The 71736-nt window shown below is 47.4% G+C and overlaps 1 protein-coding gene across 6 annotated transcripts; it reads right to left on the bottom strand.

Annotated features, from left to right (window-relative positions):
- Positions 1-2228: 2228 nt before the first annotated feature.
- Positions 2229-44091, bottom strand: LOC102374169 (natural killer cells antigen CD94-like). 6 transcript variants are annotated; one of them, XM_025212121.1, is made up of 9 exons: positions 44016-44091; positions 18553-18636; positions 13703-13837; positions 10570-10668; positions 6121-6228; positions 5155-5294; positions 4593-4735; positions 2822-2983; positions 2229-2351 (listed from the first exon to the last, which is right to left on the bottom strand). In XM_025212121.1, exons 2-8 carry the CDS (start codon positions 18623-18625, stop codon positions 2842-2844), a joined length of 840 nt encoding a protein of 279 aa, XP_025067906.1. In that variant the 5' UTR covers positions 18626-18636; positions 44016-44091; the 3' UTR covers positions 2229-2351; positions 2822-2841. The 6 variants fall into 6 exon arrangements, with proteins under 6 accessions (XP_025067906.1, XP_025067908.1, XP_025067907.1 ...); XM_025212123.1 differs by lacking the exon at positions 44016-44091 and adding an exon at positions 38709-38762 and having other exon boundaries at positions 18553-18633; XM_025212122.1 differs by lacking the exon at positions 44016-44091 and adding an exon at positions 38709-38755.
- Positions 44092-71736: the final 27645 nt, after the last annotated feature.

The following is a 71736-nucleotide window of genomic DNA, read 5'->3' on the forward strand; positions in this document are numbered from 1 at the left end:
GTGCAGGACTTGCCCTTACTGACACTCGTGAGATTTCTTTTGGTCTTTGGTCCAGTCCTCCAATTTGTCTAGGTCTCTCTGAATCCTAACTCTACCCTCCAGTATAGCTACTGCTCTCCCCAACTTGGTGTCATCTGCAAACTTGCTCAGGATGCACTCTTCCAGGTCACTGATGAAGGTACTGAACAAACCCCATGGGGCACTCCACTTGAGACTGGCTGCCAACTACACATTGACCCATTGATTACTACCCTCTAAGCCCAATGATCCAAGCATAACAAGCTGGAGGCACATTCACTGACTCCTTTGCATTCAACTATGGTGTCAGTCCCAGGGATGCAGCCTCTCCGGGGTGCTGTGCTCCATTCAATGGGATCTCTCCCTGGGCCCTGCTCTATGTTGGTACAGCCCCTCCTAAGGTCCTTTGGCTTCTCCGAGCCACAGCTTGCTACTCAAGCTCTCAGTAGGATCCCCCGGCCCTGGACAAAGGAGACATTGGTAGTACCTGGGCCCCTGCTTCCCCATGCCAATGGGGCCTAGAGCATACCTGGATGCTCAATGGGTGAAAAATACCTTATGGGGGAGGAGGGGAACATATGACTCATACTCTGGAGGGCTGGGCTGGGCTGGGGTGTGCTGAAAGTACAGACACTTATCCAGTATTCTCATACCCCATCCCCAGCCACAGAGCTGTCTGGGAAACAGACCACCTTGTCGGGTCCCTGGATACTTTGGGACGTCTAAAATTGTCACCATGCTCTGAACCTCAAGCATGGACCACACTGCCAGTACCTGTTTCTCCTGGTCCCAACTGCTCCTGTTCCTTCATGGACATTTCTTGCCTTGACCATGACCTCATTTCTCTCCCCAGCTTCCTATCCTGAACTAGGACTGATGCCTGGCCTTGAACTTGGCTTTTATTCCTCTAAATCCCTGACCAAGCACCATCCTCTCAAACTGACTGCCTGTGCCCCAGACACCCCTTACAGCAGGAAGGTTGCTCTGAGATGTGATGCTCCTGAACACAGCGTGCACAGAGAAGGGACCTGTACTGGGTGAGTGACTGCAAAGGGGTGGGCCTGGGGAGCTGCTGCCCAGACCAGGGGGGTGGTGACACTGGTGCAGACTCTGGACACTACCATGTACAACACAGATGCTCCTAGGAGTCAAGCTCTCTTTATGAAATGACCGGACCAGCACGTCCGACCCCTTGGGCAGGATCTTTTATTGACTGGAACAGACTTTTTGTTTCATGGCCTTTCAGTGACATATGTGGTCCTACTTCCCTTGGGCTGACGTGAAAACCCATGCCCTGAATCCCCACAAGGTTGCCTGGATAACAGGGAACCACTGGCAAAAGGACTCAGAATCCTGCAGTGCCAGGTAGGATTGACAGGGCACCCAGCTGCTGGCTCCTTTCAAACGTCCCCGGGGCTTGAGAGGCCTGAATTCATGTCTGGAGCCTAAATGTAACCATCCCTATTCATGTCACTGGGCCCAGGTCTTTGACTTGATGTTTTTAGAGTCTCTCCTCCATCTCAGCACAGTGTCACCAACAGTGTCCCAGGAACTTCCCTTGGATGCTGCGGGAGGGACAGTGTCTGACTGGCATCCAACACATCAGAGCAGGCAGTGTCATAGCAATGAAGTTTGGCACCTGAGACAAAGGCCACGGCGGCAGCCCACCCTCGCCCCGGGCACAGATCCAAGCGGCACACACCCCATCCAGGCTTGCCCTGGAGCGCATGCAGGAGTGGGAGCTGCCCTTCCCCCATCCCCACGCCCCCCGAAACAAGCTGCTCATAGCTCTATCCCGTGCCCCACTCCAGCTGAGCTGTGCCTGTTCGCACCCTTTTGCTTCGGCGCCCAAGGTGGTCACCGCACTGAGAGCAGGGATAGACTCTGTTACCTGTAGCCCCACGTGCAGGGCTCATCAGGAACTCCCTCTGCCACAATGCACAGTACATGGGATCAAAGGTGCCCCCCGCCCAGAAGATCTGGTCACTGTTGTTATTTCAGTGACGTGCCATTCCCTAGGCCCAATGGGGGCACAAGGATCACACAGGCTACAGGCAATCACTGTCAGCAAGTGCCCCAATCCCCTTTCCAATGGCACTCCTGGACAGAGAACACCCAACAGGTCCCTTTGGAGCATGGACCACTTCTTCTCCCATCAGACCGGCCAAGACACGCACACCCCATTAGCCATGTAGAGAAATGAGGCGATGGGGGAGATGTTTATTTTCAGAAGCAAATTCCTGTAGCAGATAGATGATATGGAGTATCCCGAGGGCACCTCTGGAAAGCCCAGGCCTCACAGCTTCTGCAGTTCAGCAAGACTAGATTGTTCCCTGTATAAAATGGGAGACATCTGTGTTGGGCAGAGCAGACACTGGGGATTACAGATTTCTTCCTTGGGCCTGTGATACAGCCATACATACAGACCACTGGCTGCTGCTCATGTGGTTGCCAGCAAACCACAAACCCATCACACAGCCTTGAAAATAAGATGTGACAGAAGCACAAGTACCCTGTCTCTGCAGGCTCCAACAGTTGCAGGTGGGCTGTTGGGAACAGAGATTGTGTCAAATTACACATGCATGAAATGAAAGAGTTGAGGTTTGCCTGTGTCTGTGCAACATCCCAGAGGTCCCAGGCTGTTAGTCTCAAGGCCCATGAGGGATTTCAGCTCTCTACTGTTGCCCCTGCAAACGGCAGCACAAGAACCCAGGTTGTTTTCTGGTGGGGCCATTTCATTTCCACAGCCACACACTCCCCATTCTGCTACAGCCATCTCCCCCATCAGCTCCCATTGCCTCACCTGTCTCTGGGTCAATGCACTTAGTTTGTTCCTGCTGCTTTCATCTTCACACAAATGCAAAATCGAGTTTGTTCACATGTGTCTGGCTTAAACGTCGCACTTTGGACATACACGCAAGTGCCACCTGCATCATTTCCATGACTGGGGACCAAGGGATTAATCCTGGAATGAAAAATCACAGTTTACAGTTCAGGTCCATCCCCCTGAGCTCAGCACACCATGACACAGGACCAGTAGTCCTCTCCCCTGGTTGTACTGACACTGGACTGAGCTTCAACAAGCAGGTGTGGTCACTAGACCAAGTCTGGACCAAACTTCACTGAAGGAAACTGTTGATGCTCCAGAAACTCCTCCTGGAATCAAACACACAGAATGGAGGTATTTGTCCTCCTTTTCCTACAACTAAATCCTCTTCCCAGAGGTGTCTCCAGGCCCCAGGCTCCCACATACCATCCACAGACTGCACAAGTGCAGACACTATCCGTGAGATAAATTCCTGTATCATGTGACTCTCCCGTGTATACTGCACTCATAATGCACCAGACGCCTCTCCTCTCACTGACCCCAGGGACCCCATGGATCTAACGCTGCCAACCTTTGAGCGATCTCAAATGGCTGCTATTGTTTGTGGTGAGTCAATCTACAAGAAACATGGGAATGGCCCTTAATATGAACTGTGCTGTTGGACTCGTAAGCCTAGTCAGTCACTAGGCTTCACACGGATACTGCTGAAGATGTTGTATAACCCACACTACTGAGATGTGTTACTCAGGGTGGGTGAACAGGGCACCAGCCCTGGAAGACACCTCAGGGGGGGAGTCAGAATCACCCTCTTCCCCACTGGAGCCCATGCCCTGGCCACAAGAGCAGCCCCATGGTGTTGCTCTTGCAGCAACAGCGGTTAGTGATGGACACCTCGGTTTTGCTGAAAGAGCAACAATTGAGGCAGGCAGACCATACTACAGTGCCAGCAGCAGCCACAACCACTGCAGCTGGGGACTGTTTTTGAGTTAATATTGTGGGTAAGGCTCCTGTACACCTCCATCACCACTCTCCCACAGAGTTTGCCCAGGGCATAAACTCTGCTCCTTATGAGCCTAACACATGTAGCCAGGGTACAGCTAATGATGTTTCATGATATTCCCTCTGGCATCTCTGGAGATGTTTCCTCTGGCATGTCCAACATAAGGAATGGTGGATGGCAGGGAGGATATTGGATAGAAGATAAACCCCTCCAGAGATATCTGGTTCAGTGCCCTCCCTGTCTAGCATCCACGTCTGCCACTCTCAGAGACAAGGATACTGAGCTAGATGCACCATTGCTCTGACCCAGTGTGGCACTTCCTATGCTGTTCTGGTGGGATGGGGCCCTCATGCTGTATAAGGTGAGCTCTCGAGAAGGTCCCTCACAAGCTAATGGACACGTGCCTTATCCACACATGCTGTCTTCAGCCAACCAGCTGGTCAGTATGCCTGGATGCAGGCCACAAGACAGAGAGTGACGCTGCCTTTCTTCACCACCATCCTTGAGCCCTCAGGCCAAATTTGTTTCACAAGAGATCCAGCACACAACTACAGCCTTTCAAACACCTGGGGCCAGTTCAGACGTGTGCTTCCTGCTGGGGCCTGGCACTCACTGAGTCTATTACAAAGTTCATAACTGTGTTTAACGGACCTGTCTGAGACCCTCAGTCCCATGATGAAACTCACTCAGTGGCTTTTGCTGCATTTTGGTGCAGAGTTGTGGACACCCTAGTTAGCACAGACTTACAGGCCAGGGGAGACACCTGTGCCATCCGCCCAGACCCATGTCTTTGTTTCAGAGTTGTACGACAATCCAGTCCAGAATGGGTAGTAGTACGTAGCACTTCCACGTTCTTCAGAATACTCAAATGACTCCTTCTTGGTGAAATCCTGATTAAATGGGAGAGAAAGCGAGATCTCTCAGGTGCATGACCACACCTGCCGGGTGCCAGGAGTTCCCTATGCAGCATCACCATAGACATCTGTGTAGAGATTATCTCTGCAGACAGCCCTGGTACCATGTACCTGCCTAAGGTCCTGTGCCAGTACAGCCATGTGTGATCTCAAACACCCTGCAGGTAACACTGTAGTAACTGTCACACATGCACAGCTAAAGAGAAACACAAAATGCAGATATACAATTAAGCTTATACCTGTGCAAAACACCCACTCATGCCCCCCAGTACTCAGAAGCCCACTCCTGGCATTACCTGGTCTGCACTTGGCTGCAGAAACCCAGCCCCAGGACCTGATTCCCAGCTGACCCTATTCACTTGCTGGGTATTATGTCAAAAGTAACATGGGCTCACCAGCTCATCTTGGCTGTCAATCTTGAGTAGGCTGGCAGAGTGAGAACTGCAGAAGGAATTACACTGTGCCCAAGGTCTGTTTTCAGAGGAAAAGAGGTAGGATCTTTTCTCTGTGTGACTCCACCGCACCAGACACTTCTCTGGAAAAACATACACCGCATCAGGCCACCTCTCTCCCTGGGGACATTGCCATCAAGAATGAGGGAATTTCACACCCACCATGTTCCTCCAGTGACACGGCTTATGTTTCATGGGCCCTACGGTGAGGGGAGGTCCTGCCCCATATATCAAAATGGGGATGGTCCTTTCACTTCCAGAAGCGGCAGCTGCTGCCATGCGAGAACAGCAGGAGCTGGCTTCTCTGGCTCTCTGTGGGACAAGACAAACCAGCCAAAAAGCCACCACCACCCTGGCTGAGGCCAGACCAATCCCTTGAGCCCAGATGGAGCTAGGGAGGGAAAGCTCATCTCTAGTAGGGAAGGTGGGTAAGAAATAAGAGCACCAAACCCTGATTGAGATGCACCAGTCCCAAAGAGGGACACAGGTCATGATCACTAGGGAAAATGTTTTTCCTCTCCTCAAAGGTTCTTGCAAGTCAAAACATTTTCCTGTCCTAAATTCAGACAAAAGGCAAAATCCTAAAAACCTTGTTAAAATCAAAAACCCAGTTTATTCTGTGTTTTCATCAATTGAACATTTCATTTGTGTAATCTGAAACCTTTCCATTTGATTTGGACTATTTTTCTCCTTTTTGGCTAGTCATCTTTAATTTTGAAATGAAGGATAAAACCAGGAGACTGCAATCTTTCATTTATGCCTTTTCTGAGCATTTTTTGGACCTTTTGGCAGCAACTCCATGGGGATCCCATACCCCAGGCCCACACGTTTTTAGGAAGGGAAATGGCACTTTGCAGGGCCAGGGCAGCCCCACATGAACTTTTGGGCCTCTCCCTTCCCAGAGTTTACCTTTGTCAGGAGGTTGATCCAGTGGCAATCCTGGAACGCTTCTGTTTGGGTCTGGGCAGGACTTCAGACACTGGGTGGGGTCTTTCTTCTCTTGGCTCAGCTCCATGACTGGAACATCAGAACAGCTCAATAGTGTCTGTTGTAATACAGGCTTAGCAGAATTTGGTAGCCATAATGTTTTCTGTATCATGGTGACACACAAGCCCTAGCTCCACTAGTATGATTTGATGGAGCCATTTTCCACCAAGAATGTAATGATTTTTACAGATTGAGCCCTTCTAAATGATTTGCCACCAGCTCACCTTTCCCCCTACCTTCCCAGCTTTCCATATGAAGGTCTAACATGTAGCCCAGACTTCCTGACTCCTTAGATGTTTTCTCCTTTAAGGTACTAGAGCTACAGCTGCACGGGCTTCCAGGATTGCCTTGGGGGCTGCCACAAAGCTGTAGTTGCTCTGGCTTCTAGGTAACAAGCCATGGAGGAATTTCATTTCTCCAGAAAAGTATCTAGGTTTTGACTTTTTGTCCTGATTAGGAATTAAAACATTTTCCAAACTCAATTATTTTTTTCTTTGCAGAAGTGAAATGAGGTCCCTGCCCAGCTCTAGTAGCACAAATCCAAAGTAGTCGGGCCTACAGAAGACCACACTCATTGCACAACATCTGCTAAGAAGCTGAAGTAACTGTGGAGGGAGTACTGGAAACCACAATGTAACTGTTATGTGAAAGCTTCCAGATCACAGTGTCACTACTTCTGTCCAGCATGACCCAGAGCAGGCTGCAACAGCAACAAAGCTTGTTCCCAGGTAGTGTAATGGCAAGAGTGACCACTAGACCCAGCCAGGGATTTTGTGCCAAAATTATTTCTTAACAGCAAATGCAGTTTCTGCAAAGCTAGCATCTTCTGTGAGGAAATTTCAGTTTCAAGTTTTTGCACAGGAAGATCATAACACTTTGGTTTGTTTAACTGAACTGGATTGGTATCTGTCAAGTCAGTTTGGCCTTAAACTCACAGGAATAATTGGTGAAGTTTGTGCCCCTGGCCAGCTACAGGGAAGAGGAGATAGTCACTTCTGAAGAGGAGATGTTGGCAAGGCCAGCAGCTCCAGGGTTAACACAGCGAGTTCTGGACGTATGAACCCTCTCGTGCCCTCCCCCTACTGCAGCTGCCACCACAAAATCCCTTCCCAAGTTCTGATGGGAAATGCTGAATTGCACAGCAAGAAAAATGGTTGCAGGTACACCCAGCCTTAAGGAAAATTGCACTCTGAAAGAAGTTGTATTTTGGCATCCTCCCTCCCCCCTCCCTCCCTCTCTCAAGCTTGTCCAAGTCCTTGTCAAAGTGTGGTCCCCAGAACTGGATGCAGTACTCCAAATGCGGTCTCACCAATGGTGAGTAGAGTGGAAGAATCACCTCCTTGGTTTTGCTGGAGATGCATCGATGCCTGCCAGTGTATTATGTACCCTACTGGCTACAGCATCACTGCCAGCTCACATTCATACTGTGGTCTATATTATCCCCAGGTCCCTTTCATTCGTGGTGCTAGTCAGTTTGGTGCTGTCAAGCCTGTTGGTGTGTTGGGGGTTGCTCGTCCCCAGATGGAGCACTTTACATTTCTCAATGTTGAACTTCATCAGGTTCTGATCTGCCCAACTTGCCAGCCTGTCTAGGTCTTCCTGTATCTGTAGCCTATCTCCAAGCATGACCATGCTCCCCCATAACTTGGTGTTGTTTGTGAACTTGACCAATGAGCTCTTCACCCCCACATCCAAATTGGTAACAAAGATGTTGAAAAGTACTGGACCAAGCACTGACCCCTGCGGGACACTGCCACCCACTTCTCACTAGGATGACAAAGATCCATTCACTATGCCGCCCTGGGTCCTATACTGAAGCCAGTTTCTCACCCACCTGGCTGTCTTGGAGTTTAGCCCACACTTCTCAATTTTCTCTCGAGGACATTGTGGGATACTAGATCAAAGGCCTTTTGGAAGTCAAGGTATACAATGTTAACCTACTTTCTCATGTCCAGGTGGGAAGTTACCTGGTGTAACAGGGGGCCTTCTCTGGGCCAATTTCCCTGTGGCCCACTCACTTGTTCCTGGGCCAACTGCCCGCCTTCTCGCCTGCCATGCCTTGATGTTAATTAATTAATAGTTGTTAATTAAGCGGGAGGCTGGCCATTTCTTGCCCTGATGCTGGGGGGCACTATCTGTAGCTCCGTACCTCCCCTACACGGCAGCCCATGCCTCGCAGATGGCATCCACTGATGTTACTCTCACTGGCCCCACACTGGTCCCCAGAATCGTCCAGTTCAGACCCCAATTGGATCCCTCCACTCAGGCAGCCTACTCCACCCTCATTCAGGGCTGCTTAGGTCCCTGAACCAGTTCCCCTCTCAGGAGTGTCTCCCTCCAGGACCTTTGGCCATACAAGCCCTAGCCTCACCTCCAAGGCTGGTTGGAAACCCCAGGCCCTCCTAGCTCTGGGCATCCCTCGCTGTGGGCCCCTGGCCCCAGCCCAGGCCAGTCAAGGGTACTCTACAATCAGGCCTCTAAGCCTCTAGCCCCACTCTATCTCCTGGGGTCTACCTTCTGGCCCCTACTCAGGGTTTACCCACCCGGTCGTGGGGGCTGGGGTTAAGGCACCCTGACCCGCCTTTCACTGGGGTGGTAACTGGCCTGGCATTTCCTGGGGGCTCCCACACCACTGAGAGCCCCACCAGGCCACCCACTCCCAGCAGGGTGCAGTTTCAGGTCATGCCCAGGACCAGGAGCCTCCTAACCATCCCCTACAGCTCCTCCCTTACCTCCAGGTTGCTATGGAGCTTCACAGCCAAGCAATGTTGCTGCCTCTCCAGCCAGCAGCAAAATGCCCTGTTTGTTTGGGCAGCCCTGAATCAAAAATGGCTGCCTCAATCAGGCACTTGCTGGCTGCTTGGCTGAGGCCCTTAAAGTGGCAGGCACACACAGTGCCCTGCCACATCTGGTTATAGAAGGAGATGAGGTTGGTAAGATGAGACCTGCCCGCAATGAAGCCATGCTGGTAATCATTCAGAATTGTACCTTCTGCAAGCTTATCATAGACAGACTCCTTGATAAACTGTTCTAGGATTTTCCTTAGGATGGAAGTTAGGCTGATTGGCCCATAGTTACCCGAGTCCTCTCTCCTGCCCTTCTTGTGAATGGGCACAACATTGGCCCTCTTCCAGTCCTCAGGGACTTCTCCAGAGGGCCACAAGTTGTGGAAGAGTTTCACCAGGGACTCCACAATGACTTCGGCCAGCTCATTCAGCACTCCTGAATGAAGATGGCAAATGAACAACTCCACTCAGGCACTGTGTGTCCCTCCCCAACCTCCGACCTGCCTTATGCAGGTTAATGTCAAACTGATTCAAAATTAAATATTTTTGATAAGTTAAAAAGAAAGAAAAAGGCACAGTGAAGTGAAGTCACTTGGCTAAGGGTAGAAAACAAGGTCAGACTCATCACCGTGGGGCATGTTCTCCCAAATGTCAGTGATGTCTGTGAACAGAGATGTCTCACAGGACATGACCCCAGTTAACAGGCCCCAAACTGAACTTACCCAATTTAGATATAAATTGTTCCAGCAGGCCATGTAGGGGATATCTGTATACTCTCCATGTTAGCATGGCACTGCTTATGTAGAGACCAGAACCTTGGCTCTTTTTTACTTTACCGGTGTCACAGGCAAAGCTCCAGGGGTTGCCATCACGCCACCTTTTGGCCACCCCTATCCTGTTGTGTGCCTGCTCCAGCCTTCCAGGGACTCATCCAATTTCCTCTTGCCCATTCCACCTTGTTGTTAAAGTAAGAAGAGGCTGCCCTCTGATATTGGTGAACCTAGTTGCTCTCTTTCTTTCTCCGTCTCAGTATTCATTCTTCAGCCCTACATGCCTTAAGGGCTAAATTTGTGACTTCCAGCCACCCCCCATAGTCATGCCCATGCCTTATAGGTGCCCACAGTTCCCTCTTCTCCCTTTCTCTTATTCCCCAAGCCTGGGTCCTCTATTACAGATGGTCATTTTGCTTCAGCTCAGTTTGAATTCCATTTTTGCACTGAAAATCCAATATTTTCCTTTACAATTCTCATTTCCCCAGATCAAAGGGAGGACTTGGAGGTCTAGGGATCTGGGTTACATAGTACCCAAAATCTTGATTGTTTCTGGTTCCCAGTCTGTCATGGAGTCACAATTTGTCTTGAACAAGAAGGCGCTTACTAAAGAAAGCCACTACAAAGACATGTAAATAGACAAACATGAGTTATGTGGAGGCTTGTTTTTCTCATTTATCAGGTCCCACACCCTGCTTTGAACTGCATACAGTCCACAGAGAAACCTAATATATTAATGATATCCTGAAAGTAATACAGCTTTTCAGTCTCCACCTTGAACCACCAGAAAACACTCTTGTCTCTCCTAAACTTACCTATGATACCCAAAACTCCAGTTGCTACCAATAAAATGAGGCAGAGGATCCCAAAAATAACTGCAGTGAGTTGCCATTGAAGAGATGAAACTGAAGGATCTGACAAAGAAATGCAAATAATGTCCCATGAATATATTGCCAACCTGCAAAACTACAGAAAACATTATGTCACAAATCAAATAAGCTCATGTGAAAAAAGCTCATGTGGGCAACTTTAAAAATGTCTCCTTGAAATAGCTGTATGGGATGGAGGAGGGGAAGGCATAAATAAGTGGAGTAGCAGGAGAAGTTAGGAATCAGTGAAGACTGGTAACATAACCAAGGTGGGGCAAGTGGGGCAGCAGCCCCTGGCCCAAGTTGGAGGGAAGGTGAAAAAAATAGCCTCATGATTGGGTCAGTGGCAGCTGAAAGTTGCCACAGCTGCCCAGGTTGCCAGCTGACTTGTTATGCTCTGGTGAAGATAATGGCCAGTGGCAGCACTGGACATATCATAGTTAAGGGTGGCATTCTATTGTTTTCTGGTCACCAAAGTGGCTGTAGCTTAGTTATCTATGGAGCATTTCTGGTATTTACACCTCCAAAGGAATTCTATTCCTGGATGCATAGCCCTGTACATGGGGAGGGAGAGAAAGAGACCTCCATATTTTTCCCCCCTGTAGCTAAGGCCAAGTGTAGACGAAAAGAGGGGAATGTGTGCATGACACCTTAAAGCAGGCTAAATGCTTTTGCACTTCTTTAATGGTGTTGGTGTTTGCATGCCTCAGCGGCATATTGCACATTAATTCCAGCCACTGTAGGAAATTTGGTGGTGTAATGCACCTTAAATGACTTGGCGCAGCAAACTAAAACTCCGAGGAGTTTTAATTTACTGCCCCTACAGCCGCAGAGCGAAGCACCAGGCTGCGTGCAGCTTTGTGGCTCTGCAGGAAGCCCGCAGGCAGCCTGGCCGCAGCCCAGGAAAGCAGGCTCCACCCAAGATCTCCCCTCTGCTCCCTCTGGAGCCTGCCTGGCTGCCTGAGCTATACAGAGACCTGGTGCTTCCCTCCGCTGTGGTGCCCCCCCAGGACCACCTGAGCTGGGTGCCTGCAGGCGGGTGCTGCCTGGGGGTGCTGCTGCTGCTGCAGAGGGAAGCACCAGTCAGGGACCACTGTGCTCCACTCTGCCAGCCGGGAGCTCGCCCTCCCCTCCCCACCACCAGAGAGGCAGGTAAGTGCACGGGTGTGTGTACAACATGGGGGTTTAAAGGACCCTAAATTGAAGCAGTGTTTTTAAAAACCCACCACTTCAATTTAGGGCCTTGTTTCATCTACACACGCCCTAAGTGACTAGTGCACTCACCTAGAACACCAAAGGCCCTGGATTCTAGGCATCTCTCACCCAAAAGGAGTTTGTCTCTGGATTTCTCTGACTTCACATCATTCTAACAACCACACCAGATCAGCCAACACCCAGTACTTTTGCAGATGCTTCTTTGGAAGCTGGTCCCTGGGCAGCCATGAGACTGAGGTCTCTGAAAGAGATGTAGAGCCAGAAGGAAAGGTGCAAGCTAGAGGCTACGTGGGTCAGTCAGGTGGCCTCAGGCCTAGAAGGAAGAAAGCCCTGGATTTTAGCCAGGGCCCTTCTTCCCAGTGGGACAGAAGTCCCCCACTCCTACACTGCCCTCCATTCATTTTTTCCAAAGACTACCTTAGTGGCTCAGCTACAAAAAGAGGAGTGGAGAAGGTTGTGAGTGATGGCTGACCTGTACTGTGGTGGTTAGAGTGCTGTGCCATGAAGAAAAAGAGGCACTAGTTCAAACCCCACAGCATCCCAAGGATGCTGTGCTAGGAAGGAAAATAGGATCACACTTCCTTGGGGTGAAACGGGGCCTCCCACATTGCGGGTGAGATCATAGTCACTGAGCTATGGAAAGTACACACACAGGACTGTTCCTGCTCCTGAGGCTAAGGTCCATAGTCACAGGTTCTGCGCAATTCCATTTTCAGGCATCTAAGTCTGATCCATGTCCACAAGGGACATGTATACTGGCTATGACACTACTCAGTTGGTGCAGCTACATAGTCATTCATGCACACAGGGGTACAAATGCAGCAAGAAACTTCCCCTGGATAGGTAAGCAATAAAAATACCTTTAGAAAACCAAAATATGGCCACTTAGATGACCAGTAAAGAATAGCATGTCACTCTAAATGTGCTGTCTTGATAAAAGTCTTGAAACTAACAAAATTGATGCACTTGTATATTGGTGGAAAATCTAACTAAATGGCCGTAGGGGAAAAAAACCCTACATATCCCTACCATTCAAGCACTAGATATCACACCCAGAACAATTCTTTCCATTGTTTCAACTATTCACTGTGTTCAAGGAGCTAACAGCACCAATAATTAAAAATGGATCACAGCATTAGTTGGCACAGATGGATTATTTCTCTTAGCTTCTTTGCCAAAGTTGGTGGAGTACAGACGGTATCATAGATACAGAAGAGTACAGAACAGCACTGTCCAAGCAGTGGGAGGTAACCAAGCAGCAGGTAAGTGGGAGAATGCCAAGTGGCCAAAATATCTTCACGTGACCCATTGTGGGCTGCAATGTGATTTTCCAGCCATTTTTGAGGCCGTGGACTAAGATGTGGACTCAAGTTGAAGCAACAGAGATTTAGGTTGGATATTAGAGGAAAACTGTCTCGCTTGGAGGGTGGGGAAGCACTGAAACAAGTTTTTAATTAATTATTTGGTTTTTTTAACTCCCAGCTGCTGCAATCAGATTATTATCTGAGAATCCCAAATGTTACTAAAAAATACAAGTAAGAATCTTTTGCTCATTCCTGGTGGAAAAAACCTGACCACCCTAAAGAAAAAAAGACTATGCTTAGAAGAGGTTTCATGGACAGAAAAGGAACAGCATGGCCAGGAGCAGAGCACTTGCATTGTAGAAGCACTAAAAAGCTGGTTACAAGCTGCAGGGCTGGTCTGTGCTAGTGAATGACTCAGATGAGAAGTCCCATGAGTTATGTATCATCTGGCAGGTAGATTTAGTACAAAATGAAGAACCCATGCACATGCTTTTTATTCTGATGGTGATAACAGAAAGATGAGATGTCTCAGGACTGCTCTGAAACCAGGACAAGGTTACCTTTATTTCTCCTCAATGGGCTTAGGTTGCCATCAGCCCCTCTGCCTTCTGCTCGCTGAGGCCTTGTGCTTCTCTTCTGCTCAGATATTTTCTGAAACATCAGCTCAGAGTACATTGTCATTTCCTTCTGTACCACTGGTGAGAGAAGGGGAACACACGGTTTAAACTCCGCTTTGTAGAGAGCAGTAATGCAGTGTGTCAGGAAACAAAACAATATTGCAACAGGGTTCTTCACTGGTCTGTAATCCCACATGGGAAGAAAAGAATTGAAAAGGATCACAGAAGACACCTGTTGCTGCTCAAGTCAATACAGCAGTCCAAGCCAAATGGTCCCCATAAATATTCCATCTCACTTCTGGGAGGGAGAAATGATAACCAAAAGAGGGCACATACAGAGAAGTTACCAGTGAATGGGATATTGGCAGTGAAATAACTGTGAATAACTAAGACCTGTGAATAATTAAGGTCATGTGTAAAGAATCATTGTGCGGACAAAATGAAAGTTCCTTTGAAGGGCTGAATATTGAGTTTGATGACATGGTCTGCAATGAGTTGATATGAGAGAAATTGTAGAAGGCAAATATTAAAATTGAAAGAATTGTGAAAAATGCAGTTTCACAAGGGCTGAAACTATTGAAAAGTTCAAGCCAAACAGTAAAAAGTTCTGACCAAAAATGGAGGAAATTTTATTTTAAAAAGAGATTAAATATTTTGTTTCAGTGTTCCTGAAGAGATAGGTTTTGACGTCTCATTTCAAACTGATGTCATTTTAGTCTTTAGAATTTGGTCTATATTTATTAAAGGAATGGGGGAAAAATGTTAAATTACCTAAAAACTCTATTTCTGTTAAGCAAAATGTTTCTGATGGACCCGAACCAATTTTATTTATTGTTGATGATGGTGATGTTTTCCTTTACTTACTGAATGGAAAAATCCTTAATTCACAGAGCTCTGTATCCAAGCATTTATAGGCAACAAACCCCCCACTATCATTCTATCCTGGAAAATTAATGAAGCCCTGAAGAACTGGATTCTGCAGGAACTGACACAAAAGGTGATTGTTAAAGCCAGACTAGGCATGTCCATAAGTGATGGAGACTTTTTTCTTCTCAGGAAACAACAGCAGGGACTGATAGGAGGAGGAGGGCACCATGAGTTCTTCAGACACAGGAGTTGAGGTAGATGTCATCTACCTAGACTTTAAGAAGGCCTTTGATACAGTATCTCATTCTGTTCTCAAAATGAAACTGACAGACTGTGATGTAGATGATTACACAGTCAGGTGGGTGGTAAATTGGCTTAGGGGTCGCACCCAGAGAGTGGTGGTGGATGGATCGATATTGAACTGGAAAGATGTGGGCAGTGGAATCCCACAAGGCTCGGTCCTTAGACTGGTGCTATTCAGTGTCTTCATCAGTGTCTTGGACAAGGGCATGGAGAGCACCCTATCCAAGTTCGCAGATGATACCAAATTATGGGACAAAGTTAACACACCAGAGGGTAGGGGATGGATCCAGGCAGATCTGGACAGGTTAGAAAAATGGGCAGAACGAAATAGGATGCAGTTCAACAAAGACAAGTGCAAAGTGCTGCACCTGGGGGAAAAAAAAAACACCAACACACTTACAGGCTGGGGGATGACCTTCTCATCAGCACAGCAGCAGGAAGGGATCTTGGACATGAGTCCAAGATGAACATGAGTCGTCAATGTGACAAAGTGATCAACAAGGCTAACTGCACTTTATCATACATTAGCAGATGCATGACGAACAGATCTAGGGAGGTGATGCTTCCCCTCTGTGCAGCACTGGTCAGGCCACAGTTGGAGTACTGCATCCAGTTCTGGGCGCTGCCCTTCAAGAGGGATGTGGAGAATCTTGAGAGGGTTCAGAGGAGAGCCACGCATTTGGTCAGAGACCTGCAGGCAAGGCCCTACAAGGAGAGACTGAGGGACCTAGATCTCTTCACCGTTCACAAGAGAAGACTGAGAGGTGATCTTGTGGCTGCCTATAAATTCATCAAGGGAGGGCAGCAGGGAATAGGAGATGCTCTTTTACTAGGGCACCACCTGGAGTAACTAGGAACAATGGCCACAAGTTGACAGAGAGCAGATTTAGGTTGGACATTAGAAAGAGCTTCTTCACAGTAAACATTGCCAGAATCTGGAATGAGTTTCCAAGGGAGGTGGTGCTCTCCCCTACCTTGGGGGTCTTCAAGAGGAGACTGGACACGCACCTAGCTAGGGCCGTTGACCCCAGTGCTCTTTCCTGCCCAGGGCAGGGCGTCAGACTCGATGAACTACTGAGGTCCCTTCCATCCCTAACATCCATGAATCTATGAACCTTGTCCCCTGTGTGATGCTTGTGGAGAATACAGCTGTCCCTGCACTTGTTCTACTCAGGATGCCATTTGCATTAACAAGAGATTGTTAGATGAGATGACCCTTGAGGTCCCTTCCCACCCAATGACTCAATTGTTCTCTTACACAGCTCCTGGCAATCTAAGATGGAAACTGACTATAAACTCTTAGGAAAAATTCTGTCATAGCCTTTGATGTGAACACCCCAAGAATACCAAAGTTGTCATTAAGCATACACAGGTTTCAGGTTAAGATATACTTATTTCTTTGGCCATAACAGATTCCAGTTAATACCTTTATCAGTAATGGAAAGCAACCTGGAACATGGTCTAGAAGGACTGCTTTGCTGTTGTCGCTGATACAGGAAAATTAAGCAGAACTGAAATCTTCAGAAACATGAATTTTGAATGATGGCTAGAGGCAAAAGAAACTCTCATCCCCCATTTATCATTGTAGGACTATATTTCATGAGATGGGGTAGCCAAAGTAATATTTAAAAGGAAAAGAACATCAGTGAGTTTGTATATCATGAGGACAAGAATGCTGGGTTGCATTTGAGATTACTTTTTGGGTATGAAATCAAGCAAAGAGAAGAAAACATAAATGGGTGAATGAGTCTGAAAAGTCACACAGGTAAAGAATCAGAACTTCCTAAACAAGTTAAAGAAGAACTTTGGGGACATGACTCTGCCGTTTTCTTTTTCTTGGTAAGCAGAATTTACTTAATGGTGGTAAAACCTATGAAAACTATTGTAAGTTTTTCTACCACAGCCCCTGAATAAAGAGTGCTATTGCCATATCTACTCGAATATAAGACAATTAGAATAATTGTCCCATTAATTAGAATGTATAAATTTTCCATATATAAATTTGATATCATTTAGATATAGAAACTAATAATTGGAGGTTTGTCTTGCATTTGTCCTCCTCCAACTGCTACACTAGGGAAAATAAATCTAAGGGGTCAGGTAGTCCCTTTGGCCTCTGCCCTCACCCCCAGTTTCTACCCCCTTCATCCCCTTTCCCACTCTTCCCTCGATTGTCAGACCCTGTTGTCCATGAACACATGGACTTGAGAAGGAAATTTGAAAAAAACTGACCTTGAAATAAAAACAGCTATAACAATTTACATATAGCACCCATAGACTTACTTTATTCAGAACTAATGCATTTACATTTTTTTTAACTGCTATAAGTTTAAACACACTTTTGTAGCACTTTGGAACGTACTTATATATAGAGCAAACACTTTTTTAGCTTATGACCAAATTAGTTCCAAATTCCAAATTGACTGATCAAGTTAGTCCAGCGCCAAAAAGCTCATTATTTATCACATAGTTCACTGAGTTGGGCCCCACCAGAGTCAACAGCATTAAAGTCATAGTGACCCCACAGCTCAGCACTGCTTATTATGTGTATGTATTCCATATACCTGACAAAAGATCCATGTGTTACTTAGCCCCCCACTCATGACTGAAGCCAAGTGTTCTTGTCATAAGTCCCATGATCCTCAAAAAATTGGTAAGTAGATGAGCCATAGGGCAACCTGGTCTGAGTTCACCTCATTGGGGGTGGGGCCACACTAATTATGTGTGACAGGCTGAGAGAAGGATTCTGGGGTAAAGTGTTCGGGGCCCCATCTGGTGATGTTTGCCAGACATTTAAGGCTGGTGAATCATTTGAAATGGGGAAGAAAAGTGCAACTCACTTGTGAGAGTGAAGAGGAAGGCAAAATGTATGCAATGTAGTGGTTCAGCATGACTTTAAAAAGAGTTCCTGTTGAAAGGGATTGCACTCAATGAATACTTCCATATGTTTTGCTCTGGTGGTCAGTATTGGCCTATGTTTGTGGTTGGTGATGAGGGCATGCAGACATAGGGGTGTGGGGTGTTGCCACAGTTCCCAAAGGATGGTTTTTGTAAAAGTACTATTTATGTATATATAAATAGAAATATATATTTTTGTAAAAAAAATTATTTTTTTGGCACTAGCCTTTCATTCTGTTAGGTTCCAATCTGCATTTTTGGCACCAGAGAAATGTGTGGGAACTTGCTCCAGTTTCCTCCCACTGGCCACTAGGCCTGCTGCTCATTCCTTCCTGAGGGAGCAACCGCCTTTTTTTTTTTAAATAAGGTTCCCATCAATTTTGTGGCAATGGAGAATTGCTTTTGTGCTTTTCCCCTAGTTCCTCAGCCTTTTGGCTACACATTTTTGGCACCGGGAGAAAGTGCTGGAACTTGCTGCAGCCTCTCCAAGTGCTAGCCAGGTATTGCAATACTTCTGGGCCAAGTGTTCCATGCCTCCTGGGGAACAATTGGCCATTTTTTTAAGAGCCACATACACACAAAATGTTCTTATCAACATGTTTGCCCAGTATAGGCCATGTGCTTATAGTCAAGCTTTGCGTTGGCTGCATTTAATCATTCATAGTTGGTTTTTTTATGTGCATGTAAGGTATTTTTCTACAGTGATGTTTGATTCCACACCGTACCTTTGTCTCCAGGTTTCTGCCTTTTAGAATGATCAAATGTCATGTCCGAGTAGGCAGTCAGATGGTCACCCATTTCTGGTGCTGCTAGAGAGACAGAAATTATAGACAGGGTTTGAGAAGGCTGAGTCAGTCATGTGGCATTTACTGAGGACATGATGGGTTTATTCAACATCCTGATACACCTAGATAACTGTAGTAGAGGCTTATACTGATGGATTTTCTGGTATGCTATATTCTATAATTACATTAGAAAAGTCCACATGCAAACGATTAAGTTTGCAAAACAATCAGAAATTAGCAGATACCAGAAATAGCAAGGCCTACCAGGAGCATAGCAAGATATTTCAGTGACTGAGGCGGAAGTGGCAGGGGGCAGAGAGGGGAAATGATGCTTACCACTGGAGAGCAGGCAGTGGGGAGGGGAAGCAGAATCTTGCCTGCTGCGCTCTCTATGCTTGGACAATGTCTGGCTACCTTTAAGAGTGTTGTGTATAAGTTGCTACATTTGCCTAGGGATTGCAAGAAGAAACAAAAGAACTCTAGACAGGGTACTGCTCTCTGAATAAACAAGTGTTATCATTATATAAGCTTAACTCCTTAATCTTTTGAGAACTATGCGTGGTACCAGGAGTGAGGTGCAAAGAAAGAAAGAAAAAATAGAGTATCTCAGAATTCCAGAGGAGTTAAAGCTGTACAGCAATGCAGCAGAAAACTGGAAGTAATTTAAGCAAAGCTTCACCATATACATGATGGCCAGTGGAGCTGCAGAGAGGGAAGATTCACTCAAGGGAACTTTTTTTTTGTTTGTTTTAAACATAGCAGGCCCAGAAGCTCTGTCTCTTTATAATAGTCTACAACTGTCAGAAGCAGAACAGAAAAGCTATGGCACAGTAATAAAAAAAAGTTTGAGGAATACTGTATACCCAAATAAAATGAAACCTTTGAATGGTATAATTTTCATGTGAGGTAGCAGAAAGAATGTGAAACAATAGAGGAGTTTGTCAAAGACCCCTGACTGCTGAGCCAGACATGCAACTTTGGAGACCTAAAAGAGTCCACGATCATACACCAAATAGTACTGGGTATATGGAATATAAACCTCAGAAAAAGACTGTTAGAGGATCCTGAGCTTAATTTGTAAAAGGCAGTTAGAATGTTCCAAGCAGCTGAGATGATAAATGCCAGTCTGCAGAAGCTGGAGGACAAAACAGAACAAACTGAACTAGACAAGATTAAGACTGCAAAAACCCAAGGCAACACACAAGCAATACAGATAGGAGGACCTCACTATGAAGCATGCAAGCAGAGGCCAAAGACAATTGCTTGAAGAAACAATGGTCAGCTGCAGCTGCCGTGGGGATTACCACAAACCCATCCAATTCCCTGCATTTGGTAAGTACTACAACAAATACAAAAGATTCAATCATTTTGCAAGGGTTTGCATAAAGGAGCAGGATGCAACACACAAGAAACAGCAGGTACATGCTCGTGCAACGAGGAAAAGGAAGAATTCCTCACTGGCACAATGCAAGAAATGCATTCTTCTGAGGACTGGAAAAATCACCCCGGACACCAGTGGACTAATGATAATTTTTTAATTAGATACAGGGGCACAGGTCAATGCAATACCAGAATACATTGTTTAAAAAATAAAAAATAAACCTGTGTAGTATGAGAATAAGAAATTGAGACTTAAAGTATATAATGGGAAGATGATTGCAACCAAGGGTGTTTGTGCACTGCATGTTAGACACAAAGGTAATATAGTAAAAGTTCAGTTTGTAACAATCCCAGGAAAGCTAGTGCCAATTATTGGGTTGCAGACATGTGAAACTCTAGGTTTAATTAAGTGAATGGATGCCACTGAGGAACTAGAAAGCAAGAACATAGAATAAGAGTGTTATGATGTGTTTCAAGGCATAGGGAAACTCAACTGAGTGCAAGATAGAATTAAGAGAACCGAATACTCCCACCCTACATGCTCCAAGAATGTTCCCCTTGTACTAAGGGAGAAACTGGAAAAGGAACTAAATAAATTAGTTAACCAAAAGAAGGAGGGAGGCTTGCTGGCTAAAATACTGTTGACCTTTGGCTGGCTATGATTTCTCTGCACACACTGTTGTTTTTTTGAGGGTAACAGATAGACTGAGCCAATGAGCTGTCTGACCTGGGTTTGGTTCTGTATATTATCAAACAGCGGATGGCTAGCCCCCTGTACTCAGCATCTTCTTCCTGGGTGAGAACGGCTTAATTGCCTCTAGCAATGGGGATCCCCGTCTCTAGTATACCCCTATTTATCCTTAGGTGGGATGCAGGACAATGGGTTTCGGGTTTCTCGTGGATCCCCAGGCCTGCAACTCCACCACTCATGGTTAGTTGTCTTTGTACTCTGCAGATTTTCCCAGACCGAGTAACCAGTAGCCCTCTGAGCACTGCCTTCTTTCTTCTGGATTCAGGTAAGTAGAGAGAATCCTCCAAGCCTCAAAAGGAGAGAGTTCTTGACTCTCCTCCTTTGCCCCTGCTGGGGCATAGTCCAAGCATTATTTGTATATTTACTCCTTCCAGTTCTGTCTTTGTCTTCCTCTCTTTTCTGCAGTTGTTTCTGAGCACATTTTTAAACTGCTTCCCGTCACATGACCAGCCAACCAGTACTGACCAGAGCTGATAAACCTCGGTTTCTGTGATCTCCCTACAACCTGTTCTTTCCCTTCTTGTCTGCAATGAGGTAAGTGTTTGTGCTCGGAGTAACTTCTCCGGCACTCCTTATAGTCTTTGGCATCCTTTTCCCAGGGACCTGGAACATCTTTACAGCAGGTAGCATAATCTTCTGTCACAACATAATAGAAAAAGTAGAGCAAACAACTGTTTGGGTTCATTCACTGGTCATAATAGAAAAAATAGATGAATCCTTGAGATTGTGTCTGGGTCCTAAGCAAATGAAGAGGTACATCAAAAAGGAGCATTTTCCCATTTCCATCCAGGAAGAGGTTTTTGGCAATGTGGCAGAAGCTAAATATTTCTCCATTTTGGATCCTTCTTCTAGGTTTTGGCAAGTTCCCCTAGAAAAGAATAGCACCAGATTATGTACCACCAATACGCCCTTCAGAAGGTATTGATTTTGTAGGCTTCCTTTTGGACTGTGTTCTGCATCTGAAGTATTTCACAGAAAGGTGCAACACATTTTTTAAGGTCTTGATGGAACTATGGTTTATATTGATAATGTATCATTTTGGGGAAATACTATGGAAGAACATGACCTGAGACTAAATAAGGCACTAGGGAAAGCTCACAGAGCAAGTTTGAAACTAAACAAACAAAAATGCAAATTCAGAGTCAAAGAAATAACGTATCTGGGAGAAAAGCTCTCTGAGAAAGGGACACAAATTGATCCTGCAAGGGCTAAGGCCATCATAAACATGCCACCCCCTACAGATAAGGACAGGGTGCAAAGATTACTTGGAGTGATCAGTTTTATAGGAAAATATCTCCTGAATTTAGCAGAGCAGACCAAACACCTAGATCACACCTACAAAAGAATGCTCAGTGGAAATGGGAACATGAACATGAAGCCAAATTTAAAATCTTGAAGGAAAAAATAATGAGGGCTCCGGTACTAAAATACTATGACCCTAAAAGACCCATTAAATTGTCAACAGATGCTTCTAAAGAAGGCATTGGAACAGCTTTGCTTCAAAAACATGAGGATAGCTGGAGACCAGTAGCACATACATCTAGGGCACTTTTTAAGTCAGAATGTCTAGATGCACAAATTGAGAACGAAAGTTTAGCTCTGGTATACGGCTGTAGGAAATTTCATATATTCATCTATGGAAAACTGAAACTGCTATAGTTACCAAAGGTTTATCAAAGAAAGGCTTATCAGACATTCCACCCAGAATACAGACCTTTCTTTCAACTGCAAAAACATCTACTTATTGCAGATACATTGTCCAGAGCATATGTCACAATGGAAAATGACAGAATTCCAGACATAGTATATATTAATCTAATTAAAAGATTGATTCCTGTCACAGATAAAATGTGGGCACTAATTGCAGAAGCTACTACGCAGGACACCACATTGCAAAAAGTGATAACAGCTCTTTATGCTGGTTGTCCTGGAACACATATACCTAGCCCTATTCTCAGCTCAAGGAAGAGCTGTTAGTACTGGATAGCATTTTGTTCAAAGGCTCATGACTTGTTGTTCCAGCAGTGCTAAACAAAGACATGTTAAACAAAATACATGAGGAGCATCTAATGCAAAAGGAAAGCAAGGGATGCTCTATATTGGTCCAACATAAATAATGACATAGAAGATGCTGTAAAGGTTTGTAATGTGCCTAAAGTACAGATTAGCACAAAGAAAAGAGGTCATGATGGTCGCAGATAGCTCCATGGTATCAAGAGGGCATTGACTTATTCATACATGCAGGGAAAAAATATGTATTAGTGCTGGATTATTCTTTTCACTATCCTGAAATTGCTTGAAAGCACAACAGCAAACTATGTCATAACTCATATCAAAACGATTTTTGCTAGACATAGGATTCCACAAATTGTGAGAACAGACAACAAACCTTAATTCAACTGTCTTGAGTTTAAGGAGTTTGCAAACAAATGTGAAAATCTGTCACAACACTTCAAGTCCTAAATACCCACAATCCAATGCTCTGGTGGAAAATGAAATACAAATGGTGAAGAAACTGTTGAAAAAAGCTACAGATTCACACACTGAATTTTACCTGTCACTCTTAAATTACAGGGCAACATACATGAAATATTGTCCCCAACAGAAATGCTGTTTAGCAGGAAACTCAAAACCAGGCTGCAAAAGCTTGTGGACAATGCTCATCAGAATGAAAGGCAAGATGCGAGAACATTTAAAAAATTTGACAAACTCCAACAAAAATGGTACTATGACAGGGGTTCCAGGGAGTTACCACAACTGCACAACAAAGAAATTATACTTATTTCAGATGGACAAACGTGGAACCAAAAAGCACTAGTTTCCCATAAAGTAGATCCCAGATCCTATAAAGTAGTCACACCAAAAGAACAGGTGTTAAGAAGGAACAGACAACACTTGCATCTTGTAAAAGGAAAAAAAGAAGCACCATCACAAGATTCACCAAAGGAAACAGAGCTAACATCAAAGCAACAAGAAACAACACAGGAGATTGAAAATGACACAGAAGTAGAAACATCTGAACAAGGAAACCTAAAAAGAACTGAACCAATAAGGATTAAGAATGCAGAGAAAATAAGAAGATCACTTAGAGCTAAAAAGCCATGTAGAGATTCTGCACTGACAGGAAAAAATGTCCTCACAGCAGCTCAACTCTTGACTTTTTAATAAAGACTCTAGATTTCTTTTCATTTAAACTTTCTGTTCTGATTGGGAACAGAAAATGCTTTCAAAACAGCTACATTTCCTATGAAGGCATTAAGAACAATTCGCCTAAATCCTAAAATGAGCAACATTTCCAAATATCTACAATTGACTAATATTCTGATAACCTCTCTGGCTGGGATGTAGAACAGATATTTAAAAGCCAACAAGACAAGGCCCCTTCCATTTTATTAATATGAATGGTAAATGTTGTAGTGAAATCAGTACTCTGCTGTCAGGCATTTTTGGTCACCAAGAAAAGTTGCAAAGTATTGTGACTGGATGAATCTAACTGGTAAGGAACCAAGAATCCATCACTGACCTGCAAAACTCTTCTGCACTGGCCTTCAATGCAGCATAAAAATATGTGAATTGAGCCTAATATGGCACCCATTCTATGGTAATATTAGCAAGGACAATACGTAGGATGAGCGTCTCAGCTAATTTCACAGGAGCTCTGCCTGGCTTGTAGCAGTGTGAGAGGAAGCCATCTCACAGTGGTAAAGCAGAGAAAGAAGCCACTTTCCCAAGTTTTCTCCAGCTCAGGGGCAGGCAATTATTTTAGGCGGGGGGCCGCTTATCCAGTTTTGGCAGGCTCTTGAGGGCCACATGGGTAGCCCCACCCCTTGACAGGTGTCCTGCCCCATGGTCACCATCTTAGGACCAATGTCCCAATGCCTTTGGTCCCAAGACATTGGGACATTGGTCCCATGTCCCAGGGCCAGCACCAGTGGGCCCCAAATTGGGACACAGGCTAGCAGGGGTCTGTGAAGCCGGGCTAGCCTGCACCAGCAGGAAAAGGGGGGAGCTGGCCCGACTCCATAGAGCCCCTGCTGGCCGGGACCCTGTGCTCCTGCCAACCTGCTCTGGGCCCCGCCAGCACTGGCCCCAGGACACCGGTGTGGGCCCCGTGATCCTGCTGACTCCTGCACCTGCTCACTTCCAGTGCCCCCCAGCCCCGCAGTACAGGCAGGGGCAGTGCACAGCCCTGTCCCCCTGCTTGCCAGCAGGGAAGAAGCTGGTGCTGAGCATGAGGAAAAGAGGCCTCTCACTCGCCCAATGGCCAGCAGTCCCTGCTGCAGCTGCTCGCAGCCCACACGGGGCTGTCCTGAACAGGCACAGGCAGCGCCATGCAGGCTGCAAGAGACTGCTGCATGGGGCACCAGCCATGGGGTGAGTGAGGGGCCACTCCCCCCTCCCCTGCACTCAGCACCAGCTCGTAACCCGACTCTGGGCTTGCCTGTCAGGGCTGCGCACAGCAGCAGTAGCTGCGGCCCCCTCGCATGCCACGCCGGGCAGTGTTGGCTGCTGCTGTCCACCCAAGCACGTGCTGGGCAGCCCACAGGCAGTGATGGTAATGACTGCCTGGTGCAGCAGGCGGGGGGGCTGCAGGTGCTGTCACCACATGCAGCCCCAACGGGCAAGTCCGGAGCTGCGCAGGACCCAGGCTGGCAGTGGGGCTGGGTTACAAGGTGGTGCTGAGCACAGTGGAGGGGAAAAAACTGGCCCCTTGCCCACCCCATGGCCAGCACGCTACATTGCAGCTGCTCACAGCCCATGTGGGGCTGCCTGTGCCTGCTCAGGACAGCCCCGCACAGGCTACGAGCAGCTGCAGCAGAGAGAGCCAGCCACGGGGCAGGGAAGGGCCACTTTTCTCCACACCAGGAAGGAGCAGGGAAGGAGCCCAGGGAAAAGTTGAGCGCAGGGGGTGAGGAAAGTGCCCCCTCCCCTGCTCCGTGGCCGGTGCTTCCTGCTGCAGCTGCTCACAGGCCACACAGGGCTGTCTATATCAGGCACAGGCAACCCCACACAGGATGTGAGCGGCTGCAGCATGGGGTGCTGGCCACGGGGCAGGTAAGGGGCTGCTTCCCCTCTGCCCCCATGCTCAGCTTTCCCTCAGGCCAGTTTTCCCCGGGCTCCTTCCCTGCCCGGGGTCCTGCCTTGCCCTTCCCCCACCCCTTCCCTCTTACCTGAGGTTCTGGTGCAGGGCAGCCACATTGTCCCAGGCCAGGAGCCCCTACTGGGGCTTCCAGCTGGGGAGCCAGGGTCAGGGCCTGCTGTTGCAGAAGCCCGCCAGGCTCCCCCTGGGTCCTACTGACCTTGGTTCCTGTAATTTTTGACAGAAACCAAGGGCAGAGAAATATTAAATTTTCTAATTTTTTTAGGGGCCCCCCAGGATGGATAGAATGGCCTCACGGGTTGCATCCAGCCCATGGGCCATATTTTGCCCACCCCTGCTCCAGCTGGTCAGGGCTACAGCTCCTTCATACAACCAGGCCAGATCCTCTACTAATGCAAAGCAGCATTGTTCTACTGGAGCCCATGCAGCTCTGACACCAGCATGAGGTTAGGCGCATCGTGTGTTAAGGAAAGTGATAGAATCTGAGTCTTGTCCCTCCTTGGGGATGTGAACTCCTTTCAGATTACTCTCTTTGCTCATCTCCCATGTTTCATCTTATCCATGCTAAAGGGCACTGTATACTAACCCGTCCATGTTGGGTAAGCCCAGCAGTCACAGTCTGTGATCTCTCCTCCTTGCAAGAAGATGGCAAAAATGCCCAGCTCAGCCCACCTCCTTCCTCCTCCTTGCTTCTGACAAATGGTCCACATCCCTTGGCCTTCCCATCCCTCTTCCCTCTTCAAGAAGAGGCTAGATAGTCACCTGGCTGGGGTCATCTGATCTCAGCCCTCTTTCCTGCCAGGTATCATCCAGAGGCAGGTAGAGATTACCTCTGGAGGCAGGCAGTTCATTGATCATGAGTTTCAAGAGAGAGAGCAAGTTTCAGATGGACCAGCTTCTCTCTCTGCATTTTCATCATGGTTACTGCCCCTCCTCCTGGGCAGTTGTTAACTTATATAGACCTTATGACCTCATTTACCTGGTCCAATGGAGGCCAGCACCTGGTGGCTGCCAGCCAACCAATTTGAAATGCATCATTGGTTGTCAGGCAGACTGGCAAGGTCTCTAACCCCCTCCCAGTCATGTTGGCATTGCTTAGAACAATAGGGAGCTTAAGCCCCCTACCCAGGTATGTGATGCCAGTCAAGGAGCAGGTTTCCTCCCCTCCCACAGGAATGTATCCAGCTCAGGTTACAACTCAGGGTTACCTAAAGAGATGGGGCAGAGGAATCTGCCCTTTGCAGTGACCATGTTAACCAAATTGTCATATAGCAGAGTTTTTGGGGAGAAACAGAGGTGACATTTTGCCACACAGCATAACACAATTAAACTGCAAATGAATCCCCAATGGCCAATTTTTGCCATGTGTACAAGGGCACGGGGATTCCTATTTGAAATCTCTGAGTTTATCTTCAAATCATGTGTAGGTGTTTACACATCTAACTCTGCTACTATTGCATGGCACCCCACAGCACTTTTAAAAGGATCCTGTTTGAGAATCACTGATACGATCACATATAATCATCCACAGGCACCAGGCTAAACAACCAGGAATAGAATTTCTCTGGACATGTACATGAAAAAATGCCCTGCAAACAACCAAAAATGGTCACTTTGACACCCAGAAAAAAACGGAATGTCACTCTTAGGGCTTCATCCAAAGAGAGTCTTAGGCACTGAACTGCCAGCAGTTGGACTTCATGAGACACCTGCCCATCTCACATTTAGCGAAAGTTCCCACCAATGGAAACTTTAGCTTCAATTTTCTCCAGTGGCTGTGATGTTGAGACTGTCCAGGACATATGTTCATCCTAAGACTAGATGAAAGTAATGTAAGGTGGATACAAAACTGGTTGGATCATTGTGCTCAGTGTGTAGTCATCAAAGTCTAAATGTCTAGTTGGAAGGAGGTAACAAGTGGGGCTTCTCAGGGGTCTTTCCTAGGTTTGGTATTGTTTAATATCTTCATTAATGATTTGGATAATGGGTAGATGTACACCAATACATCGGTCCGATATCAGATCAGTCCCAATATGAAGAAAACTGTCTATATCAGATATCAGCCCTATGGGGGCGATAATTTGGCCGATAAACACCCATGGTGTGTCGTGGAGAGCTGCCTTCAGCTGGTAAGTCAGAAGGGAAGTGGGGAGGGAAAAGGCGTGTTGGGGGGTAGATCAATGCCACCCGCAGTGAGGGAGGGGGTAGCAGCAGGAGCAGGCGCTGCCCAGCCAGGGTGGCGGAGGTGGTTCACGGGATGGAGGCACAACTCGTGGGGTGGGGGATGGCTCCCACTGCTGCTTGCACCCTGGGAGGGTGGAGGGGGCATGTGCCCCCCAGATGTTCATGAAATGGGGCAGGCTGCAGCTGCAGGTTAGAGCCAGAGCCAGCACTGCACAGCTGTTCTCGCTGAAGGCTGAGCTCAGAGTGGGCTCCAGCGGCACTGGGAGGAGGCCGCAGCCACCCCAGATTTCACTACAGCTCTGTTCCCAGCCTTGCACTGCCACCCAACCCCCAGTGCAACCCCAACTGAACATCCCGCCTCCACGCAAGCACCGAGAAAAGCCAGGGCTGTGGTGGGCAGCGGTGCAGGGCTGAGAGTGGAGCTGCAGCAAAATTTGGGGTGGCTGAAGCCTCCTCCCAGCACCACTGGAGCCCACTCTGAGTCCAGCCCCACACCATGCAGACCCAGGGGCACACACACACCCCTGCCCCCACCCTCCTGGGGTGCAAGCAGCAGTGCGAGCTGCCCCCACCTACAAGCTGTGCCTGTCCCATGCCCCACCCACCCCACCTGGATAGTGCCTGTCCCTGCCCCCTCCCTCACCACAGCGGATGTTGATCTGCTCCCCCATGGCCCCTCTCTCCCCCCTCTCCTTCCACCACACTGGACTTACCATCTGGAGGCAACTGTATTGGATATCAGATTGGTATTGGCTGATATGCCTCCTTAAATATTGTCTTTCGTTATTGGCCCCCAAAATCTCTATCGGTGCACCGCTGATAATGGGATCAAGTGCACAATTGGAAAATTTGTGGATGACACCAAGTTGGGTGGAGTAGCAGATACTCCAGGGGTTATGGCTAGGATCCAGAATGATCTGAATAGCCTGGAGGAATGCTCCTTGCTGTATTTCATTTGATTGATTGTGGACAAGAGCAAAGTCCTGCATTTGGGACACAATAATTGCATGCGAAAATACAGACTGGGGAATAAATTACTAGGCTGGAGTACTGCAAAGAAGGACATGGGTGTTACAGTGGATCATAAACTGAATGTTAGCCAATGGTATTCTCTTGTTGCAAAAAAATCTGACAGTGTGCTGTGTTGTATTAACAGAAGTCACTTTGCAAATCAAGGAAAGCAATTCTTCTGCTTTATTCTGCACTGCTGAGGCCTCATCTGGAGTGGTGCGTCCAGTTTTTGGCTCCACACTTCAAGAAGAATGTGGACAGTTTGGAAAGAGTCCAGCACAGAGCAACAACCATGATTAGGGAAATGGGAGGCAAGAGTTATGAGAAAAAGCTGAAAGAACTAGAGTTATTTAGGTTGAAGAAGAAAAACTGAGGGGGAAGGAGGTTGACAACAGCCTTCAAATACCTGGAGGGTGATTATAGGGAGAATGGAGATAGACTTTTCTATGTAGCCATAGGGGACAGAATTAGGAGCCATGGCCTCAAGCTGCAGGAGAGGAAATTTAGGTTGTAGGTTAGGGGTGCCTGTCGGCATATACAGAGGCTGCTCTGACATGCTGTAATTACAGTGCATCAGACCATGTTCAATTAATTGAGTCTGCTGAAGTGTGCTAATTAATGCCCTCCAGCAGCCTCCATGTCTTAGTCAGCAGCATCCTTGCACTTCAAAATGGCAGCGGGGGGGTGCTTTAACTAAAGTTTGTTTGACAAGCTTTAGTGAAGGTGCCCCCACCACCCTTTTGAAGCATGGAGACGCTGATACAAGATATGCTGCCAGTGCTTTAATTACAGTGGCTCTTGGAGGTGCTCTAATTAAAGCGCCCCCCTCTTCTCCTGACCCCTGGAGCATGTGTAAAAATGCCCTAGGAGAACTCTTTGACTATGAGGGTGGTCAGGCTTTGGATCAAGCTGCCTAGAGAAATTGTGGAATCTTCATCCTTGGAAATTTTCAAGAGCAGGTTAGACAGACACTTGGCTGGCATGGTTTAGTCAGGGATGATCCTGCCTTGAGCAAGGGGCTGGACTAGAGCAAGGGACGGGCCACATCAAACTATTCGATGGGGTTTAGATGCACCTCCTAAAAAAGCACATGGCCTTCTCCTTGGGCAAATTCACCACACAGCAGCACAGATGGGGGAGGTGAAGCAGGGAGTGGCTGAGGGAACAGAGGGAATGAGGTGGTGTCAAGAGGCTTGCTGTGGTGGCAAGGCACCACCACAGGCTCCCAGAGGGGAGAGGGTAACCCCCCTGGGCCCCATGCCCCGGGAACAGACCCCCGGCAGGGATATCTCCCCTCTCACAGGGCAACCAGAGCAGCAGCTGTGACCACAGCCGCAGCCGCACGAACTGGCTTTACGCCCGCTGTTGAATCAGCTGTTTCTGGCGTGAGAAACAGCCAGACCAATCCCAGCGGCCACCCCAGCCACTGCGGAAAAGTTTAAAAGCCCTGCCAGAACTCGGGCGGGGAGAGAGCCAGAGAGAGAGAGCGCTGGCAGGCAGCACGCAAGGTGTGCTGCGGCTCCAGCGCAGGAAGAAAGCGACACAGCCTGCGCAGCTCCTGCGGGCAGCATAAGGGAAACCTTTGAGCCCCCTGCAGGAGGCAAAGCAGGGGAAGCCCTCCAGCTCCCCATGAAAGAGGAGCTCGAGGAGGCATTGAAGTTCCCTGCAGGCAGCAGAGAAAAGGAGGCGTTTGAGCCCCCTAGAGGAGGCAGGGGTAAAGAAGGCAGCTCTGCAGCCCTCTCCTCCTCAGGGGAATATTTCTTCTGAGAAAAGAAAACCCTGAGAAGGGGGAAAAGCAACAGAGACCAGGGAAGGCAGGCCCCGGGCCATCCTACAGGGCTGAAAATCACCGTTAACAGATATCCACCCAGTTGGCGAGTGGATGAGGTGTAGGGGAGGCGGAGCCCCGTGGATCATCGTGCCAAACAACTGGGAGTACTGCTGTCTGTTGGGAGGGCCTTCCGAGAAGATATCCACTGAAAACCCCCTCTCAGGATAGTTTAACATCAAAGTCATGGCAGGCGAGTTGAGGGGAGGGGCTACACCCTGAAAGGCCGGGCAGCACGCAAGGCACAAGACGTCACACTTGCTATGGGCAAATCCACTCCCAAAACCACACGACCTCCTTCCTCCCCTGCACATCTTCCCTGGTCACTCCAGTTTTGCCTGAGAATAAGCGGACCCTTAAGTAAAGAGCTCATCCCTTGGATTAGGACCAAACAGCCACACAAAGGAGACAGAACCACACCTCACACTGAAAGCTAGTCAGGAATTGTCCAACAATGATGGTTCATCAGAAAACCCTGATTCACCAAAACAAGAAGTTACTGTAGGGACATAACTATTTGGAGAAAACTGTCATCAGGAACATGTCTCAGCTCCAGGAGGGAATTTCTGGTCAAAAGCAGAAGGACTCATCTATTTGCTTAAATGTCTTTTCTGCAGGTCTACCCAATTCAGTCATGCGATGTGGACAGGCTGAGGCAAACCCACCCTGTAAAATCTTACAACCTGTGGCAACTGTGTTCACATGGTACCACTCAAAAGTATAAGCTTAGGACTCTCTGCAGGACATCTACACCCCTTGATTTTTGCAGGGCATCCACATCCCTTGGCTTTTGCTATATGCAGAGTAGGTGAGTGGCACTGGCACTTATTTCCTTGGAGGCATGGCTGAGCACATTGTGTTGACATGCACACAAGAAGGGGCATGCACATGAGAAGGGGCATGTACCTGGATCCCCTCCAGCTGAGTGAGTAGCCTGACCAATGAACAATTGGGAGTGGGGGTCTCTCTTGCTTTTTGGCTCAAAATCTTTGACTGATCTTACTCTCATCCCGATTCATAATGGAAACATTTTTGACCTCACAACAATTTTCACAGGACAGGAAAACCATTTGCACTCTGCTGTCCTAACACCCATTCCAAGGGCACATCTACATGTTCAATGAATGTGACTGAATAAACACTGGCACAGTTTGCACCAGAGTTTATTATTCCCAGGCACTGTGTTTATATGTGCACCCAGGACTGCAGCATATTGATCTGGGTTGGAAGAGCCTCAGCTGGCAAGGAGCTCCAGGGGTCAGCCTGCCAAACCGGGGCTGCTCCAACCCAGATCAACATGCTGCAGAGGAACTGGCTGAGGTACAAGTGTGCTCCACTGCAGGGCTCTCCAGCAGGCAGCCCCTACACTGAAGCACCCTCATGCTTCAACCAGCCCCAGTGACTACATGTATGTTGCAGCACAGTAAATAACATTGCCACAGGATAGTATTTGTGTTTACAAGTACTAATCTACAGTAGCATTTATTCATTTACTGTGGCTTAATAGGACTGCAAATGTAGATGCTGAGACTTTACTGCAGAGCTAATTAGGCACCTAAATGTCTCATGTAGATGCATCCCCAGAGTGGCCAGGTGAGCCTCAAGCCTGGGCAAACACTAGCCAAGGGACATCCCATGCATAATACTCCTCATCACTGGAGCACATGAGTGAGGAGCACTGAGAAGCCTGGGCTGTATACACAAACGGCCCAAGCTGAGGAAAGGCTTAATTAGCTGGCAGAAAGGACTGGCAATCAGTTGCTACACCCTTTGGAGCAAGGAGGAAGGGGGCTGAGAAATAGGCTTCTCTGACATGTGTTGACTTCCTGGCATCAATGAGGTGCCAGCCAATGCACAAGGCTACATTATCCAGTCAAATCTACTCCATCTGTATCTACTGTGGAAACAGCACCTGGGGCAACCCTCTCTTCATTTTCCATTGGGTGTGCCATGCAGACAACATGCAGTCAGTGAATCAGATTGTTACAATTTCTGCTCTGGATTGTTCCTCTTGGATGTTGTTCACAAAGCAGAGGACTTAATTTGCGGTACAATTCTTTCTCTCCCCACAGTCCATTTAAATACTCTATATGGTACCTGCCTTGCACAGGTTTTTCTAATTTGCTGCAGAAAAGACACTTAAGCAAATAAATGAGTTGATTCAATCCCCATAAATGCTGAGCTTCTCTGATTAAATACTGGAACCTGGAATTCAAAAGAGTTTGCTTATCCACAGGCAAAGCATCCATTTAAATATACAGTGTGCCTCAAAGGCACGTGAGCTGTCACAGAAATGCTGTTCCCAGCATTCCTCTGTTATCAGCGTTTGTTGGTGACAAAAGGAACAAATAATGAGCTTTCTGAAAAATAAGCCTGATGAAGATGAACAGGCCCACAGCCAAGTGATGTATGGGTGAGTGTATTAGCTTATCCATAGTAGACTCTTGCTACTAATTTGCAGAAGACCATAAAAAAAACACACAGCCATGTCCAGGCACACTGGAAATGCAGGAAACCCAGAGTTTGGAACAGCCAAGCAAAAGCTGTCTGGGAAGCCCAAACAGGGTGCAGCAGCAGTGCTGCATGGGCAGGACAGTGTTGGATTGGCAGAGTGGCACAACACAGCTCAAACAGCCCCTGCCTTTGCTGTGCCTGGCTCTTACCCCTTCTCTTTGTCACTAGTACAGTGAAGAAAACTTCCCTGTCTGGCATCAATCTATTTTCATTTCATTTCATTGGTCCAAAGCCCAACAGGAAAGATTTCCATCAACTTCGCTCAGCCCTGTGTCATGCCCCATGTGCAAACCCTAGATCCAATTCAAAGCTATGGCACAGGGACAAAGCCACAGAGATCAGTATATCCGCCAAGGTTCAGGAACAGAATCCTTGTGGGATGTTTCCTATTCACCAAAGCTAAATTGTAATTAGCATCTTCTTACTGGGTCCCCTTCCATAGCAGAGACCAGGGTTACACTAGTGATATATAGGAATCTGGGTTTTCCATTTCCCACAGAAAAAAAAAAAGGGGGGGGGTGGCATGTGGATTTTCCCTTTTAACAGAGAAACATGCAGAATTTCCACTTTTTCAAAGAGCTCTCTGCAGGCTGGCAGAGTTCCAGCCTGCAACGGGCTGGTGGGTGCAGGAGGAGGGCATGTGCATGCATGTACTTACCCCCTGCACATAGCTGCCAGGTAGCCTGGAGAGAAGCTCCTGCAGGTAAGTCTGGTTCAGGAGAAGGGGGATTGAGGCCCACATAGTGAGGGAGGAAGGAAGAGAGGGAGGGAATGAGTTGGGCAGGGCTCAAGCTGGTGCTGCTGCCCAGCCCAGGCACTGCTTGGGGCTTGGGGCCCAGAGCCATGTGCAGCCTCAGAGCCCTGGCAGGCAGTAGGATGGAGCCATAGGTAGCTCATGCAGGCTCAAGCTCCCCACACCATTACCCTCCCCACAGGGCCTCTGCAGCCCAGTGGGCGGGACCTGGCACAGCAGAGCAGAAACAGGAAGCTCCTTGCCACTGCAGGCCCTGCGCTGCCCTGGCAAAGCACCCCCTCACTGCTGCTGAGAAGGCAGGGGGCAGTTCATCACGGCTGCACAGGGCTCACAGTGGTGGCACTGAGCTTCCCTACCCAGCCCTGTTCTGTTGTGCCATGCCAGGTCCCACCTGCTGTGCTTCAGAGGCCCCAGAGGGAGGGCAGCAGGGCAGGGAGCCAAAGTCCACAGCCGGAAGCCTGCACCCCTCCCCCTACCACCACCCTCCCACCTCCAATGGGCTCTGCTCCAGCCATGTCACCTATGGGGGAAAGGGAGCCAGGCTCCACGCTCTGCTCCACTGCAGCAGCTGCTACCTCCCACAGGTGGCAGCCAAGGCTCAGGTGCTGCTGGATGGGGGCAAGGGGCTGCAGACCCAGGTCCATGGCCTTGTAGCCCTAGCAGCTGGAGCCCCCTCCTGCAGGGTTGGTCAGGATGTGGGGGCTGTGGATGAAGAGTAAAGGGCACCAGAAGAGCTGCGGTGCTGTGGATGGGGAGTGAGGGGCCTGGACCTGCATCCTGATGAGCAAAGGAGGGAGGAGGAGCTCTGATTTTTCATGATAAAAAACCCAAAATCAAATGCCAAAATGTATAGGTACTTAGAATTTATTTTATTTTATTATAGTGATTGAGGCACTGGTAGACTTCCAAACTGCTTTAAAATTGCAAATATACAAATAAAACATTGTGTTCAATTGATACCTAGATACATATGTGTGTTTCATTATATAGTGGTGTTTCATTTTAATCACAGATTCTGGGTTTTTTAATCAGAGGATTTGTGATTTTCTCAGAGAACTCGCAATTTTTAAACAAAGAAAACCAGGATCCCTGGTGATACAGCAGGGGTCAGTATGTATCCACTACAGCTGCAACCAGGAGAGGAAGAATGAAACAGTGAGTCAACCACTAACCTGGGTTCTATTCCCTGCTCCTTTCTTTTCTTCCTGTGTGACCTTAGGCAACCCACTGAAGTTAAATTCTATCCTATCTACCAAGGGTCAGATCATAATATGTTACACAAGCAGGTGCAATAATAGATTTTCAAGGACCTGAACAGCATGGACTAGCATCACACTTAGGCACCTAAATCCACAAAGACATCAAATTCTTGGAGCAGAATCTGTCCCTTAGTCTTTGATCTGCTGAAATTCTCTATCTGTAAAATGGAACAGTGGTGTTGGGAGGACAAATACCTTAAAGATGACCGTATACTATGATAATGAGGATGGTATAAATATCCAAGATAAATTAGGACAGAGCTGTGTTGTCAGAAGTATTGTTCTAATTGCTTCCTAATTATTCAAGTTCCTTTACTATATTTTTTTTAAACAGACTCTTTTGCATGAATTATATGTTCTCATCTATCCAATGGGCACTTATTTATTTATATTTGCTTTGTGTAAAAACTTGTAGCAAACAACAACTTTGCAAAATACGTTTAACAGCACTGAAAAAGCCAGATTCTGCCTGGCCAAAGAAAACTCAGGACTCATATTTCCTAAAGCTGTTCATTTTCTTCCTGGGACTGAAGAAAGAACTTGTTTTGTAATTTTTTTAATTTATTGAGTATTGGGAAAGTTTGATTGTAAAAATAAGCTGGGAGTCATGGCAATATATCGTCAAATATACTCCAAACACCAGCACTGCTATCTAATAAAAATGATCCTAATATTTAAGCTGTACAAGAAGTTTCACTTCAGGGAAATTTAATGGAATTAAATGTTCGGTGTTTCTTTGTAAAACTTCATACATAATCATGGTGTGTTTTAGAGCAGAGAGAGAGAGAGAGAGAATGCATAGCCACAGAGACAATGAAGCTTTATAACACAATTTAGTTCTGCCAGTAATAAATTAACCCATGTGTCATGAGGGCCAGATTGAGAGAGCTATAAAATGTTCTCCTGCAAGAACTGGAATTACTTGAATTATAATGCAGATACTTGTTCTAGTGATGCTGGATCAGGTTATTAATTGTGTGCTCTTTGAAGCCAGATTTTCTAAAGAGCACAGCTCCCAATTAAACATCTGAATGAAACATCATAACACCTACCTTTTATGCAACACTTATCAGTAGATCTCAAGATGCTTTATATTACCCGCATTGTAGAGATGGGGAAACCAAGACTCAGAGAGGTAACATGATTTTTCAGTTACCCCAGAAGTCAATTGGTAGTACTAGCACCAGACCCCAGGTTTCCTAAGGCTCAGCCCTATGCTGTATACTACCTTGTCTTCAAACGAAGGAGTTAGATTTTCAAGCAACAAATATTCAGAGCCAAGGAAAACCCTCTTTTGTTCTTGAAGTAACAACAGCAAGAATTACAGGGAGGCTGAATTGACTTGAAGATCTAGCCCTGAGATTTTATTTTTGTCTGTTTGGCTGAGAACTAATTTCAAAGCAGAATTACTGTAGTTATTGCAGGCTAGAGATTACAAGGTTTTCATTACCTGTGTCACAGGGCACTAACATGTGCCTGCTCCTTTATGGGCAGAAACTGCCTAGAGAGAGGGCCCTAGGAGCCACACAGGACCTCCACAGGTGCAGGTTGCTGTGGCAGCAGACTAATGAGGGAATTAGCCTGCACCTGCACCTGGTCAGCTGACCAGAAGACAGCAGGGCCCTGAGCACAGATAAACCCCAGGGCAGGGATTAAAGAGTAAATTCTCTGGCAGTAGCTAAGGGGGAGGAGCTCTTGTAGAGAAAGCTGCTTGACTGTCTGTTCTGATGCTGGTAGGCTTAAAGGGCTATAGGAGCTCATAAAAGTGCTGGTGGGGAGGAGGCACATCAAACTGAGAGAGAAACTTGCCTTCTTAAAAGGGATAGAGGGTGGACCCTAGGCTATTGTTGTGTTGTAGCCCAGGGGCTTGTGTTTTCTATTGTTATTTATACCAGTGAACTGGGTTGAGGCTACCGGGAAGGAGACCTCATTGGGGCACACTACGATGTACAGCCCCAGCACTAGGAGGGCACAGGGACAGGGCTTGCCGAGAGTCCTAGTGCCAGGAGGGCACAATTACTGAGGCTAAGAGTCCAGTGACAACAAGAGGCTGAACTAGACTAAGGCCTCATCATAAGAGACAATGTCTAAATACCATTTGTGAGGCATGGAGCCTGGTAAAAGAGTGGTTTTGGAGCCACACATGAAGCCCATAAGGCTTGGAGGGTTTGTAAGGCACCTCCTAAGTGTGGGACCCAGTAAGGGGTCCAACAACCCACAGGGTCTAGAGCAGTCTGTCAAGACTGTGACCGAGCAGCAACCTGAGAGCAGCCTCCTGATTTCATCATTTAAACCAGCAAGACATGGCAGGTGAGATTAGTAGGTGCCCATAGGGCAGAGCTGGCATGGTCACGGTGCCCTAGGAACATCACAGCCATCCCTGGGGAGGTTGTATCATAACAGCCTGTCAGAGATAAGCCACTTCAGAAGGAAAAAACTAAGCAATTATGTTTCTATTATTTCATTTACCACTATTAATTGAGAACTTTGAAAGTCAATTTTGCACACATCTGTGTGCAATTAGTGCACATGAATAAACTCCAGAGATTATTGCTCTGGAGACTTTTGCTCCCAGGTGCATTGTTTGAATGTGCACCCAGGAACAATTAACACTGGAGTAATCAGCTCTGGAATTTATTCAGGTATAGCACATGGAGCCAGGTTGGAGCAGTCACAGCTGACAGGGGGGCCCAGGGGTCAGCCTGCTAGCCTGGGGTTACTCCCCCAGGCTCTGTGCTGTGGAGGGGTTGCCTAAGGCATGAGGGAGCTTCAGTGCAGGGGTAGACGGTGGGCAGCACCCACGCTGAAGCACCTTGGTGCCCCAGCCAATCCCTACACAGTTTGCACGTTTGCTGCTACAGAGTTGTTGTTTGGGCTCTCTTTTTACAAAAGACTCTTGGCTTTCCCTTACAAAAGATTTCCAAGCCCTCCTGGTGGCAAGCTTGAAACCATGACCATGAAAGACTCAAGCCAGGAAGTTTTATTTCTTTTTTTTAAAGTCTCTTGTTTTAGGCCAATTTCTTGGTTTTTTTTGTGGACCTGACTTCTGATTTTGGCCAATTGGCATTGGCTGCACTACAGTCCTGAGAAAAATCCCTTCCATTTCTCTCAACAGGGACAATCTGGCCTTCAACACTTTCATTTCTTTGAAACGTATCATAGGAAGGTTTTGCTCCTAAGGAGCTCCTCAGCAAATCTTTCCAAATAAAGCACAGTTCTTAGCAACAAGCAAGCAAACAAAATCAAGCCCTTATACCCTGTCCCAGGCAGTAGAAGGGGAGCCCTTTGGCTCTACCCCTAGCACACCAGCTTACCTTGCACCTGCCCCAGTTCTGCTCACACCTTGCTTCTTTCATTGGTTACTTTTCTGGGAGCTCTTTAAAGCTGCTAGTGGGCCACCCACTATTTACAGACACCAGACTACAAGAAGCCTGGTTATTCAGGGGCACTGAGTTTCAAGAGCTAAAACACTAGAATCAACTGGCACAGACTACTATCAGCAGCTTTATTGGACTTACTAACTTTAGAGACTATAATATATCTACACTACAATGTATAATGACAATATATACAGATTGAGAGCACTCTAACACTGAATCCACATCTTCCATTAATTTCAAAAGGGTCTGCAAGTGCTCTGCTACTCTGAAATGGTAGCCCAAATGAATTTAAGGCCAGGTGGGAAAGTTATGTTACCTAGACTGTCTAGCCTTATGCATGTCTCAGGCCATGGGAGTTCATCCAGTTTATTCTGAACCCAATAACTTGTATTTAACTAAAACACACTTTCTGAGAACAATATCCAGCACTGGTTTTAGACTCCAAGAGGTGGAGAACCCACCCCTCCTTCCCTGGGTAGTGTGATTCAGTCACCACACCCCTCCCCTCCCCCACAGCTGCTGTACTGTGAAGCAGGAATCAAAGCAGGGTGCTTCTATCCTGGGCAGAAAATCATCTTCCCCAGTTTATACATGCCCCCCAATTTCAGGGAAATGTTTTTTTGAGAGAAAGGAGCATGTTGCATTTAAGAAAATATGGTATACTATGACCAGGTCAAATCCTCTCAACTGGGAAACCTAGGAAATTAAATGATATCATCTGGATGCCTTTTGAAGACCAATGTTTTCCCTACTTGTTAAACTGACTCAACAGATTTAGAACAATAGAATTCTACAGTGAGGAGGGCACACAAACTTGGGAAAGCCATATTCATAAATATGTTATATTATGTGAAGCTCCTGCCCCAGAGACTTTTGGCAGTAGTCCCAACTTCAGTCCTCTTCTCGCAGTTATTAGTAGCTAGTGAATAGCCACTTCCTTCATCTATTAAAACCCATGTAATTTGTTATCCAAGCCTGAGGGAGTCTGAATTTTGGAACTCCTTGCCCTGTAATGTGAGAACTGGTCAGAGGGTGTTGCTCCCTCCCTCAGTTAAAGAGACAATAGCTCTGGGGCTGGGTAGGGAAACTTTCACTGGAGTCCCTCGGGGGGGAGGGGGGAATAAGGGCTGCTTTTGTTGGCTTCAGTCCGAGCAGTCTCAGCGCTACTCACCAGCAGCCGTATGGAGCATCTCAGCTTCATATAGAAGAGTCAGCTGCATAACTGTCCTAAACCAGAGCCTTGCCACAAAGGAGAAATTCCTGGATGGAGTCTCTCTTTGCCTTTTTCTGGGCTCCTTTACTCCACCACATCATTCTGCATTTCCAGGTAGGCTGACTTGTCACCCCAGACACATTTGATATACCAGTAGTTCTTGAGCCCATTCATTATCCAACAAGGATGATAATATTTTACAGACCCTCTATTCAAAACATAACTGCCTTTTACCCCAAATACCCCAAACCTGAACTCTGCCCTCCTATGCTTATGCATCAGTGTACAGATTTCACTTACACTTACTTTCATCTCTAGATTCTGTCATGGCACACCAGGGTCTTATGCCTGACAACAATGCGATGCCATGTAATGTGACACAAGTGTACACATAGGATGCTAAGTCTGGATGTCCTTTAGCTTTAATTTAAAGTTTCTCACACTCATTTCTTTGTTGCTCACCAACCTTTCCATAGCACAGAAGTCTTGTTTGCCACTCTCTTGCTATCCAGGAGTAACCAAATCTGAGCTCATTTGATAAAGATGTTCTCTGTGCACTTCAGTATCCACATAATAAAGGACCTGGTTCCCAATCTGATCAAAGCAATTTGCAGAGTCTGCAGCCAGTGCCAGGGAGCCAGGAGCAATGTTCTGAGCTCCTGCCCCAGCCTCTCTCTATCTACAAAGAGTAAATACAGTAAAAAAGCCACTTCTGTTGTTTTCATACTTGAAACAACTACTGTTTCCTAGTAGCTTGCCTAACAGTGTGGACCTGTGGATCTTTCCTGTGGATCTAACCCCACTTGAATTGTCTTTTTGTCCTCACTTTGACCTGATGGATAAAGTCAGGGGTTTCTCCTACAGTAACAATGCAGGACTCTACCACAACATTTCCTGGGTGGTAACTGAACAATTGTGTAACACAAGCACCATCACTGGGATCACTGTTCATAACAAAAATCAACTTTTGGTGCATGTACTTCCTACTAACCTCCAAGGGTTTGCTTCTGTTTTTCTCTTCCTCCTCTCCCTTGCTGGGCTTCTTCTTTGAACCAGACAGCTGGTCTGCACTCTCTGGGGCACATGTAGAAGTATCACCATGAAATGCATCTTGCCCGTTCGTTCCCATTCCATGCATACTGGATTCCCAAAACCAAGCAGGTAGCTGCCTCAGAACATCCCTAAGCTTGCACCATTGCCTCAGGCATATTGGTATGTGCTCAGGGCAAAGCACACAGAAGTATCACAGGCAGGTCCAGAAGGGGAAGAAAGACACATATAATATATTTCATTCTCACTGCCCAAGCTCACCTGAAGGGACAGGTCCTGTTATTGAGGCCCAAAGATGCTTAGCTCTGCACAAGATATTCAGCCATTTCTCCTTGCCTGCCAGCTTTGTGGCTGAAGCCCAATTTTAACAGAGGCAATAACAGGTGGTTACCTGCTCTTGACTGGGACAGCCCTGGGCTGTGCAGGAAAATCTGCACATGCATCCCAGAGCTGGCTGGGGACCGCCCAAAATGGGAAAGTCTCTAGCCACCTCCAGGCTTCATGCGCAGACATCCCAGCGCAGCATGGAGCTAGTCAAGACCTGTCCTGGTCAAGGGCAGGTCCCAGCCAGCTCCAGGTTATACAGGGAACTCTCTCTATACAGATTTTTTCCAGCTCTGCAATCAAGGAACTAGGGCTTGGAGCAATCTCCCAGCTACCACTCTGCAATTCTGCCACCACAATGCTGCCCAGCAGGGGTGCATTGTCCCTGCCCAGACTCTACCAGCTTCTGGGGGTAGAGAGCAATTTCCTGGCCCCTGCTGCCCAACTGACTAGGAGCAAATTTGCTCTTTGGTCACTTCTTTGGTCATTTCTTAAAAATGGGTGTGTATTTAGCAGCCAACATCCACTTATATTCTCTTGTAACCCATGCCAGTTGCGACTCCCTTGCAAGGAAACTAGGAAAGTAGCCCTGAGATTTGATCAAGGCAAGTTCGTGATCTACTCCAATGGCTTTCACCCTAGAGCTACTTTTTCATTTTATCAGAAAAAATTCCATTAGCTCTAAGGCAATTATTCTCAACCAGGGTATTGTGGCACCCTGGGGTGCCTTGAGATCCTTTCAAGGGTGCCACAGGATGCCTCACAATGTTAGCATTGTTAGGTAAGCAAACATAATTAACAAGCTGAACACAGAGATTTCAAGTAGGAATCCATGGTGTTTAAAACATTTTGGCTTGTTGTGGTCTTTCTGAGTTCTTTGCAACAGAAGAATTGCTCTAGTATTTTTCTTATTCAAGAAATGAGTGAAAACTAAGAGGTGGTATTTTTTAATGGGTTTCTTGAGTCTAACAAGGAGGTTCCTTAAGCCTAAAAAGGTTGAAACCACTGCTGCAAGGCAATTACACTTTTCCTAGAGCCAACTTGAATATAGGCCTCTTCCCTTCGCAGAGAACAAAGCAGTACTTAACTGATGGTACAATATTGCAGAAATGAGGAAGAAAGCCAAAAGAAAAAGAGGTTCTCATAATTATCATTTTTCTGTACAACAATCCCAATTACACTATAAACCACATCATTTACATCCCTGCAATGCAGCCTTTAGGTCTGCATAAGTCTTGAGACATTTCATTTCAGTGTACATTCCAAATCAGGCCTATAAAGAACAAGATATTTGCTTTATGCTGATGCAATTAAGGGAACTTATTTCAATTCTGCAGCAAACAAGATGCATGTAAGTTAATAGCCTGAAGTGTTCAGCCTCCAAATGAAATAAGACTCTTATTGCTCTGCTTTAATAACCTGTGAGACAATTCCAAACATTTATATCAATTAAAACATGCAGACCTCATCTGATTTCCAGATGATAATTTTCTGATGGGAGGTCATTTATCATTAATTCTGTAAATGGGTAAATGCTCACATGCCTTGCTCTGCCTTTGTATATGTCAAAGTAATTTATTTGTAAGTGGCATTGTAGCAGGGCACTGGGATGTGCCTGTTCCCTTAAGGGAGCAAGAAGCCTGAGAGACTGCTTGCAGATAGCAGAGGGGAGGTAATGGGAGGCTCACCTGACTGGAAGAAGGCTCAGGATGGAGCTATATAAGCCCAGAGCCTGCACTGATCAGGTAGTCTCTCCCCAACCACCTTGCAGGGAGGACCTCCTGGCTGTAAGGCAGAAGTGTCTGTCAGGGGTGGGCTCAAGGCTTGAGTTATCATCAAGCCCAGTGAAGGGGGAAGTGCAAGGCTGCAGAGTAGATGGGGGCCAGGGGCCAGGGGCCCGGTGCCTGAGAGGGGTATGGCAAGATAGGGTCCATGGGCCCAGGACAAAAGGAGCGCAGCCATAGCTGCTCAAGGGCCTGACAGACAGAGGTCAGTAACCCAGAGACTAAAGGAGGACCCAGCACCAAAGCAGTACAACCATAGCAGGTCAGGAGCCTCGCAGACAGAGTCTGAGGGCCTGGAGACTGAAGGTAGTAGATGGACACTAGTGCCTCTAAGGTAGGTCCAATGCCGTGGTCCTAGGCTAAAAAGCAAGAGTAAAGGAGCAGAGCCTGAAGCCCCAACAGGAGAGAACAACATTACAATGTCATCCATGAGGTTTGGGGTGTGGTGTAGGAAAGGAAAAGGAGCCATGCAATTTACCCCTAAGGCTACAGGTGCCCTACAGGGGCCTAATCAAGCCAGGAGGGAACTATTTAGATTGAAGCTCACTCTGAGACCTGTTGGTAGCCTCCCTTATCACTCTTGAATAGTACGATCAAGGCATGGTGGACAAACAAACTAGAGGGAAAGGTCATACAGTTTGAGCCAGACAGGAGCTGCAGTTCCACGAAGAAGTGTCACGGCCGCCTCAGTGGGTTTGCGACCTGTTACAGTGGTGCACTGACCAGGAAACAGCCATGCACAGGGGAAGACCTGCATCCCTAAGACAGGATTCTTCATCCCGGTGGGGAAGGGACAAAAGGAAAAGTAAGGACTGGAGAAATCATGGCAGAGACACAAACTGTAGAGGGATTAAAGCAGGAAACACTCACCTGGCAGTTGCGTTCAGAGGACGTTGGGGACAGAGCTGCCTGTCTACAATGGGAGTTAGAAATAGAGAAGTCCAAACATAAGCAGGCTGAAGCAAAAGTGGCTGCTTTAGAACTACATCTGCAAATCAGAAAGAAGGAAGGAGGGTCAAAAGAAGTTAGACACCTGATTGCAGCCAAGGCTGAAAAGACTCAAGCCTTGAAGTGGCTCATCTTGAATGAGGCAGAAAAGAGTAAAAAGGGGAAAGAGAAGTTGCACTTGATGCAGAAGGAGATGGATGCCTTGACACCAAAGTTACTCGAAGCCCACACAGCCCAGACAACCAAGAAGTCAGACCTTACACAACAGGATGAAGAGTTAAAACGCCTTGTAATTACTATAGAGAAGCAACTGCAGAGTCGAGAAGACCAAGTAGAAGTGTTGCATGAGGAGGTAGAGGGCTGGCAACAGAAATACTCCCAATTGGAAGAGTCCGTATGAGAAGTACAGAGTCAGTCAAATACCAGATCCAAACAGCAGAGACAGAGAAAGTGATGCCAACAGAGATTGAGAAAGCCAATGAATGAATGAGAGAGTTGAAAATGCTTCAGGACAAGATGCTGTCCCTTGAAGCAAAGGTGAGGGGCAGAGTAGAGGATTGTGATGTCTTGCAGGCCCAGGTGCAAAAGGCAGAGGTTGAAAGGAAGCAACTGGAGGAAAACATACAATCTATGAGGATCCTTTTGGAAGCAGATGAGGTGAGAGAGGCAGCTATATGTGTGGAAAAAAAACAACTACAGTCACGTGTACAAGCCAAAATAGAGCAGGACCTGTCACTAGAGCAGGTGATCAAACAACTACAGGAGATAATGGACCGATTGACCACAAAAATTGGGGACACCCAGGAGAGTGAGGCACAATGTGTACACTATCGAACCGCACTCACCGAGATGGAGGGGAAGCTGCAAACACTGCAGGAGACCTTAGGAGAAAGTGAACAGAGGTGGGAAGCCAGACTGGCAGTGGCTGAAGAAGAACTTCAAGGGTTTTGCAGCCAGAAGCAGTCTTTGAAAGAAGTGATAGAGCCTTGAGAGGGGAGCTGCAGGCTACAGACCAGTTGAGACAAAAGGTGCTTTCACTGGAAATACAATTACAGGAAACCCTTGCTATTCACGGGTTTGGCATTCACAGTTTCAAATATTCGTGAATGCTGAACCCACGTTTTATATACAGTTTATACACTTACAGGAGCTCCTCGGGAGCTCTGCACTTGCTGCTGCCAGGCTCCTGCCACTGCTGCACTCCTGCCATCACCGTCGGAGCCGGGCCTCCCCCACTGTGGGGGCACTGTGTTCATGAATGCAGACTGTGTTCATGAATGCAGTGCCTTATTCACAGATTTCACCATTTGCTGGGGATTCAAGAACATATCCCTCGCATATGGCGAGGGTCGCCTGTAACAGAATGTGAACAAGCAGCTAGAGCCGGATGCCAGGATCACCTTCAGGAGATAGAGGTTTTGAAGGGGTCCTTGGCCAAGGCTGAGAAACAGATAGAGGCTGTAAGGCTGGAATCCTTGAAGTCCCAGGAGAGTAGAGAACCTGTATGCTTGAGCCCAGGGAACCCAGGAGATGAGCCAGGACCAACCCAGCAGGGGAAGAACACTGTGGCAAATAGATCCTTGGGTCTAGGATTCACACCCATATGGAAAGAAGTCCTGCCAATGATGTTGGAGTGCCTGGACCAGAAATAGGACAAGTTGGCAAGCTGGGAGAGCTCACCAACAGGCACGAGGCTGAGATATTGACAGTGACAGGCCATATCCAGCAATTAGAGGTGGAGTTGCTAAGGATCTCAGCTAAGCAGAGGAGAGGATGGACTAGGACGCGAAGTGGAAGTAGTGATCAGTTTTACCAAGACTGCACCCATAGGAAGAAATACCCAACACCAAGAGGCCAGAGAACAACAGCAGGTCAACCCCAGGTACAACCTGGATTAAATAGGTGCTTAAAAGGGACAGTAACACCCAAAGTCAGAAGAAAAATAAGCCTATGGTGGAGACCCAAAGGTGGGAATTGCAGGACAGATGTCAGGTGAAACTTCAGAAAAGGTAAAGCCATACCAGAAAAACAACCATAGGGAAGAGCCGCTAAGTACCATAGGGAAGGGCAGCATAAAGTGGAAAGGACCCCGAGGGGGAGTTGCAAAAGGGGGATCAATGAAGGAAACTGGGGTAACCCCACATAAGAAGATGTGAGGCCCTTCATCGCTAGAGATAACCAGGCAGGGGGCAAAAGCGTGGAGGGAGGCCTTGGATATATGTCAGCAGGTATCCAGGTTTTCCATTTACCACAGGAAAACAGAATAAAATGCAGATTTCCCCTTTTACTAGAGGAAAACACAGGTTTCTCATTTTAGCAGAGAAACCCATACATTTTGCAATTTTACAATGAGCCTTGCAGGCAGAGTTCCAGCCTGCAAGCAGCTAGGTGGAAGTGGGAGGAGAGCAGTCAGGCAGGGGGTGCCATGTGCATGTATATTGCATGGCTGCCAGGCAACCTGGAGAGCAGCTCCCACAGGTAAGTGGCAGGGGGGATTGAGGCCCCCATAGGGAGGGGGAGAGGGAGTTGGGCAGGGCTGAAACTGTGGCTGCTACCGAGTCGGGCAGTGTGTGGGGCCACAATGGGCAGCCACAGGGCCCTGGCAGGGAGTGGGACAGGGCCATGGGAGGCTTATTTGGGGGGGCAGGGGGAGGGACTGCCTCTCAGTCACTGCGCACACTCCCAGGTGGGCAGGGGGTACTCATGCCCCCCAGATCTGTTTGCGGGGTGGATGCACGCTGCCCAGTGCAGGCTCTGGCTCCCACCCTGCTGCCCTCCACCGGGGTGTTCACAGCCTAGAGGGTACAACCCAGTGCTGCAGGGAACAGTGAAGCCATGCAGGAAAGCTGTTTGCTGCTGCAAGCCCCACACTGCCCTGGCAAGATGTCCCCTGGGCACATGGCAGCAGTGGGGGCAGAAGCATGGGGTTATGAGCCTTACTGGTGCTACACATTCAGGGGACACATTGCCAGGGCAGTGCAGAGTTCGCAGCAGGAAGGAGCTGTTCTGCAAGGACCTGCAGCGCCAGGTCACACCTGTGCGGCTGCAGAGGCCCTAGGGGAGGGCAGCCATGTGGGGAGCTCGAGCCCACAGTGACCAGCCTGGCCCCACCCCCACCTTGTGCACAGATCTGGAGGGCATGGGTCCCCCATGCCCCACCCCCCAGGAATGCGCGCAGCAGTGGGGAGCTGGTCCCCCCCTACCTGAGCCTGCAGCAGGCAGCAGGGGAGAGTGAGGGGAGCCAGGCTCCACGCTGCTGCATCAGCCACCACTGCCTGTTGGGAACAGGAGGCTCTGAACCTGGGTACCTGGCTTCATAGACCTAGCAGCTGGGAACCTCCTCTGGCAGGGCTGGGGGCGCAGGGATTGTGGGTGTGGGGTGAGGGGCACCAGCAGTGCTGGGGGAGCTTGGAAAGGAATGAGAAGCATGAGCACAGCCAAGGGCTGTGGGGGGGACTGAGGGGCACCAGCAGGGCTGTGGGGGGGAGTGAAGGCCACAAACAGGGCCAAGGAAGCTGTGGGGGGGGGGGGGGAAACCAGTATCCCTGTATGTCAGCAACCTTGCAGGTACAGTCAAGTGGTGAACTGTAAAAAGGCTATTTAAAGATAAAGTGGGGGGTGTTGCGTATGTGAGATTGTATACTAGGGCTGGAGGAATGCCTATGGCCTAAGGAAAAATCAAGTTCTGGGGCAAAAACTATGTCCAGCAAGCCCAAAAGTTCAGTGGGATCGTGGGGAAAGACTTTTGGACATACAGGGAAGCATAGGGAGGCAAAAAGTCACGGGAATTTTCCATAGAGGGAGAGAGCAAGGGTGTACAAGTACCTGGTACAATCAGACCATGGGGAGAAAGAAAACTAGACCCCCAGAGCTAGAAAATAGTCAGTGTCCTAGGGTGGAAGAGAACATTTCAGCTATCAGGCTTGTGGTCTCAGCTGAAGAAAAGAGAGAGCCGGCAGAGGTCTGCTTTGAGGTGGGAAGCCCCAAGAATTGTGCCAGGGAGCTGGTATGGACCATGGGGACAACCCCTTGGAGGAGGGTCAGTGGTCTGAAGCTGATACAGAGGACCCAAAGGGGGCTTGTGGGGCACAAAAACTAGGATGCTCCAGACTGACTACCTTGGAAAATGACATCAGTGACACCTAAGGAGTCAAGAGGGGAGACCTTGATTGGTCCTGGGTATAACTGAAAACTACACCCTACTGGGGTTTGGTGTCACAGTGGTGGGACTGCTCATAGCAAGGCAGTCCCTAGAAAGTGCCACTAGTGCCAAACCTCAGGGAAGGGCAAGTGTGGGGTGCACTAAAACCCCAGTCCCTACTGCCTGCCAGGTTATCCCTGTGATGGGGAAGAGGCTAGGGAATCATTACCCTGAAGGAGAAGTTTCTACGGACAATGGAACAGAGAACCCTGACACCTTGGTGACCTGTGAATTAAGGGAGGGAGGGGTGTAGTAGGGCACTGGGATGTGCCTACTTCTTTAAGCGAGCAAGTAGCCTGAAAGATTGCTTGTGGGTGGCAGAGGGGAGCTAGTGGGAGGCTCATCTGACTGGAAGAAGGCTCAGGCTGGACCTATATAAGCCCATAACCTGCACCAGTCAGGTAGTCTCTCCGCACCCACCATGCAGGGAGGAGCTCGTGGCTGCTAGACAGCAGTGTCCCTGAAGGAATCTGGTTTATATTGAATGTCTTTGCAGACCAGGGAATTAAGGCAAGTGCCCTGGGTTGAGAAAGAGTAGGCTTTTACAGGCAAGTGGCATTGATTTTGTTAATCCCAGAGGATTGGGGTGCCCACTAGAGGAGCTGAGAGCCCAAGAGGGTTGTGTATATAGTCTAGGGAATAGCCCCAAGTGGGAAGATATGCCCATGAGGAGATAAAGAAAGTTTGTCCTCTTTAAGGGGAAGAGAGGGCTGTTTCAGCTGTTGTGGAGTTTCTGTTGTAGCTCCAGGGCTTATAGTTTTATTACCTTTTATACTGATGGTTTGGGCTGGGATTGTAAGGGGAGGTTTTGGAGGTCCTGTTAGTGCCTGCGAGGCATGCGATTACCTTGAGCTCTGTCAGGGGTGGGCTTAAGGCCTGAGCTATCATCAAGCCCAGTGAAGGGGGCAGTGCAAGGCTGCAGAGTAGACAGGGGTCCAAGAGGTGCACAGTGAGACAGGGACCAAAGGCCCAGTTCCTGAGAGGGGCATGAGGAGATAGGGGTCACAGGCCCAGTACCAGTAGAGTGCAGCCATAGCAGGTCAAAGGCCTGACAGACAGAGGCCAGCAACCAAGTGACTGAAGGAGATAGGGGCCAAGGGCCTGGCACCAGAGAAACACAACCATAGCAGGTCAGGAGCCTGGCAGACAGAGGCTCAAGGCCCGGAGACTGAAGGCGGTAGATTGATGCTAGCACCTCAAAGCCAGGTCTGACACCATGGGCCTAGGCTAAAAAAGTCTAGCGAGAGTAAAGGGGTCGAGGCCAAGGAGGCTGAAGCCCCAACAGGAAAGAACAACATTACAATAACATCTACAAGGCTTGGGGTGTGGTGTAGGGGAGGAAAAGGAGCCACGTAATTTGCACTAAGGCTACAGGTGCTGTACAGGGGCCTAGTCAAGCCAGGAGGGAACTATTCAGATTGAAGCTCACTCTGAGACCTGTTGGTAGCCTCCCTTAATCATTCTTGAATAGTAAGATCAAGGCATGGCAGGAAAGCGAACTAGAGAGAGAGAGGCTATAGATTTTGAGCCAGACAGGAGCCACAATTCTAGTAGGAGGTGTCACAGCTGCCGCAGTGGGTTTGCAACTTATCACAGGCATAAGAGAAGAAGTCTGTGGAGTTTTCCACTTGGGACTGAAATAAACATTGTAAACATTAAAGATTTTGGGTTCAATATCCTTAGCATCAGCAGTTTGTTTTAATGTTTTGCTCTTTCCATTGTTAATTCTTTCAGAAAGAGACAGAGAGAGCGGGAGAGGGGATTCCTCAACGCTTCCTAAATTTACAGTGTAGCAATTACACAGCAGCAGCACTGCCATGATGTGTAAGAGAACTTTATCTAGAAGTGCCACCAATTAATTACACTCTAATTAAGACAAGGATCCAGAGATATACAACAAGAAGTTAATTGTTCATTAGTTTTTTTGAAGTTTATTGGTCCTCTTGAAATAACCATGCAACATCTTGTTTTCTCATGACAGCCCATTGAAAAAGAGTAATTTTACACCTCAGAAGAAAGTAGAGCTAGATTCTATTTAATCTATTAGTTATATAAATGTCCTTAGGCATCGAAGTGCAATTCTATTCCACCCTGCTCAAGACCCTGAGAATTCATTAATGCATCTCCTTGTATTACACATCAACATCTTACCCTTAAGATTGAATCACAAAAAAGCAATGAGGAGGAAGAGAAGATTCTACCTGTCTTTTTTCAGGGACTCAAGCAAGCTATAATAGACTCACATTTAGGCACTTAAGTCCACTTTTTATACACCTAGTAGGTGAAATAGAATCTGGTCCATGTGTTTCTAATGTAGCACAGAAACTCTTTGCCACAAGATGTCATTGATGCCAAGCATTTAGCAGGACTCTGAAAAAAAGAGTTGGTTGTACACTTTTGTAATGGAACATGGAAAATACATATACACTTGCTTCTAAAATATTGGAATGCATCTGTTCTGAAACAACAGGGTATTCTTGATTTCCACTAATATTTAAGCAGATCATGCTGATATTTATTTCATTTCCTGTTTCTACCATCCTAAAATTGGAAATTAAACCTGTGATTCATTTTCTCACTTGGTTAATTCTCTGAATTTGTTCCAGTGTACCAGCATTGGTACTCCAAGCGACCAGATGACCAGGAAAGCAACACACAGGGAGAGTAAACAGGACAGTTTGCAAGCAGTTTGCAAGTCAGTTCGCACATCAGTTTGTCTCCCCACTCTTTGAAGGGGAGCCTGTAAGGTAAGATTTTTTTTTACATGTAAATAAGACTGACTAATATACAGTTTTACTTTAAGCAGCTAAAACTCAGCATTTAGACCAATACTTCAGCACCATTTTTAACTAAAATCCAGAGTTAGGGGGAGTTTGCTAGGGACTTTCCTTGGAAACTCTCTCACATTCCTTCACTGTAAGCATGCTGAGAGGAAAGATATTTTCAGGGAAAAGGGAACCCTTCAGGATCAAGGAAAAGCAAACAGGCCAGCTACAGAGGAGTTTACCAGGGAAGGTCTGCTTAGAAAGAGACAGGAAGGAGAAGCAGTGAATTAGAAAACCCAGGAAGATGGCTGAAGGACGTTGCAATCCCAGAGCCACTTCCACTTCCAGCTCTTCCTCTGCTTGCACCTGTGAGGTATGTGTCCAGGCAGGCATGCACACTATCAAGGTTTCCACTCAAGTCCTGTTTTGGAGCTATGCAGACTGCTAAGGCCCACCCCCCACCTCCCCAGTGGGAAGGGTAAGACAGGCTGGTGGTGTGCCTTCTATCCATGGTGGCCTCGGGTACCCTTCTCAGGTACCCTTTGCTGCTCTGAAATCCCTCCTTTTGTATGCTTTTCCTCCTCTGATAACTCTTTGTTCCTGGGCACCCATTGATTGGTTTCCCTGTGGACGTCATGCTGTCCACATTCTATTCTGTCAACATATTCCTTTATTCCAGCAAACCCATTACATGCCCACATCTTAATTTGGTTAATTTACTGGTCTCGTAATTTGGTGTGGTCACCAAAACTGGAAATCCCAGGGACTCTGCAGTTGGGCACTGAGAGCTAATGCCACCTTATCTCATGTTATGGAAAAGCAAACCTCTAAATATCATTTTCTAGCCATCAAGCCCCATCAGCAGATTGGGGCATGGGGCTGGGAAAATGTGCAGCTGTTTTCCAGCCCCAAGCCTCAATCTGCCGATTGAGGTGCAGGGCTAGGAGGCAGCTGCCTCAGAGGTGGGATATCTCCCCCACCCCCCGGAGCCCAGGCCAGATCCCAATGCCCCTTGTCAGTCTGTGGCTGACATCCAAGGGAGCTGAAGCTCCCCCTGGCTGCTGTAGGTGTATAAAGCAGGGCAGGGGCAGCCCTACTCTAAACTGCTCCGGTCAGGAGCAAATTTGCTCCCAATGGGCACATATATAGATGTGCTCTGAGGGAAAGTTTGTTGTGCATTTTTTTACTGTACAGTAAGCTTACAGTACATTAATACCACATGTAGACAATCCCATTAGGTAGCTTTACTGAGGCAGGGTTATCTAGTGGATCATGCACTGGGTTGGAATTCAGGAGATGTGGCTACTAATTTCAGTGAACTGCTATTTTACCACAGGGTCATTCCCACCTCAGTTTCCTTTTCCTGCCTTGAACATGTACACTACAGCATCATTAGGGCTTGATTGGCCTTTCAGTGTGTACAGCACCTAGCACAGAGATCATAGCTAGAATTCCTAGATCCTCCTGGAATTTGAATGAAGTAATGTGACTTTTCAGCATCCTTCCCTGAAGGAGTGAGACTTGTTCATTTTTCTCTGTTGCCATTTCAGCGATCTTAACATGTGGCAGGGGAGGAATTTGATTACAGCGTTTATGTTTAATGTCTTTAGAATAAATCAGGTCTCTGAATCAGCTGGCTGTGCAGCATTTTGCATATGTTTGGAATATAAATGAAAGCCATTTCATCCAAGTATTGCTTTGAGTTAATGAGCAATAACATATCCATAATATACCATATATTCTGGATGGCTGCTTCCTTCTGAGCACTGACTTCCAGGTGCAGCCCATCCTTTGGTTGGGTTACTATGGTCCCTCAGTCATCCCACCTAGGAAAATACTGCACTAAGTAGATGAGATGTGAGGACCCTCTGAATGAGGAACTGCAAAGAACTCATTTGAATCTTATTCAATAATGTTAATCTCCCTTTCCCGAACTCAGTTCTTTGGTTATCTGCCTCCAAATGAAGTAAATGTATCAACTGCTTTTGCAAATGTAATGGAAGAATCTTAGACATCTAGTCATTATCACCCATTTGCAGTTCAAAGACTAGCCTGGAACAGGAATATCCACAGCCAGGGGCAGATCCAGGGGAAGTGCAGTGGTACAGTTGCAGCCTCCTTTGATTCCTGCTCCACCCGAAGTTTAAAACCAACTACCTGGCCGTGACAGCAGCATTTCTACTAAAGCAGCAGTGAGGGAGTCAGTTGACTTCATGACATATTATAATCTACCTGATTCCTTCTAAACTCTTCATTCCAAAGGTATTAACAATTAATAATCTTGATGTTACACTAATCAAGCTATTCTTTCTTACACATTTTTACTGTTAGATGTACATTTAATTTTAATGACTAAAGTACTAATGAAACAGCATCTTCTGATTATTTTTTGCCTAGCTTGTTGTGGGGTTTTTTTATACATGATAAACGATATGGTAAACTAATACACATTCCAACAAAGATATACTTGTTTTTGCCTCAAGGTTAAAAAGAATAATATAGCCCTAAGCAGTTGAGGTTCTTTGGGTGAATTTGATATCTTTTATTAGATCAACTAAAATAGTTGGGAAAATTCTTCTTTACAAGCTTTCAGGAACAAACACATTTTTCAGGCAAAAGAAGTGTCTGCTGTTGTTCTGCCCATGTCCACAGCACACTGACAAAAGCATAGTATTAAATAACAAGTTAATGAGAAGATAAGGACAAGCTGCCACACAAGGTTCAGCGGTGGCTTGGTTCCACTCAAGAATGGTTGGCACAGTGGTAGCATCCTTAAACATTCTGGTGACTAAATGCATCATGTTGAAAGAAAGCCTCAGGGCTTAGAGCACATCATGCCTGGGTTAGAAGAGGCAACTGAGGTCCAAGGGGAGTGTGCAGAGTCCAAGCATAGGGGAGCCAGAAAGCCAAAAGATCTATCTGGGGAATTGAGTCAGAGATAAAGAAGGTCAGGGAGAGAACAGAGTCAAAAGGTCAGCTGGGTTGGGCAGCCAGAGAATCTTTCAGAGAGCCAGTAGAAGCACAAGCCAAGTGCAAGGCAGCTTGAGTACAAGGTTGAAACTTGTTGCCCAGACATTTCCACTTCTGGGTCAGGGGGTTTTATAGGGAGGGATAAAGGGTCAGCTGACCCTGGCTGGCCATTCTGGTTGCAGGTAATGGGTGGATGGCTACTCCCAGATATCGGGTTCTGACCACCTATGTTCAGTTTACCGTTCAGCTGAGGAAGTGGCATACTGGAATGAGTAGTAGCACCAAGCAGGTCAAAGCTAGGTTCAAGGCCTGATCCTGAAAGGGAGCGGGTCTGTTGTGTCCCAGGCTGGCACTCTATCCAGTAGGTAGCAGGGTGCTGGGGCTAGAGGCTTGCACTCAGTTCTTGGCTCTGTGCCAGGTGACCTTGGCCAAGTCATTTTGACTTCTTTATGCATCAGTTTACCCCTCTGATCAATGGAGATGAGAATGCCAACTTTGGTCATGGACAGCTTGGAGGGTTGTGTCTGAAAACTGAGGGAGAAGAGCTGGGTTATAATTTAATGGGAGGTGAGCCCCTCAGTGATGCTGACTTAGCCCCAGATGTGCCACCAGTTTTGAAGGGCCCTCACACTCGCACATGCCCTTCTGACATTCTTACGTAACCAAGACACCTCCTCACTAGCATTTGGTGGTTCGGCTCCTTAGTTCTCCACCCTTGTCCCTCACCCTTCACTGAGAGTCCATACCCACTTTTGCTGGTAGCTGCCCTATACTTTGCTCTAGCCCTGTGCTGGTGCAGCCTTTCCAGGCTGGAGTCTGCAGGAAAAGTGACTTGAAGTCAACTTCGTACTCAACTTCTAGCAAAAGGCAGGTCAGTGTGGCACCTTAGGGACTAACTGGTTCAGAGAGGCATGAGTTTTATAGGCCACGGCTTTGTCATTCATCAGATGCTTCGTCAATTTCCCCATCTGTAAAAAGGGCAATACTGGTCTCCTTTGCAAACTCCTTTCAGGTGGATGGGACAAAATTACCATAAGTGTGCTCTATGAGCACTGGTTTCTAAGCCCAGGGGGGCCATGCCATGTAGAAAATAAATACCATTTTACCCTGGATGTTCATCCTTCCTAGGATAAGCCCTTGGGCTCATCCTAGGAAGAATCAACATGGGACACTCATGCCCAGACAATAAGAGATCCAGGGAACAAGATGGGAAAGGGACTAGTCTCCAGCATAGGAGTCTGTGACTTCATGTGCTGGCGCAATCTATGATATCATGGGTGTGACACTGCAGTCCCCAGGTCCCTCCCTACCAAGCACACCTGGCTTCAAAGCCCTGTACTCAGCTGCTGAGGAAGACCTGGCGTGAACTGCAGCCACAGGAAGTTAAAGATTTCCTTGGGTAACAGCAAGGGCTGTTTTATCAAAGCAGCAGGAGAGAAGGAAACACAGTGACACCGAACCAGGAAGCTGGGAACCTTGATACTATGTTCCCCGTGTGGTGGCCAGTAGGGAGCAGTCCTGCGTCGAGACACCCATCTCACTGTGCCCAACCAAAAGCCAGGCTTTGGATGCCTCCCCAGGGGCACCAACTTCTGGTCAACCCCTTTCCTGGAGCACACCTGCAAGCCAGGGATACCACTGCCACCACCCAGATTCAGGTCTTTGTCTGGACACTGTGCCACCCAGGATACACAGGCCCTGTAGACCTTGGAATCTTGGAGTGCTTCTATTTCCCTGAAACATAGGAAGTAGCTTCCCTTAGCCGAGCAAAGGGCGCAAAAAGGCTTGCCCAATCCCCCTCAAACATGTACAATAAGGCTTGTTATGATGGATAGCTTTACTGGTTTGACAGGGGAGGCTTAGGGAAGGAATACAAATCAAAAGGAACTTTGAAAGAAAACAGCCTTGAGCAAAACAGTATACAAAGCTCGTGGACCCTTTGTGTATGAGTCTAGAACACTTAGGTCTAAGTTACTAGCTACAATTCAGATAAGTTACTCACAGTTCCATCCAGGGGTTGATTGAGCCTGCCCTAGAGGCTGCATAGCTTGCTGGCTGCATCCCCAAAAACATGTCTCTCCTCCCTTCCCCAATGTGGAGGGACCCTTAAATAACCTTTTTGACCTCATTCCTTGGACCCAACCATAAGCCAATATCCCCAGACCACAGCTGAAGCTGATTGGTCAGTTTAAAAAATGTCAGCACCCTCAGGTGAGAGTTTAGGGTTACATAGGAGAGAGGATGAGCAAGTCCCCGCCCTCCCCCCAGGAATTACAACCCTGTTACCATGGAGACCAGGTGCATCTAGCAGCCAATTTGTAACCAGAGTGAGGGAATTTGGTCTGTAGCCCTACATCGGTGAGACAGGCAGGCAGGGAGGTTTATTCCTCCATACCCCATATGGCCAGAAGAACACTGGCCACTTGTGGTTTAGCAGATAAGAGCCAGTGAGGCTTCCAGCCCTTGCTCCCCAAAGACAGAGAGCAGGTAGGATGGCCCTAGAGAAGCAGCACCCAGCACAACTGGGGCACAGGCAAGGAAAATATGAACCAACTGATTATGAGTGGAGCCAATTGCTGTGGGCTATTGTATGGCTTGAATCATGTGCTCTCACAAGCAAGAGAGCTTATACCTAGGGGCTACTAGGACTCATGTCTTGAGATCAACCAAGGCTCCCAGCCTTTTACTTCCATCTTAGAGCAGGTGGAGCTACAAGTGGGTAGGGCCTCATTTGCCCCACAAACTTGTGGAGCAATCATAGAGTGCTTCTCCTTCACACCCATGAGAGAGCATTAGGGACTAGTACTAGGGGGACAGTCCCTGCAGGGGGACTCAAACTACAACCCATACTGTGACTGTATCTCTCTCTCTGTCCCTCACATTATACCACCTACTAGACTAATAGGCTGTGACTTTTCAGCTTAGAGAAAATATGACTGAGTGAGGATATGATAGAGCAGGAGTCAGCAATCCCCAGCATGCATGCTGGAGCGTGGTACATAAAAGCATTTTGCATGGCGTGGATGGCAGGGGAGCCACAAGGAGCCTGATGCTTGTTGTGGCAGTGTAGCCCTGGCCCCTTCCCCGCTGTCTGCCCCAAGGCATGCATGAACCCACAGCTGGCAATGAGCCAGGTCAAAGCTTTGCAGACCCCATTGCAGCTGCTTGCAGCCTCCTAGCTGACTGCCACAGCTTGCCCAAGCTCTGGGCAAGGTCCTTGCTGCCCACCATAGAACCCAGGCTGCTCACAACAGGTGGTGGGGAGGCTGCAAGCAACTGCACCAGGGTCCACAGAGCCCTGGCCTGGCTCACTGCTGGTGGTGGGTACACGCACGCCTTGGGGCGGACGGCAAGGAAGGGCCCAGGGCTGCATTGCCACAACAAGGATCAGGACCCTCACAGCTCCCCTGCCATCTGCCCCTGACACGCCAACATCTTACAAGTTGAGGCTGCTGGTGTTTTTGCCACTCTACCCAAAAACATTGCTGACCCCTGTGATAGAGGTATGTAGAATAATGAATGGTGTGCAGAAAGTAGCACCCCTTGCCCAAGGCTGTTGCTAAAATGCTGTCTATCCCACAGTCCCTATTCAGGCAGTTGTGCAAAAATAAAGCTACACCTGAACCAATTCCCTGTATTTAGCCCTGCCAGCTGAACCACTAAGTGCTGGGGAACAGCACGTGTTCATGGAGCCATAAAAATGGTGCTTCTGCAGAGGCATCCTGGGTCCAAGCAATCAATGAGACACAAGTGTCTCCATGCAGCCTAGCTCACTACAGATGGCTATTCTATGCAAGCGAAAGCTGCGATGCTGCAAAGTTTCACAGTTTAGGTTCTGCTTCTTGAGCTGGCAGTAAGAAGACCAGAAGATTATTATTACTTATGACTACTAATCGTTTGGAAAGCGCTGCAGTATTTGTGTCAGTTTGCAGACTCATAAGAAATACAAGACCTCAGCCAGAGGAACTGCTGGTTTGTGAAAGAACGTGTAGTCTGCTCAGAAAAAGGATGTGATCCAGGAGTGGTTTGACTTCCCAAATCCTGCTGCAGCAACAGCTTGCTTTCCCATGGATCAGTCAGTTTAAACGTCTCTTTTTTGTGCACCATCCTCAGAAGAGGTAAGTTGGGCAGGTTGAAGATTTTCCCATTCAAATTGTTTTCAGTGGAAAACTGGCTTCTGAATAAACCAGATTTTGCAGGGAAATATCTAATTGACATGAAAAATTTCTGGGAGGGGAGTTGTCCAAATAACAAATGTGAATCCTGAAAGCAGAAGTATTTTGGCATGCTGATGTGATGCGTTGTCACCTAACCTCTGGCACTTGATTCTTCTTAATGAGGTATTTCTTGTTAAATATCTTTGAGTAAAATATATCAAGAGTCCTTAAAGCAGGGACAGGAACTGAGACTTTCCTTGGTGAGTGCCCTAAACTCTAAGCTACAGCATCAGACTAAGCCTTGTTCCCGCTTTCTGATTAAATGAATCTCTAGTTCTTTGCCACAAAGTAGAACAGCTTCAACAGGAGGGGTAGAGAGCCCCCCCCCCCAATGCACAATAACATATCTAGGGCAGGGTGATAGGTGCAAATGCCCTGGGTGAAAGGGAGGGGGTGGGCAAAGAAACTGACTTTTGCTGTAACTGTGATTGCAATCATGGAAATGGCCGCAACTAGACATGGGTGCTACCTGTGTGTGTGGCAGCCACCCCAGGCACCCAGCCATGTTACACGGCTACCCCTACACACTTCAGTCTATCCTATTGCCTGGTGGTTAAAACATTGTCCAGTGAAAGGTGGGCTTGAACCCCTCAGACTTATGTGACTATGGTGATTCTGTGGACTAGCCCCATTCAACCGCCTGCAGCAAGGGGTAAGAGATTGTTCTACAGGCCAGCCTGGCCTCTTACCCTGAGGATCATTTGCTCCCAGACGAGGCCAGTGTTGTTGCTGCCTGTCTCCCTTCATGATTTCCATGAATCAGAGGAAGCTTTAAAATCTATTTTTGGGGTGCCAGAAGGACCCTACTGATTGGGGAGACACCATAAGAAACCAGACACCCAGCTTCTAGACAGCACAGCCATGTCCTCTCTCCATGCCCATGTCTTCTGCCCTTTTCTGTAAGCTCTAGGGGTAATATGGTGGATACACACAAACAAGTGTATCCTGTCCTTCAATCACTATGCAAATAAGACTCCCTTTCACTGCCATGAAAGGCCCATGTTTGCAGTGTGTACAAGACATGGCTTCTTAGTCCCTGGCCGTCCTTGCTTAACCAGGATGTAGGTCTCAGGTGTTCTGGAGATTAACCCTGAATAAATCCTCAGAGACAGTTTCCTAGCAGGCTTGGGGAAGTTCAAGGCAATGAGCATCAAGGAGAGTGCTGGCATTGGAGGGGATATAGAAACACACTGACCTGCTCATTCTAACTCTGACTTTTCTTCTTCCCCATTTGTAAGGGCAAATCTTTATTAAAAAATCCCTGCTTGCCAGACTTTCATATGCAATAGGTTCCATTGGACCTTTGCAGTCCTTCCTCTTCATCCCTGGGCTTTTACCCATGCTTAAGCTGAGTCTCTTTTCAAAGCATTTGAGGAAAAAGTAGAATTCCTTAGTGATAAAGACTGATTTAATATGTAAAGGAGGGAAAGGATTAACTTTTCAGTATCATTTCTAATTCAGCTCTCCTGGCAGGCTCATTTCAGAGCAAGCCTTGAGTTCTTTGACTTTCAGTCACCTTTCAGTTTTACAGTAGACTAAGAAATAACTTGGGCCAATGTAGTGAGTTTAGCTAGGAATTTGTTTTCCACATGAGTGCAGTGCAAAAGAGCATTATTGCCTTGGCTAGTCAGTTTTTAAAAGCATATTCTGGAGGGCTGCTTTATGCCTATCTAATTCTGTTATCACCTGCTGCTGCTTTGAAGAAAAACCTGACAGTCACTTGTGGATGAGGTACAGGAAGATAAATAGAGGAGGGGCAGAGAATAAAATGATGGCAATGAAATTCCTGACTGAATAGTAATGACACCATAATGCAGTAGCCAAAAGGCACCATTACCCATGCTTGAATAATTCAATATGGGAGCTTTACAAGAATACTACTCCATGAGTCTCTCTTAATTATATTAATTTCCCTCTTCTCATTACAAGCCGGGGTGAAGAGCAACTATCTGGCACACTTTTAGACCAGAAAAGCCAATTAAAAATTTTTTTAAAGGGCAATTGAATTTTACTTTTTTCCCTGATCTGTGGAATCACACTATGAGGCAGAGAATCAGCCTCCCATCAGGAAGTTTGAATTGCACCTCCAGCTGAGGTCTTCCCTCTGTCAGAATCACTGAACCCCTCAGGTTCATTAATGGGCTCCTCTCACAGCAGCCTGGTGAGATTGGCAAGTGCTGTTATCCCTGAGAAGACAGCTTGGGAATAGCACAGAATGCCCCTCAGGGTCACATTCAAGGTCTCCCAACAGCCTGACCATGTCACTGAGGCATGCGCTCAGAGGACCAGCCTTAACCATCTCCTGTACCTAACTTCCAGTCTCTGGTGCACAAGAGGGGAAATGAGAGAGAAAGAACAGGAGGGCTTATTTTGTTGGTGGTGACCCTAGGGCCAGGAGAGAGGCCATGTCCCTTTGCAAAGCTGGACCTAAGTTTGTCTACACCTAGTTGCCACTAATTATTTGGTGACTCTCTCCCTTTCTCTCACCATCTATCTGTCTCTGTTAGAGTGCCAGACTTCTGGGGCAGATCTGTATACCCAACTTCCTCCAGCCTTGCACTCCTTGGAGGCCGCAATAGGTCTTGCCATGATGTAAATAAGTAGTATGCCCTCAAAAGGACTGGAAAATGAAAGACTGTTCCCCTGTAGCTTCATAAATAGCAAAATATTTAGCAGGTTTGCCTCATCAGGGCACGCAGGCCAATTCTAGCACACTCAATTTAAAATATGGGGAGAGTCCAAAAAGGGACTGTAAAAATGACTTTCTAGGGGTCAATATTTCATTTTTCACTCAATTACTTCCATAGCAAAATTGGCACTTCTGAGAAGTCAAAAGATTATGTTTGTTTTTTTCCCTAATTGCTGGCATTTCAAATTCAACAGAGGGGCTGAAGAATTAATCAGGCTCCTTTCTTCCTTACTCTTGCATTATCACCAGTAAAAAGGGAGAGGGAAAAATAATCCATTCTTCAGTTAGAAATCAGCTGACAACTTTGTGCATGATGAAAAAAAATTGTATCCAGCATGCTCTTTCATAATTATGGGAGCCCTGCATACTTGCTAACAACAGCAAAAACTTGCTTGATGAAAAGTAATCAGTTATGACCCAGTTTGCACACAGCCTTATTTCCCTATACCACTCCTTATTTCAAGACTCATTAGCAGGGATCCTGGTTTTCACTAATAAAAAAATCCCCAATTTTCAGATTTAAAAAACTAACCCAAAAAATCCACATTTTCCCATGATTAAAATGAAACACCACTATATATATATATATATAATTAGTGGTGTTTCATTTTGATCAATGGGTTCAAAATGGGTTACTTTTTTAATCCAAAAAATTGGGGATTTTTTATCATAGAAAACCAGGATCCCTGCTTATAAAAAATAAAGCTGGTGTCTCTCTTTTGGCAAGAGTTATCTCAAATGAACATTGCTGAACAATGCTGCATTTCAGATCAATATGGTCACATATTTACTTGTAATATGTCGCTTAGCCACTAGATGGTGCTGTGCGTTGCATAGCATTTTAGAGTGCACCTATGGATGTGCTTCCTGGTAAAAAAGGGAGACTGAGCAGGAGCTCAAGCCGCCTGAAAGCCTATGTGGATCTGTTTATGTCTGTAGTTGTAGGTGTTCAGTATAAGCAAAGAAATGCCTCTTGTTTAAGCTCCATAATCCCATTTAACTTGAAAGAAAAAGATGATCCCATTACATCTGGCTTGGGTAGGGGAACACTTTTGGGAGTCATTTCTCCATAGCGTAAGGACAAATACACAGACAGCCTAAGGGAGACACAGCAGAAGGTAGCACTGATGTTGATTATCCCTCCAGGCTGCCTCAAGCTTCAGAGTCTGGCTGTGCATTGATGTGAGACAAGACTCACCAGGAGAGTGTTGCTCGATGCTGTGAAGCATTTGTTCAGTGTTGTCATTGCAGTACCTCATGTTAGACACAGAGAGGCATTTGGTTTTTTCCTGCAGCCCAAGCTTAACCAGACAACTTCCACTGATGCCAACAGGTGTTAGCCCACCTGAGAGCTGCACTAGCATACAATGGCAGAGGATGTATCTGCTTTGATTTTCCCACAGGAGGCTGAGCCCACCCTGCTGTAACAAAGGCTGCTTTTGCTGCATCTGGAAGTCCCCTTTCCTTAAGTTCTGCTACCTGGAAAGCACTGGCTGTCAGAGGGTGAACCAGACAACTGGGAGGAGGGGGTGGTCCCCCTGTGTGCCAATCATGCTGACTCGGAAGCATGAGCGGCACTCCCAGAAGTGCCAGTGGCACCTCTCCAGGCACCCCCACTCCCCGGCCAGCGCTCCCACCTGCCCCCCCTGCCCAGCGCCTAACCGAAGAGTGCTAGCTGTCAGGGGGGGCACCACCGTTCTCAGGGGGTGCACATGCACCCCCATACACCTCCTATGTGTCACCGCTGCTCTGCGATCTTGGGTGTGTCACTTCACCTTTCTGTTTCCCCTTCCATCCTTTGTCACTTTGCACTAGAAGCTCTTGGGGCAAGAACTCCCTTGCTTTGTCTGTGTGCAGCACCCAGAACAATGGTACCCAGTCTTGGTAGAGTGCCTAGGCATTGCTGCCATTCAAAACGGGAACAAAAACATCATACCCCCTCTACAGCCATGGCATGAGACATTAGACCTGCTTTAGGGTTTAACACAAATGAATTTATCCTTCATAGGTTCATAGTAGTTAGGGGTCAGAAGGGACCTAAATAGATCATCTAGTCTGACACCCTCTCCCCCCCCCGCCACTGACCGGAGCACACGCTGGCATCACACAACCCCAGACAGGTGTTCATCCAACCTCTTTCTGAATTTACCCAAGGTAGGAGCGAGGACCACTTCCCTAGGAGCTGGGCCAGTAGTTGCTGCATAAGCAAAGACATTTTCATTTGCCAAGAGCAGAGCTATTGTGCAAAATGATTTTCAGCTGTTGAAAGTACAGGGAAAGCACTTTATTGCAGAAGTCAATGGGTCAACAATTCCAGAATTATAAACATCACTATCACAAGCTGTTGCTACTTAAGAAAAGCTGCCTTTTTCCCATCTGGAACACCAGACATAGCACCCCAATCATGACACCCAGACACTGAATCACAATCTTCAGAAAAGGTAGTGTCAGCCCTCTTTGCAGACACTGTTTTCTCATTCACAATTTTCCTTATAAGGCAAAAGACAAGATTAACCAATCAGTGTGTAAGCAGCAAATTAACATGAAATCATGTTATGAAAGTGAAAGGCCCCATTGAGAAGTGGGAACAAGAGATCACCTACACTTTTCCTTCCCAGGTTGTTTGAATATGATCTCTGCTCTCATTCTTAGGCATACTTCTGTACTAATGCTACCCTGATTGAATGCTGCTTAGCTTCCAGGCTTGGCTTTCTGTGGTTTTGTGCTCAGCTCCCAGCTAGGGGGGTGTTTTCAAAGTTGGGGGGGTGGGCTTTCAAAGTGGTGACATTCCAAATAGCACAGCTCAGCTCAGTTTCAAAGTGTATCTTTATTGCACCACTGGAGTTTCCCTGTCCTCCCTCAGACTCCTCCTTTCTTTCTACCCAGCTCCCTCAGAGCTTCTCTCCTTCTCCCTAGACATAGTGAGCCACATAGTTTTCATAGACAGGGCTGGAAGGGACCTTGCAAGATCATCGGGTCCAGCACCCTGCCCATGGGGCAGGAAGTCAGCTGGAGTCAAATGATCCTAGCAAGATAGGCATCCAAGTGTCTGTTAGGGTGGACGTACACGACATGAGATTTCCCGTTTACACTGCCGCAACTGCGTTTCTGTTTGTACGACCGAGATTTCTCACCACTTTGAAAGTTTTTTCAGTGCATTAAACTAAAACTGCACAGATATAGTTTAGTTTGTGTCAGCACCAATTATGTCCTAGTGTCTATGGATTCATGGCATGTAAACACCAAGTGACTCAGACTTGTAATTACTTTCTTTTGCCACAAGGTTGGCGCTGTGCTAGTTCTGTAGTTAGACCTTTGGCCAGTGGTTGCTGCTGTTATTTGCTGCTTTTTTTCTTTTTTTTCTTTTTTTTGGCGGGGGGGGGACTCCTGCCCATACCTACCTCCCCCCTGCTCCCACAGCTGACTGCAGGCAGCCATCGCAGTGTGGGGGGCATCTCTAGTAGTTACCCTAGCATAGTGTACTTAATACAGAAAGAAAGAAAGAAATGAAGAAGCAACCCATATTGCCAATTACTGTTGTATACTAGGGCTGTGCAAAGCTTCGGTCCCTGATTTGATTTGGTGGAGATTCAGCCCAATTCAGTGGCCAAATCTCCAAATCCAAATCGAATCAGAGGGACCCTTTAATCTCTCCAAATCGCATTGGAACCCTCCGAATCGATTCAGAAAGATTCGGAGATTCAGACATAGAGACAACTTTAAATGTTGTTTCTACATGCCTCTAGGTAGCAGGCAACTCGCAAGTGCTGAGGTGCTGGGGCACATCGAGTGTCCCACAGAAGTGCGGGGGGCTCCCCAGCGCACTTGGCAGCAGACCTGGAAGTGGACCAGAAGCACTTCTGGGTCTGCAGGGGAATGTGCCCCCCCCCCCCCCCCCCCCCCCCCCCCACGGCCCCCGGCGGCCGAGCAACTGGTGCCTTCGGGGTCTGGGGGGGCACCCGGGGTCCCCCCACGGCCGATTGCTGAGCCGGGGGGGGGCAGAGGAGGCCCTCAGCGTGCTCCCTGGTAGACCCAGAAGTACTTCCAGTCCACTTCTGGGTTCACCGCCAAGCACTTGGAGGGTTCCCCCCACACTCCTGTGGGACGCACCATCCACCCCAGCATCTCAGTGTTCGCAAGCCGTGCTGGTACCTGGAGGCATGTAGAAAAATTTTTAAAGCTGTACCTATGTCAGAATCGCTGATTTTCCGAATTCTCCCAAATTGCTCTCTCAAAATGACCACCAGGTGTCCATGGTCAGTACCTTATGGTCAGTACCTAACTGCATGGCTCTGTTCCTCCCATACACAATGCCCCATGCTTGGCAAATGGCATCCTCATTGATGTTCATTTCCACTTACCCTCTTCTCTGGGGTTCCTGGCCCCTCGCTGGTCTGACACTGAGCCTCTCACTAGGCTTTTGGATACTGAATGCAAGCTCACAGAGCACTGGTGCTGCCTCATGCATAAGGCTCCCCTCCACACATCCTCAGGGTTCAGGAAAAACATACCTGGGCCCGGTACTCACATGGCACCTTTCATCTCCCCAACTCTGCACCAACATAGAGGCAGTGCAGGCTTGTGGTCAGTGCACTGGACAGAGACCTGCTCCTGCCACTGAGTAGTCATGAGACTTCAGGTACCTCACATTTCTCCTGTGCTCCCTCTTACCTTTTGCCCTGTCCAAATAGGTGGAAAACCCTTTAGGGCAGGGCCTGTCCCTCCCTGTGCAGTGCCCAGCACTATTCTAGGGCACAGACAGTTCTTGCAGCCTGCAGACAACTTCATGGGGCCCATTTCAACAAAATGGTCTGTTCTGAGAGAAAAACATCCTGTCAGAAAATTTTTGAACAGTACTACCTCCTGGAGACCAAAGGGATGAGCACTTGAGGACAGAGAGCCACAGCTCAGGAACTGAGTTGAAAGCCAGGTCTGTATAATGTATGAATTCAGGGCCTCTCTCCCCCCACCCCAATTTACACTGCAGTCACTCTGTACAGAGCTGCAAATTATTACAAGGTCAGTTCCAACCCTCCTTCAAGAGTGGTACAAATGCAATTGCATATCAGGCAAGGGATTCATTATTTCTTGTGCTATTTCTTTTTTAGTATTTTATTCCCTGGCTTAAATTTGCAGGAAGAATGGATGGGCTCTTAAATATGGTTTCATAACAATAAATAGGCTAAAGAAGAGTAATTCAGCCTCCTCCCATATAGCTGGGAAGTGAGGGGAATGTTCAGGGGAAGGTATCAAATACAGCAGAGAATTTCTTTGCAGCAACCCACCTGGTCTGGGCTATTCCAGAATTATTGCATCAGTATTTGTGCTGTGGGCTGGCATAATTGGCGGTCTTTGACTTCATTTGGACTGGGTTTAAATAACATTTCCAATTTATGACAGCCCTCTGTGGTGGCTAAGCTATTATTTTCCAACAGCGGGGATAATTAGAAAGAGACAGTGCAGCTGGATGCAGAGAGAGTCATGGGTTCCAAAGCAAAGAGTGCAGGAGATGCACACACAAAGTTTTCCTGGACTACCATGACATGGCTGCACATATCTGTCAAACTCCTGGAGCAGAAAAAAGCAGGGAACAGGTGGAAAAAGAGAGAGAAACAGATAGAAAGAGAAAGGAAACCAAAGTACCAGTAATCCCCTCACCTTTTGTCCTCCATACCCATTTGCAGTTGCCATCACCACCTTTTCCCTCCTGGTATTCCTCTTCCTCTGCCACCCTTAACACCTTCCCTTGTTCCTACTTCTATATCAACTCTCCCCATTTCTATGGCTTGTTTCTACCCACTGCCTATCAGCTCCATGGGTGGATTAAAGAAGGCTAAAATCATGAGAGCAACAGGTGTTATTGCCAAAGGGCAGGATTCCCTTCATGCTCCTTGAGATGCAAGCCCCTTGGTTCACCTAAGAGTAAACTGCCTTTGGTTCTTAACACTAGAGACCTCTCTCCCCCAGACATGTCCCCCTGGAGACAACATCATTCCCAGGCACTGCAGGTATGAATGGGATCTCCACTTAGCCACATCCATGCCACTTGGCCTGTGCTTGCAGTACTAGGATGCGGAGCTCTGGGGAACTCAGAAAAAAGTTTTTAGTCATCTTTGATGGACTCCATGAAGCACTGGCAGTTCTTGGTGCCCAGGGCAAAGAATGGTTAATCAAGACGTGAATAATTCCTGCCATTGACTGTGGGTGAAGACATTGCCTGCAACTAAGGATGCTTCTATTGATATGTTGTGGCCCTCAGGGTGTCTCCCTTGTTAGTCCCAGTGGCCCACATGATGGGCCACTGCGCTTGGTGTTCAAATGAGGCCATGTTCTTCCATCCTACCCATACTTATTCCCTTCCAAGGAGTAGCAAGACATCTGGAGTAGCATAATCTTCTTGTTTTCACATCTTCCCCTCTGTTTGCAAATACCTGTTAGCATTTAATTGGCATAAAACAACTCTCCTCTTCAGTTTAATTGCAGCAGTTGTATATGGATGTGCCACCTCTTGATGAGGAATGCGATAGTTGACAAGATTTTTTCTAAGCTTGATACAAAATTTAACGTTAAAAATCATAAATTGTAAAATATTGTATAATGACTAAAACAGTCTATAAGAAGGCAGAGTAGTAAAGGAGGCTTCATTTAAGCCTTGTCCATAAGGATTCAGCTGTGACATATATTTGAGAGCAAGCGGAACAGTCATTTTTTTGAAGAAGCTGGAAGATGCAGATTCCAAAAATTGAAATATTTGGTGAATTGAGGTTAATTTCAAATAATTCCTTCAGCTGGAAATCACAATTGAAAAGTGGAGGTATTTTCATTTTCCAGTTCTATCAAACAAAAATCAGAAAATATAGAACAAAATATGTTCATGGACATTTCATTTTTTTATTTAAAAAGTTGATTTGTTTTATCTATTTATTTATTTTAAATCCTTTTGCTTGATAGATTTCATCCAGAATTTCACCAAAATACAGCTACTTCTGGAGTAATTCATGGCAGGCATTAGAGAGTACCAGAGTAATACTATACAGTGTTGTGGAGAATACTGGATACAAGTAAAGCAGGAAACACAAGGGGAGGGCCTGATCATTCATTTTTTCCTTCTTTCACTTGTTAAATACTCTTGGAAGGATATAATAGGGGCCTAGTCCCCTGACACTTTAAGAGGGGAGTCCTTTGGCTACTGCAGCAGTGGAGAATAGGCTGGCTGTCAAGCCCAAGTAGAAACCCCTACACATAGCTGGGGAGCCACATGACAGGAAGGGGTGGGGCTTTGGGACACACAAACCCTCTGCCTAAGCCCAAGCAGGTAGTCTGCCCATCTTGCTGTAGGGAGAGGAGCTCCCAGGAGAGAGAGGCTGCTGTAGACAAGACCGGTAGATACCCAAGCCACCTGGGGGAGCAGGGATGAGAGGGTGCTAAAGGAGTTATGGCCTGTGAACAACGTTAACTCTGAGTGAGGGAGACTTTTTGTTTTTAAAGCAGCTTGCTTGTGTTTATGTTCTGTTTTGAACTTGATACTGGTAGACTGAGTGGTGGTATGGGGGAGGCATGGAGGTCACAGAGGGGTGCCTGGTGGGGCACTCTGCAATAGACAGCCTAGCCTAGGGTCAGGGACTCAGAGGGTTAAGGGCTGAGTGAGACAGCCAAGTCTGGGAAGGCCAAGGCCAAAGGGACAGCAGCTTGGTCTGGGGTTAGGGACCTACAGGGAGGAAGGCTGGACCAGAGCATGTGTGAGAGGCTGGGGCCCGGATCACAAGAGTGCAAAATGGGGATAGGGTCCAAGAGCCAAGCTCTGGGGTAGTGGACCTGGGGTGAGGGGTGTACCCAGAATAAAAAGGGCCAAGGCCAGGAGGGCAGAGGCCCGGACACAGTTTTAGGGCCTAAGGTCAAAAGCTGCACTGGGGCTAGAGAGCCTTCTCCAAGGCATGGGCGTGGCTACAGGGGAGGAAGGAAACCATGAATTTAGCCCAGAAGGCAACTGGTACCTGAGGCATTGATAGGGCCAGAGGGCCATAATTTAGTAACCCAGGGGCAAGACTGGGGGCCAACTGGGTACAAGAGTTACCAATCAGTTAGAATGAACAATGGCTTACTCTGGGTCCCTGGGTCAGCCTCTCTTAACACCATAACAATTCCAACAAGGCACCAATACCAAATTTTCTTGCTCACTGCTCAGTACCACAAGGAAACAAACACCAAGAATCTTAGTGTTGTGTGGTGATTGATCAGCAGGCAGCTGTGCCTTGACCTAATAGGAATTTAAACAATGAAGAAAAATTGGCAATGCTCCAGGAGAGGAGAAATAACCCCAGAGTACTTCCATGTACAGATTTGCCATTTTGAGTGAATTTGGAGTTTCTGTACAGCTATGTCTATGCTTACCTGGTTTTGCAAACGGATGTCCTGGCATCAGACAGCAGCTGCCCACATCTATCCACCACAGTGCGCACACATCCACGTGGTACTGATGACACCACACAGTTCTATGCTATAGCCAAGCTGCTAGAGTGCAAAGTGCCCCTGGGAGAGACATGGACTGCTAAATGGATCATGATAGAAGGTGTGGGAGTATCTAAACACAGCAGCTACTGGACAATGTCAGAAGCCTCCATTTGGGTCAGGAGATGTGGTGGGACTGACAGCACACAGGCGCAGAGGAGCATGACATTGTAGGACAGACCAGGCCTCCTTTGAGCACAGGACTCCGTGGCTGGTCTTTCTCAGTCATCAGCAGAGCCTTCTTGAAGTAAATAGAACTAAATCCATTTACACCCATTGAGCTTTTGACATTGTAGCTCCTTGCTATTTCCCCCCTCCTGTGGCAACAGTACTTGACCTTCCCTTAAGGATGTCTTCTTTTCCTATCGGAAGGTTGAGTCAGTATGCAGAGATCAAGTGTCCCATTTGAAGGAACAACAATAATCTCTTTCAGGTGATTTCTGAGAGAGAGTGCCTGCGTATGAGAGCAACTTACTGCACTGGAAAAACTGTGAAAGGGGAGGAGACTTGCATTCCCTAGTGCCTTGGTTCGCCCTTCAACGTGATCAAGATTCTCAGCTGGGATGTAATGTGAATGACCTCTTGTTCTCTCTATTGAGGTAAATTGTTTGTAACTGGGCATAACTGCTGCATGCCTCCCACCACCCAAGCTGACTCCTACTAAGGTCATTGGGAAGGATCTTCCAGGAAACTCAGCAGCAGATCAGCCTCCTACATCTCTGGCTTATGGACAGGAAAAGGAAGCTACTCAATTACTTTATTTCCAAAGCACCTTCTCAAATATTTTTAAAAGAGCCTGGTCTTACAGCTCTGTGACCACGCTGGAATGCTTTGGATCTCCATGAGTTTACACCAGGCTGAGTGAGACCATGTTGTGACTCAAAGACGGATGCTGCACAAAAGGGCCAGATGACATTCTCAGAGAAAGAGGCAAGAAAATGAGGTGATTTTGGGGTGGGGGGCATCACTCCTGAGAGCTGGGTGATTCAGCACTGCAGCAGCAGGGTGGAGACACTTTTAGTGGCATTTATAAAACCCACTGCACTGCCCGCTGGAGTCTTTCCATTGACTGCATTGTATTTTTGGTTAGGTGATTCAGACCTAAGCAGAATGGCTTTGCCTGCACAGCTAAGCATGCTCCATAGTGCTCCTCAGGCCTGCTGCAGAAAGGAGTGTACCTCTAAGGCCTGTGGCAGATACTAACAGGCAAGCCAGGGGTGAGGACCTTGCTGTACCCTTAGCTCAGATGCCCATGCCCTGTTAGAACCAGCATGCCCAAACCATATACAAGACAAAAAGTAGGCTTCCGAGTCATTTGCAAGAGATCAAGACCATGTATCAGGCAAGAGGAAAGACCAGTAGTCATAATCACTGACTCAAGAATAGACTGCATTGAGCAGATTGCTGCTGCATCCCTGTGTGGCCCTGAGTGCACTGATAACCAACCTGGCCACAGGCACGGGAGGAGCAGCTGTGCAATGCAGTGAACCCTGCCTGTAGTGGTGAACACAGTAATCCACATGGAACACAATAGCCCCCAACCTCCTAGCCCAGGGGTGGGCAAAATATGGTCCACAGGCCAAATCCAGCCCATGGGGGGACTTTGTCCAGCCCATGGTGGGTCCCTCAGTCCTGCCTATCCCAGGCACCATCTGGCTCACGATGCATGCTATCACCCCCTGGGCACACAGTGGGACTGCAGCTCAACTGCTTTTCTAGGCAGCCCAAGCAGCAGCAACTCCTTCCAGCTGCCATTTCTACTGTCCCCAGCCCTGTGGTACTGGCAGGGAGCCGCGCTCACAGCCCTGACCCCAGCCCACCCTGGACCTGCTCCAGACTTGCCTGCCCACCCTGAGCAGCAGCAGCAGCTGGGCAGAAGCTGCTGTTTGGGGCTGGGGGGAAATTAGCCCATCCCCCTCACCACTGCTGGGCCCATCTTGCTACAGCTTCCCAGAGCCTGTGCGTCGGGTTCAGGGCTGGGTTCAGGGCTGTGCGCATGGGTTCCGGCTGGTCCGCTCCAACCAGGGCAAGTCCAGAGTAGGTCAGGGCTGGGGATGTGCACTGTTGGCGGTGGCAGGGAGGAGCCACAGGGTGCGTGGACTGTGGGCTGTTGGGGGTGGACTGTCCCGCAGCAGCTCCCCAGAACTGCCTATGGGGCCCGTGGGCCCAAATAATTGCTCACCCCTGTCCTAGCCCTTTCTACCATCACCAGAGCAGTGCAAGTCTGCTCCCCATGAGAGGCTGGCCCATGGCAGAAGGGGCTTATGCTTCCAGATAACATGCTTGCTGCAGC

This window comes from Alligator sinensis, unplaced genomic scaffold, assembly GCF_000455745.1.
Source record: "Alligator sinensis unplaced genomic scaffold, ASM45574v1 scaffold21_1, whole genome shotgun sequence".
In the NCBI taxonomy this organism is placed as follows: domain Eukaryota; kingdom Metazoa; phylum Chordata; order Crocodylia; family Alligatoridae; genus Alligator; species Alligator sinensis.

Coding starts and splice junctions, on each gene's coding strand:
- LOC102374169 (XM_025212118.1), bottom strand. CDS start 25,942: ATGTGGCTGCCCTGCACCAGAACCTCAG. Junction 5,295..6,120: donor GGATCAACCTCCTGACAAAG/GTAAACTCTGGG, acceptor ATGTTTTTCCAG/AGAAGTGTCTGGTGCGGTGG. Junction 4,736..5,154: donor TTGACAGCCAAGATGAGCTG/GTGAGCCCATGT, acceptor CCATTTAATCAG/GATTTCACCAAGAAGGAGTC.